Here is a 72,089-nt window from a genome sequence, read left to right as displayed (position 1 = left end):
CATCATCAGGTCAGTTTAGGGCTTAGGGTTTAGGTTTCGATTTATATTATACTGTTTATATTCATGGATATGGATGTATTTAGGTTTAGGGTTTGGTTTTGATGTATATTATGTCGTTTCCTATATATATTGATGTATTTAGGTTTAGGTTAAGGTTTTGATGTATATTATACCGTTTATATTCATGGATATTAGTGTATTTAGGGTTTAAGCTTTGGTTTTGATGTATATTATGCCGTTTCCTATATATATTGATGTATTTAGGGTTTAGGGTTAGGTTTCGATGTATATTATACCGTTTATATGGATGTATTTAGGTTTAGGCTTTGGTTTTGATGTATATTAGGCCGTTTATAATGGATATTGATGTATTTAGGTTTAGGGTTAGGTTTCGATGTATATTTTGCCATTTATATTGATAGATATTATAGTATTTAGGTTTAGGGTTAGGTTTCGATGTATATTCTGCCATTTATATTCATGTATATAATGATGTTAGCTATTGATGTATATTCTGCTGTTTATAATGATGGATATTGTAGTATTTAGATCAGGAGCTGTCGTTGTGGTTTTCTCAGTTCGTTCAACAAAATAGTATGTAATAAAATGGTTGTTATATTGAATTGAAATGTTCATATTTATGTATTTAATAACAAAACTCCTTTTTTTATAATATGCAGGCAACAAACATTGTTATGACCTTATGTCCCAATCAATTATCACCTGAAAATAATGTATGTTCTATTCTCTCTACTATGTCCATATTAACTAGTTTTGTATGTAATAACCATTATATTATTGTTTTACACAGTTGTTGATAGTTGAATTTGCTCGCACTTTTGGTGCAAGGGTGTCTCCGAAGTGGAGAGAAGATGTAACCCATGTTATTGCTTACACTAATCCCAATGGTGCATGCGGCCGAACTCAAAAAGTATTGAAGGCAATTCTGAACGGGAAATGGGTCCTTACTATTGATTGTGAGTCTCTGTTAACACGATTATTTTCATACATATGTCTGTTAAATTAATATAAAAACTGTTTTGTTTAGGGATAAAATCATCATTGAAAACCCAAAACTGTGTTGATGAGGAACCTTATGAGGTTAAACATGATAATCATGGAGCCCAAGGTGGTCCTAGAAAAGGCAGACTTCTGTTGTTGAATAATGTGAGTTTGGTCTTATTCCTCATATCTGTACTTTTTCTTATTTTGCATGATAACTGAAATTATCTTCTTTGTTTGTTTTTCAGCGTTCGAAACTGTTCGACGGTTACATTTTTATATTTATAGGGAATTTCAACACACTTTACAAACAGGATCTCATTGAGTTAATAGTTGTTGGAGGTGGTAGTATTAAAGAATCGGATAATCCAGATTATCCATTTGCTGAGCCAAGGGATGCGAAAACTATAATAGTATATTTCGAGATATACAGTAGGTGTCGACCAATTGAAAAGGATTTTGATGTTCTTCCCGACAATTGGCTTTATGAGACAGCGGCTGCTATGTCATGGATATTGGATGAACATGTTGTTCCTCATACAAAGTTGCTTCAATCTGTTGCTGCTTGTGATTTGCAGCATTTGCTTACTTAATTTGGAGTTGTTTAGACTTATTGTTCTTCTATTTATGTGTTATTTATGATATTTATGGTTTATAACAATACTTAATTTGGATATTTATGATTTATGGTGGTTTATATTACTGAATATTCTTCTATTTATGGTTTATTACTTATGTTAACAATATCATAACTTATCATCATAACTCACGCGTATTGTGTATAATCAAACAACAAGGAACAAGGAACAATGTTGTTATTCGCCACATAACTCAAACAACAAGGAACAAGGAACAATGTTGTTATTCACGCATATTCGCCACATAACTCAAACAACAAGGAACAAGGAACAATGTTGCTATTCACGCGTTTCATCTAAAACGCGTGAATAAACTCACGCGTTTCATCTAAAACGCGTGAATAAACTCACGCGTTTTAGATGAAACGCGTGAATGCATTTCAAGTTAAAACGCGTGAGTTTATTCACGCGTTTTAGATGAAACGCGTGAATAACAATTCTCGTCTTTCATCGTATATAAAATTTTTGTGCCCTAATTTATAACAAAACCACGAATCACTAATTTCCCCTTCTCTCTTCTCTCGCTTTCGCCACTCCGACTCGACCCTCCCCTGAAGAACTCGACCACGAGCAGCAGCAGCTGACGACTACGACGACACCACGAGACCCTGAAGAACTCGACCACGAGCAGCAGCAGCTGACCCACTACTCTTCGTTCTCAAAATGGGTATGTTTATTTTATGGTTTTTAGTGATTATGAACACTAGGTTAGTTAAATTATAGTTTATCTAGGTTGTATTCGAATGAATGAGAATCAATACTATGTTGTTATTCTAGTATTAAGGTTTAGGGTTGTATTCGAATGAATGGGAATCAATACTATGTTGTTATTCTAGTATTAAGGTTTAAGGTTTGCATGCTGGCATAGTGTAGCTGATTTCACTCACGCTTATTGATTCTCACTCACGCCAATTAAGCTTTGAGGTAGAGTTTACTGGTATGTTTCGTGGAGATACAATGTTTCAAGAATTAACCACAAGTTTGCTTCAATGGACCTATTGGATAGGGAGCTCTTATCCCATTAGATTCATTGAAGCAAACTTATGGTAAAAAGTTGCGGCATTTGATTTCCTGAAACTCTACGAGCAAACTCTCATCGGTTATGGTAAAATTGTTGAACTTTTTTCAATTCTTGTGATGTTGTTGAACTGTTTTCAATTCTTGTGATGTTGTTGAACTGTTTTCAATTGCAGCTCAAGTACCTGTACTTCTTTACTTTGATGGAGAGTGGAAAACTACGGATGATCTTACTCATTTTTCTGCAAAGTCAAACAGCGGTATGATTGTTTCCCAAAATTCTACTTATGCCCAATTAGTTGATCAAATTTATTCTGCTACCGATGTTGACAAATCTAGATATGATTTATTGTTTCAAGCCAAGTATAATGCTCCTGGCATGATTGCCAAATTTTCTTATATAACTGATATAAAAAAAGATGTGGATGTGGAGTTCTTTTTACATGAAGCAGTTTCAGTCCACAACCGCACTCCATTGTGTGTATCCTTAGTAGAGAAGTCACTACCAACTCAAGAAAGTGTAGCGGTTCCAGAAATTGATGACCCCGACGTCTTCCCGATGCAGCGTGAGGTTTTCTTTGAAAATGACATTGAAGATGAACATTTGCGTCTGAATGTGGGGGATGATGCTGATGATGATTGGGTTCCTATTACCCAACCTAGTAGTTCTGATTGGGTTCCTAGTACCAATCCAAATCCAAGCGGTTCTTGGGTTCCTAGTACACAACAAAACAATGTTGTTGGTCGTACTCAATCAAGCTACAGTGAATGGGTTGCTAGTAACATACCAAGTAGTGAAAATCCTATACATGAGGCAGTAAGTACCGGAATCGGATTGGAAGTCAGTTCTTTGTTTGAGAATAAAAAAGAACTTCAGCTGAGGTTATATAAATATGCCAAGACTAATCATTTTGAATTCAAAGTGGTGAAGTCAAAAAAAGAACTTTGGGTTGTGAAATGTTTGGATAAGAATTGCAAGTGGAGACTGCGTGCTGTCAGAGTAAATTCCTCGGAAATGTTTGAGATTCGTAAATTCGTAAAAGATCATACCTGTTCAATTGTGACGAGGCAAGAGAATCAAAGGCAAGCACCAGCATGGGTGTTTGGGGAATGCATGAAGAGCAAGTACATGGACCATCACCATGACCACATGCCCAAGAAAATAATGGAAGACATATAGACTACTTATGGAATAAAGTTGTCTTATAATAAGGCTTGGCGGTCTAGAGAAAAGGCCCTAATGGCGGTGCGAGGAACTGTAGAAGATTCTTACGGTAAATTGCCATCATACCTGTACATGTTGGAGAAGAACAATCCGGGTACCATAACAGACATCCAGACGGATGAGCACGGTCATTTCAGGTATATGTTCATGTCCTTAGGCTGCTCAATTAGGGGTTTCAAAAACTGTTGTCGTCCAGTATTGTGCGTCGATGCCAGTTTTCTTAAGCACAAGGTTGGAGGTCAGCTATTGGTGGCGATAGCATTAGATGCGAATGAACAACTCTATCCTGTTGCATTCGGCGTTGTTGATTCGGAAAATAACAACTCCTGGACTTATTTCATGCAAAAACTTAGAGATGCAATTGGATTGGTTGATGATCTCGTGTTTGTATCTGATAGACACCCAAGCATCGCCAATGCCTTGTGTGCTGTTTTTCCAGAAGCTGACCACGGTGCGTGCACATATCACATCAAGATGAATATTATGGCCAAATTCAAAACCAATCACTGCCACGCCGAGTTTGGTTTGGCTTCTCAAACATATACAATCTTGAAGTTTAATCAGCATTTTGACAAGATCAATGCTAAGGACCCTCGTATTGCTATGTATTTGGCAGATATTGGGTTTGAGAGATGGAGTCGTGCATTTTTTCCGGGTAAACGATACAATCAAATGACAAGCAATTACGCTGAGAGCTTCAATAGTCAAAGTAGGGAAGCTAGAAAGTATCCCATATCAATCTTAGCTGATTATTTAAGATTCACATTACAAGATTGGTTTAACAGTCGAAGAGAAAAAGCTTCCAATCACAATGAACGTTTATCTTCTTATTATGAAAAGTTCTTACGTGATCAAGCTGAGAAGGCCAGATTATATAACGTTCATCCACTTAACCGATTCGAGTTTTATGTCCATGACGGTGAATCTGATTATAAAGTTGACTTGAGAGGAATGAGTTGTAGTTGTAGGGTATTTGATGTATCTGGTCTTCCTTGCACTCATGCCCTGGCTGCTTCCCGTACCCATAGATTGGATGCCTATGAGTTCTACTCAAGGTTTAGGGTTTACTTTACTTTATTTGCTATTGAATTTATCTAACTAACTTTATTTCTCACTCATGTTCAATTGTTATCTTTCAGGTATTACTCAAGTGAAATGTGGATCAATGCTTATGCGGAAACAATATATTCAGTTTGTCATGAAGAGTATTGGGATATTCCAGAACATATCAAGCAACGAGTGTGCCTTAAACCACCTGTTAAGGTTAAGAAAGGGCGACCTCAAACAAAGCGTAGGTCATCCCAAGGTGAAATTCGTAAGGTACCGAGAAGATGTAGCTCATGTGGTGGTCAGGGTCACAACAGGGCAACATGCAAATCAGTAATGCCTGCACCCTCTACTGCAAGAGCTGCAAGAGCATCATCATCTCAGCCGCCATCATCTCAGCCACAAACATGAATATTGTCTGTGCAATTTTGAATATTGTATACTGATTGATTGTTGTTGGTTTTCGAATATTGTATGCTGATTGTTGTTGGTTTTCGAATATTGTATGCTGATTGATTGTTGGTTTTCAATTACATGAATATTGTCTATGTTTTTTTATTTTAAAGTTGTATACAGATTGTATAATACATCCAGGTTGGTCATACAGTGAGTGACTCACGCATATATATTGCACAATGCTAAACTCACGCATATTGTAATATACATGAGTCATATTGTAATACGCGTGATTCATAATTGACGTGTATTACAATACGCGTGAGTCATATTGTAATACGCGTGAGTTATGAATCACGCGTATTACAATACACGTGAATTATATTACAATACACGTGAATTTTATGATACCTATTACAACATTCATGTTACAACCACGTGAATTATATTACAATACACGTGAATTTTATGATACCTATTACAACATTCATGTCTGAAATGATGATGATAAACAATAATTCAGTGTTTACAAAACATGTTACAACAATAATTCAGTGTTTACAAAACATGTTACAACATTAATTCAGTGTTTACAAAACAATATACAACAATAATTCAGTGTTTACAACTTCATGGCTCTAAAATCTGGTGGTACAACCTGACTGCCCACTTTTCTCTATATAATTGCATATTGCTTGATATGCAATTTTCTAGACCAAGTTTAGCAGTCAAGTACTCTAAATACATTAATACAAAAATGCCACAGTCCCCACTCCATTCTGCTTTTGGTACTTCAGGGTGTGGGATTCTCTGAAATCTAAAAGTTTCATTTATCATGTTAGGATACCTGGCCATTTCAACTTCAGACATTGCTTTATGAAGGAAGGGCGGCAACATCTCACAAATGGCTTTCATGGATTTTCCAAATTCGTCGTCATTGTAAATTGTCTGATCGCAATCATAAACATCAATTCTCCATTCTTGCAATCGAATAACACACAGTACCCAGTGTAGGTTGTTGAGGTTGAGGGGGAAGTAAATAACATCAACACTGCTCCAACCGGGCATACGTTTATCTTCTCTACCCCAGTAGTAGTGGTAAATGATTTGATCGAAAGTATGGCCATGTGGTTTTTCTGGATCAACCGAGTCAGCAACAAAATCGTCATAGTATGAAGTAATCAAAGGGCCAAACTGGCAATCTAAGATGGTGAAATCCGTCGGGTACGACTTAGGGTAGGCGAATGCTCTTGCTCTTAGCAGACAAATTGCTGCATTCATCTCCACATCAGTTAGCCACTTATTTAACCTCAGAATTGTAGTGAAGAACTTAAGGTCTACAGTGCCATCAGATAGTTGAACGTCTTTAAATGTAGCCCCTTTCGCAAATTCTTTCTTGAACTCTTTCCTCAGTTGCTCATTACAAGTCGACATAGGATCGACAACAATCGTCTTCTTTCTTGGACGAGGGACGATGTAGGGACTAAGTACAGCTTTCGACGCCGTCCTCTTTCTCTTAAATAGGATGTGGGATGCATCTTCCAGTACCACCACATCCTCATCTATCTGCTTGTCCTCCTTCTTCTCTTCCTTCTTCTGCACAACGAAATGATCGTCCACCTTCTTCTGCACCCCCTTCCTACCCCTCTGCACCCCCTTCCTACCCCTCTACACAACGAAATCATCGTCCACCTACAAAGAAATCATTGAATTAGGCAAGAAAAGTCTTCAATTAGTCCAAATGCAAGAATTGCATACCTCATCTTCATTATCCTCCACCTTCCTACCCCTCTGCACCCCCTTCCTACCCCTCTGGACCCCCTTCCTACCCCTCTGGACCCCCTTCCTACCCCTCTGCACAACGAAATTATCGTCCACCTACAAAGAAATCATTGAATTAGGCAAGAAAAGTCTTCAATTAGTCCAAATGCAAGAATTGCATACCTCATCTTCATTATCCTCCACCTTCTCTTCCACCTTCTCTTCCACCTTCTCTTCAACCTTCTCTTCAACCTCATCTTCATTATCTTCCACCTGCTTCTCCACCTGCTCCTCCACCTGCTCCTCCAAAGCTTCCTCAACATTCCCACCATCTGTCTTCTCCTCCAAAGTCCCAAAATTGTCCATTTCCAACAACGGCCCATCCTACAAAAACCAGAAAAGCCCTTCAATTAGTTCAAATGCAAGAAATAGGCAAAATGCGCGAATTGCACCAAATGCATACCTCAGTATTGTTTTCACCATATTGAACTGTCTTCTCCTCCAAAGTCCCAACATTCTCCATCTCCAACAACGGCCCATCCTACAAAAACCAGAAAAGCCCTTCAATTAGTCCAAATGCAAGAAATAGGCAAAGTGCGCGAATTGCACCAAATGCAAGAAATGCATACCTCAGTATTGTTTTCACCATCTTGAACTGTCTTCTCCTCCAAAGTCCCAACATTCTCCATCTCCAACAACGGTCCATCCTACAAAAACCAGAAAAGCCCTTCAATTAGTCCAAATGCAAGAAATAGGCAAAGTGCGCGAATTGCACCAAATGCAAGAAATGCATACCTCAGTATTGTTTTCACCATCTTGAACTGTCTTCTCCTCCAAAGTCCCAACATTCTCCATCTCAAATAACGGCCCATCCTACAAAAAACAGAAATGCCCTTCAATTAGTCCAAATGCAAGAAATAGGCAAAGTGCGCGAATTGCACCAAATGCAAGAAATGCATACCTCAGTATTTTTTTCACCATCTTGAATTGTCTTCTCTTCATTTTCATTGTCCTCCCCAACATTGTTATTCTCCAAGAGCCCAACAATGTCTTTCTCCTGTCCATCCTACAATAAACAGAAAAGCCCTTCAATTAGTCCAAATGCAAGAATTAGGAAAAGTGCGCGGATTGCACCAAATGCAAGAAATGCAAGAAATGCATACCTCAGTATTTTTAACACCATCTTCAACTGTCTTCTCTTCATTTTCATTGTCCTCCCCAACATTGTTTTTCTCCACAAGCCCAACATTGTCTTCCTCCTGTCCATCCTACAATAAACAGAAAAGCCTTCAATTAGTCCAAATGCAAGAAATGCACCAATTATCCAAATGCAAGGAAATGCAAGAAATACATACCTCAACTTCATTCTCCTTTACAAGCCCAACATTGTCTTCCTCCAAAATCAGCACATCATTGTCTCCCTCCTGTCCATCCTACAATAAACAGAAAAGCCTTCAATTAGTCCAAATGCAAGAAATGCACCAATTATCCAAATGCAAGGAAATGCAAGAAATACATACCTCAACTTCATTCTCCTCCACAAGCCCAACATTGTCTTTCTCCAAAATCAGCACAACATTGTCTCCCTTCCCATCCTACAAAAAAGAAAAAATCATTTGATTAGACCAAATGCAAGAAATGCCAAATGCACGAAATTTATCATCATTCAAACTCATACCTCATTGTTCACCTCAAAATCCCCCTCGTCCTTTTCTTCATCATTCTCCTTCTTTTTCTCCCCTTGCTGTAGTTGCTTTAACATCCGTTTAATGAGAATTATTTCATCTCTCATTTCGGTTTTGATGAGACTTATTTCATTTCTCATTTTAGTTTTGAAGAGAGTTATTTCGTTTCTCATTACAGTTTTGAATTCATTTAGCTCCTTCGAAAGTTCATCCAATCTACATCTATCGTGGGGAGTTGTTGCTGTTGGAGTTGGGGGAGAGGATTATTCGTCTTCGTCTTCGTCTTCATCTTTTCTACTCGTGGCGCTCTCGGCAGAATAAGAGCTGCTGGTGCTGGTGCTGGTGTTGGGGTAGGGTTGCGGGTTCTTCTTCTTGTGGAAGGTTTGGCTTTGGCTGGAGTAATTTGTCTTTTCTTCCTCATGACAGTTTTTTTATGAGGAACTCCATCATCAATATCTCCAAATTTCCTCTTTCTGCAGTCAAGATCAAAAAAGACATCATAAACATTACCTCCCATATCTTCAAAGTCATCCCCAGCATATAAGATCTTCTCTTCTTCAGACAATTCCATTTTCTTAACAATCTTGCCTTGCAGGGCAGTGTAAAGATCAGAGGCAGTGCTCTTCCTCTTTGATTTGTACTGTATTATCCTTGGGCAAACAAGCTCTTCCGTTTGAAACGTCGTTTTAATTGCAAGATTGGGGACAAACGTTTGGATCACCTCATAAGTCCACACTTGTAAGGCTAGTGCGAACCCATATACGGTATAAGAAACATCGACATCTTTGTCTTTGTCTTTGTTCTTCTTCTGCAGATATAGCTTCCTGTAGCGATCAAGGTCTTTGGTCAAACCCTTCATGGTTGCTCTAAAGGCCACCTTTCCCCATGGAAAATTGAGGAAGGTGTCGATGTCATCGACCATGCTGAAGAGTTTCATATTTATTATCCTCTTCGGGTCAAGGGCAAAGAGATAATGGGAAACAAGGTATACCAGCCCCAATTTCCATGCATCTTCCCTATCAGAGCAGGACATTAATTTTGAATGAAGGTCTCCTATTCTAATAAGTGGAATACGTTTAAAATATTTAAGAACCAAAGTTGGAGATTCTTCAACCTGGTTGAAAATTATTTGTTCCGCAGAGAATCTCCCAAAATTGAGACCTGTAACCAATGCAAACTCCCTCATCCCGAAGCACAGCTCTTCTCCATTCACAAGGAACTTCATCTCCATAGAATTTGAGTTGGACTTCCTGAGGAGCATGTGGTGTATAATCGTTCCTGAGAAACGCAGTAACGGGTGCCCTTTGAATAAGAATATGAATTGGGTTTCCTCTACCCTTTCAGTTAGATTCATCTTTGCAAACTTGGCAGCAATATTTCCCATATTGGTTTTCCAGGATACCCTCCCAGCAAACTCGGGTATTATAGTGGACTCCATCTACAAAACAAGGAAGAAGATGGGAATAAGCAAATCGAATTAACCATTGAGAAATGCTTGCAAATTTCTTAATACATTAAGGTGCAGTAAAGGTGCAGTAATACATTAAGGTGCAGTAATGGACAGTTCTAAATACATTAAGCATATGATGTGTCATTTCTTAGATCAACAACTCATCCTGTCTCATTGGCATTCTATTAAACGTAAAGCAGTAAAGCAGAATAAGAACAGACGAAAATTAAGCAATAAAGCAACAAAAGTTAAACCCTAAGCCTACACAGTCAAAGAAAACACAAAAATATCATTTCTTCACAAGAACATAACAAACACGGAAATGTCATTTCTTAAACGAGAAATGAATGAATAAGCGTGAAATGCATGCATGCAGAATAAGAACATTGATACAATACTCGTCATATACACACTAAAAGCATTTACACACATAAACGAAACCAGAACCAAACCCTAAACCCTAAATACATCAGTATAAATCAATATAAACGGCATAATACACTTCTAAAACCTAACCCTAACCCTTAAAGCCCTAAACTCACCGGAATATGTCGAAGAGACTAGGGATGGCAACGGGTACCCTACCCGCCGGGTAGTGAAGTACCCATCCCCGAACCCGAATTTCAAATTACTACCCGACCCCGACCCCGAACCCGACGGGTATCTCTATTTATATCCCCATCCCCGATTCATCGGGTACCCGATCCCCGACGGGTACCCCATTACCCGATATGAAATATTAAAAAATTATATTTAATTAACTAAAATTATATAAATTAAATATAATAGGTTACTACAAAATATAATTAACCTAAAACTATTAATAAATATTATATCCTTAAACAATAGACAAAAAAATCATCCACACATAATATAAATTCATCCATACTACAAAAATACAGAAAAAAAACTTAAAAGTGATAGAACATAATTCTTAATTAAACACAAAATCTTCAGAAATCATCAAATTAGTTTTCGCACAAAAAGCATCCTTCTTGAATACATTTCTTCAACACATGTAAATTATAACCTACAAAATCAAAAGAAAAAACAATCAACATTAACATATACAAAAAAATAGATATTAATATATTGAACTATTATTCCCTAAATATAGTTAAACATAATATTTAAAAAACTCTTTTCTTTTTTAACTAATATATTGAACTAAATATAAAGAACTTTTAATATTCCTTAAAAAAAAACTCTTTGACCCTTTATTTTTGCCTTTATAAAAAATAATTTTATTTATTGTATTACTTTGTTAAATTATATATTATTTCATAAAAAATATTTAATAATATTTAATATTCTATTATAATTTACCACCCTAGTTTGTGAAACCCTAATTTGTGAGTTGTGAAAATCCATCTACATTACATGATTTGGATAAATTTTATAATGTTTGATGTGGTTTATTTAATCGGAGTCAAATAACTTATAGGCATATATTACATATATAATGAAACTATGAAAGTATGTCTAAATCTATTCTCGCATATATATATCAGTTATTCCACGTATTAAACACACATATATATATATATAATCTGAAAATATCTATTAATCAAGAGATTCTACATATTAAACAAAAAAATCTATAAATCAACATATTAAACAAAAAAATCTATAAATAATAGAAGTATTACTTACCTACTATGTGTTGTATTCGTGTAGAACTTATAGAAAAAATCAACTTTGTTGCTGTTAAAACGGAAGAAGAATCTACAAAATAAAGATTGATGATTAAGTTAATAAATAAATAAATATAAGATTGTAAAAGTTGAAGAACAAACATAACTTTATTAAATAAAAACATTACTTACTTGCATAGTTATTGAAGATTTTGAACAAAAACTAGAAGAAGGTGGAAGAAGATAGAAGTTGAAGACTTGAAGAATGGTTGAATCAAGAATGAACAACGAACATACTATGAGAGAGAAACACTTATTACAATTTACAAATGAATGAAATGATGTTAAATGAATGAAATGATGTTAACTTGTTAAATGTGGATCTAGGAAATGATGTTAAGCGTGATGTTAGTAATGATAAAATAATTAATATATTTATTTAATGATGGTTAGTAGTTACAAGTTATAATGTGGAATTTGATAAGTCACTTAAATTTTATTAATATATATATATATATATTAATATTAATATATTCGGGTATCGGGTATCGGGTATCGGGTTTGGGTTTCCAACACTCCCCATCCCCGACCCCGAACCCGATCGGGTACCATTTTTTACTCCTCATCCCCGACCCCGACCCCGAACCCGATTTAAAATACCCGAACCCGATCATCGGGTACCCACGGGTATCGGGTATACGGGTACCCATTGCCATCCCTAGAAGAGACGGCGGAAAAAGACGATGATGTCGACTAGACGGTGGAAAGTCGATGATGTTGGACGAGGAACGATGTTGAGGAACGATGATCTTGATCGATGTTGAAGGAAGTCGGCAGTTGAGAAGACGTGGTTTTGGAAGTCGGAGTGGGAGGGAGAATCGGGGTGGTTTTGTTTTAAATTAGGGCCGGAAAATTATATATAAGACTAAAGACGCGAATAACATGCACGCGTTTCATCTAAAAACGCGTGAGTTCATCAACGCGATTTAGATGAAACGCGTGGATGGTAATTCACGTACATTGAAAAACGTGAATTGCCAATCACGCGTTTCATCTAAATCGCGTTGATGAACTCACGCGATTTAGATTAAATCGCGTGAGTGGTAATTCGCGTCAATGAGCGTAAAATCTGGCGCCCGAGGGGTATTTCTGACATTTCACAGGGCAAAAGGGCCCTTTTTGCCAACATTAGCAGGCGTGGGCCTTTTTTGGAATTTCCCCTGTTATGGGGGCCATTTCATCAAATTTCCCAATAATTAAAACATAAATAACATGCATAAAACTATTTTTCAATAAAAAACAATAAACACATCTCCTTAAACTATTTAATTTATCTGTATTGTTGATGCGGTGCGAGTCGAAGAGGCGTTTATGCGAAAGTTGCAGCATCCGAAAATATCTCGCGAGTGTCAGATTTCGACGATTGCCTAGTGTTTTTCGGGCGGAAACGTGGTGCTGTGAAGAAGTCATGGCTTTGCCATGAGGTATGATGGTTTAAGGCCATCTGACGACGTTTAAGGGCTCAAAATCGCATTTTTATTAGTTTCGGGTGTTTTTTGCAATTTATTAAAAGTTGTTTATTTCTTTTGCAAGCTAGGGTTTGAGTATTTAAAGAATCTTAAAACACTTTGTTATGGGAAGATTATTAATCAGAAAACGAGGTTTCCTCAATATCTATCAACTTTCGGTATTCGTAAGAATCAACGAATCTTGATAAAGGTTCATCCTAGCCACGCACGCTGCATCAATTGTTTATTCAACATTATTCTGTGTCCTCTGTTTAATTTCTTTATCGTATTCATTAAGATTATTTTAATCATTACAATAAAGTCTAAAATTGCATCACTAAGTGAAAACATACCTCAATCTTAACCCCTCTCACCTAGTTGGATTGTTATTCAACGAACAAATACTATTTTGTTAATATATACATAATTAAATATATTTTAGAACATAATTTTATATAAATCAGTACTCAATAAATATTTAAAACAAAATTATTTTTTAAGTAAATAAAATAATAAAAAATTCAAACTCAGATGCTAAATATAAATCTTTATTTATAGTTAGGACTTTAGGAAATCATTACAATAGTCTGAAAATGAACCAAAAAAAAAATTAATTGATTTTTAAAAGATTGGGAATTGATTATAAGTTCTTTATTTTATTGATAAATCTAATACAACATAATTGCTTCGAGATTTTCTTAATTAAAATAACAATCCAATAAAGTTGTCTTCCACAATCCACAACACCAAATCAACTTTCTAAACCAAAAATAATTTCTTAGGTGATAGACAATTGACTATACAAATATAATTGACCAATCTTTGTAACATTGCTAAATGTTACTATAAATAAAGTTGATGGGACATAAAAACGGCCAATAATAACTGGGCTCAAATATTATGTTGAAGAAAATTAATCATAAATCAGCTAAAAATAAAGTGGGTGCAACTTTAATTCTTTTGTCGGCCATTGCATTTCAATAATGTGGGGACTAGGTAAATCAAAATCTAAAAAGCATTTTGTCTAGGATATTCATATAATTAATATTTTTGATAAGCTAGTTAATAAATAATGAGTTAACAGACATAATATTATATATATGTAACCTTTTTTCTAAACGGTTAAAGTAAAATTTTAATCCACATGCATTAACTTAAATAATTTTGGTGAAAATAGATTGAAGAGATATTTTCTCTTTTATCGGTTGAATAAACTTAAATATTTGGGACAAAAAAATTATTAAGTTATCTTCGAGACAACTTTGGATCTAAAAGAGACCATAAAACATCGGACCATCCTGCATTAATTAATACATATGGGTCATCCAACATTGACGAATGCATCTAGGTCATCTGACATCAACGAGTGCATTTGGGTCATCCGACATCAGCGAGTGCATCTAAGCCATCTGGTTATCCAAACGAATGCATTTTAATGTGGTTCACTAAGATAAAATTTGACTATATCCATTCAAAGAGAGAATATTATTGAGGAAATCAATATATATATATTACATCAATACAGACTAAGGTTATGAAGCAAATTTATATAGCACTCGGTCCCTCAAAACCCTAACAAATACATAACTAGGACTAGAAGCGATGCTCTTAAGGCAAACACTTTAGTTTTATAAAGTACCCGACTGCACATTTAAATAAGCATCAACTAGATCAACACTAAAATCTTGGTGAAGAGTCTCCAAAATATTGTCAAATATTTTCTTAGTTTATTACCATAACAAAATATAAGATTTTTTATGTGTTAATCTTATTTCCTTAAATCAAGATTATACACCAAAAAGATATTATTTTCATTTTTTAATATTCTCTTTTCTTGCACCAAACAATTCAAGACAACTTAACAAATCTCCACATTGACTTGAATTCTCTCAAATTCCCAAATGCATTAATCAATGTTCATATATTATATCTCCTCTCTCTCTGATCTAGAGTTGCCCTAAGACAACTTAACATATGCATTCGTCAATGTTGGATGGCCCAAATGCATTCATTGATGTCGGATGGCCTAAATGCATTCATCAATGTCGGATGGCCTAGACGCACTAGTCGATGCCAGATTACCGAGACACACTCGTCGATGTCAGATGACCCAGATGCACCCATCGATGTCGGATGACCTAAATGCACTCATCGATGTCAAATGACCCAAACGCACTCGTCGATGTCGGATGACCCATATGCATTCATTAATGTCGGATGGCCCGAATGCACTTGTCGATTCTAGAAGTGGCCCATATGCATTTGTCAATGATAGAGGTGACTCAGATGCATTAGTCAATGGCAAAGATGGCTCGAATTCATTTGTCAATGCTAGAGGTGGCCTAGATGCATTAGTCAATGTCATAGGTGGCCCATATGTTTTCGTTAATACCAAATGACCTAGATGCATTCGTCAATGTCGGATGACCCATATGCATTAGTCATACGAAGATCTAGAGTCGGTGATGTTGCATATAAAAAAGATTTTGAAAGGAAGATGAAGAACAAAGAAAAAAACATAAAAAATGTACAAATATTTGATCAAATCTTCTATAAGTATGATTTAAATTCTTAAATTTTAATAATTAAGGATTTGTACAAAAATTTAATAAAAAGTGTAAAACAGTCAATTTAAATTGATCAAACATTTAAAGTAGAGACCATCGTTCTAACGAATACGAAGGAGTAAGTGCGAGAGACATTTTCCGAGTGTAACCAAGTCCCGAACCAAAATATAATTACGCAAAACATTTTTCCTAATTTTCTAAAAATTAGGTGGCGATTTTATAATCTAAAAGTTTATTCCCTGATTTATTTAAAATATCTAAAATTAATATGGTAATATAAAAAAAGTAAAAATAAATTTTAAAAATAAATTTTAAAAATAAATAAAGAGTCTAAAGATATCGAGGCGGTAGCCAACTAAATTATATGCAGACATTAAAGCATACAAACTTCATTCGTATATTAATTACTCTAAAAAAAAAAAAAAAGACTAAATCATTATGGAAGTCGAAATATAGTCTCCCGGCTCACCATGTTTGTAGAAATTGATGTTTAGTGTCTTTTAGTCATCTTTTCATATTTTTTTTATATTGTTTGAGTTATAGTTGATAATAGTTGATTAAATGAGGTTATAACTTGGACGGTAAGTATTTTTTTAATGGGTATTTCACCGTTTGGTTGTTATTTTCGTAATTAATTAAAACAATCAAATAAATTTTATCTATAAGAAAAGAGAAATGATTAGTTAAGGGAATTTGGTGAGGGAATGATTTGGCATAATCTTATTCGCTGAAAAAATCAAATAATTTCTCTATTTTCTCTCTTTCCTCTCACTTTTACATTTTCCACAATGAAGTTGATGCCAAGTCATTTCCTCACCAAATTCCCTCACAAAATTCTCTCTCACTCATAAGAAAAATCATTTCACTAAATTCAGGTCCAGACTCCTAAGCTCCTCTTTCTTCATTGGCTTTAGAGGATATAAGAAGCTCATTATTTAGCCCGAGAAATTACTCCTCAAAGATCGGCTAGATTTATTATTAACTTTGTAATGGTTTATATATATTATATAACAAAAAAAACAATATTCATAACCTATCATGCATGCCAATAGATAGGTAGAATTAAATATAGGTAGAAAAAGAAAAAACAAAAAAAATCGATAACTTAACCAAATCGATAGTTTACAAGTTTTATTTTACCAGTTTATTAATCGTATTTTTACCAGTTAAACGGTCCGATTTTCGGTTGAACTATTTTTTTTAATAAATCGATAATAATTTAATCATATATAATTTATATTAGTTATTTTTGTAAATAATATATATATTATAAATAATATTTAATAATATATATTAGTTATTTTTAATTTAAAATTATAATTTAGATAGAATTGTTAAAAAAAATTAATTTATATGACTATTAGTTTAAAAATAGAGACTTTTTATATATATTATATTATTACAATAATATATAATATATTATGATATTTCTAAATATATCTATGAAATATTATTATAATATATTATATTATAATATAGAAAAAAAATGAAAAATAACATAAAGTACTATACAAACAAGGATTTAAGAAAAAAAAATTAAAAAATTTAATACATAATTTAAAAAAATGAATTATCGGTTCACGGTTAAACCGACGGGTACCGACCGAAATCAGTAGAACCAAAATCGGTAAAACCGATACCAATACTGGTTGGTTAACCGGTTTGTAAAATAAAAGATAAAATCGAATTTAACCAAAATCGTATAATCGACAACTTAATCAACTAAACCAATTACCATCCGTATCAAACCGTTAAACCAAACACAACAGTTCAATCATTAAATTTTGTGACCATTGAACCAATCCCAGTTATACATCCTTTCTTGTTATACATCCTTTATGAAACTAATTTACTGTAACATTCTATTTTTCTAGCTTACAAAAAAAATCTAATACCATCAACCAATTACCAACATTTTAATTTATATAAAAATGTTATAATATTTAATTATAAAATTATTACCATTAATACTTATTAAAAGTATAATTGTTTCATTCCCTAGTCTAGCGAAAAAAATTATTATTATCTCTGAGGTCCCAAGTTTTAACTCGTCAAACGGTAAGTTTCATTCGCTTAGTTAAATTATTCGCTTAGTTAAATTAGTTGTTTATTTACGGGATAACCATAGAAATTAGTTACAAGAAAGAAAAACGAAAAATAAAAAATTAATTGGTCAAAATGTTGTATAGATTATATATTTATAATACTATTTTGTTTTAGGAAAACATTTTCACATTTAATTATTTATACACATTAGATTAAATTAAAGGTGCTTTGAGCTCAATTATTTGAATCGATCAAATAAATGTATCTCTAACCTGTGAATTCAGTTTTTGGATTAAATTAATTGATTTATATCCTGCTTAAATGGATTAAAATGTTCAATTTTCATGGATTAGAGAGAAATTGAAGTAGAAATTGTTTAATGATTTGTACAAGTTCTCCCTCATAATTAAGTAGATTAAAGGTGTTTGGGCTCAATTAGTTACCATAAAAAAATGTCTGAACCCGATCTTGGGATTAAATTAATTGATTCTGTTCATTCAGACTTAGGCTTTCGGATAGAATCAAATTCGCGATAATTTAGTCTTTTAAACCGACTCTTATTATTGGACTACCTTGATGGGTCGTATATGTTTTTAAATAATCCACACCTTAATATTGTGTCCAATCTTTTTGGGCCCTCTTCATTAACATTAAGATATTTCTTTTGAAAATACAACTTTATTGAAGGACAATAAACTAAAGGTATATAGTTATCTCTTACTTCCTCTTTTATGTGGGTGGATGCCAATTCCAAAGAAGAAAATAAAGCACCCACCAACTATGTCTTTTGCTTTATCAAGTCCTTAAGCTTTTATGAATCTAATTCTTCATGGACCATGGTACTCTACAAGCCAAGAACAAGGAATCAAAAGGAACAATAAATAGACAGTCATCTCCATGAAGTTTTGATCTGTCTAGGTTTTACTATAATTGATTATTATTGAAAACTAGCTTGTGCCCAATATGTGGATTGCCCTAGCACTTCTGGTTATTCTCTTCCTATTGAGTTTAATCTACACACTTTCAAAGCATCAATTCCCACTTAACTTCCTCCGAAACCTAGCTCAATATGACTCCACAAGAACAGATGATGATCATAAGAAGACAAACAGGCCTGAGCTAGCAGCTGTTTTCGCTACATTTGACAGAAACAAAGACGGGTTGATAACAAAACAAGAACTTGCTGAGTCACTACGAGGGAGCGGAATGGAAATGAGCGACGAAGATATTTCAGATGAATTCAAGAAGGTGGACTCCAATGGAGATGGGCTGATTGATCTTGAAGAGTTCTGTGGGATTTTTGAGTCTAAAGAGATCAATAAAGGTGAGGGAGAGAAAGGAGATGAAGAATTGAGAGGAGCTTTTGATGTGTTTGATGGAAATGGAGATGGATTGATAACAGTGGAGGAACTGGGATTAATGATGTCTTCATTAGGGTTCATCAAGGAAGGGAATAGTTTGAATAAATGCAGAGAGATGATCAAAAGTGTGGATAAAGATGGAGATGGTATGGTTAACTTTGAAGAGTTCAAGAAGATGATGATGATTTCCAAATCTAGGACAGGAATTGTTTCACCTTCTTAATTATATATCTGTCCATTTCTATGGGTTATATCAGAATTCACTGTTCTTGCACTCATTTATTGTAATCTGTAAATCTGTAATCTGTTCCAGCATGCGAGTGTATTTGAATTTGGTATAGAATTGAATTGAAATGGAAATATTGAATTGCTTGTTCATATCAGGGAAGAGAGACAATAGATGATCAATGGCCGGCGAATGAGATGAAGGGAATAGCACACTCCAATCCAACCTAGAAGTTGTGTTATATTGTATTAAAATTTATATTCGAACTCGATTGGTTAACCATTCAAGCTATTTGGGCTCGAAATCGAAATACTTAAAAATTAAATTTTATTAAATAAAATTATATATTTTATTCGAAATTCACAATTTTAATAGGTGAAAGATCGATTTGCTTATTTGATTTGAGAAAAAAAAAAAGAACGGTGAGGATGAGTTTGAGGTAGGTTCACATTTTAAGATTTCTATTTATATACAATATTATAAATATAAATATTTATAATATTTATAAAACGACGTACTCGAATTAGAAATATAAAATTCAAACTCATGATCGATTACAAAATTCAAACTCGACTTGAGCTCGGTCAAACCGAGTTCGACTCAAGCTTTAACTGAGTCACTTACTAGCAACTTGACTCGTTTATACCTATAATTCAATCTGTCTCGATTTGTACATTTTTTTTCTCGGACAGTAGTTAACCATAATGATATTTGTGTCATGTGTCTTCTTGTTCTTAGTTTCACTATATTTCACCCAAAAGTTTAAATTTATTTCATTACGATAATATGAATTTTTAACATATTATAATATATATATTATATAAAAATAATATTTTATATAGTTTATTATTGAATTTTTTTTTATAAAAATGATAAAAACGATGTTATGCTGGGATTTTCTTGAACCGAACATAACGGAAATGATAGTAAAAAAATCTTCAAAATAAATGCATTCTCACCTCGTCCACCCCATTGTCATCCCTAATCACGACCCAACATTTAAGTTCACAACTTTAATTTAGTAAGAATAAAACTAATTTTTTTTTTTTATATATATAACTCTAATATATTTTTACTTATTTTTAAATACAAGTTTAATAAAAACTTGCATCCAATGTCTTAATAATTCAATTTTAATGTGCAGGTAATCATCTCTTATTTATAACTCAATATATAGGCATACTAATCTATATAAGAATTTTGTAACCCCTTGTGAATCTTAAGAAATACAAACATAGTAAACTAGGTTAACTAACAAAAACATATGCAACTATAGTAATCATATTCACGATTTCTTAATTTGGAATAATCAAAATATTAATTTAAACTTCATCCCTTACCTTTTCTAACCAACCATAGTCTATAGAATAATAGATAGGATCTCTCGTTACGTTACGTTACGTTACGACAAACTCACGTGACAACAATTAGTTCTCTTTCTTGTATACTAACAAAATTTCAAAATACAAACAAAGGAGAAATTGTAAATTGTGGAAGGATTATAGAAAAAACGTTACGTTTGTTGACTTTCGACGACAATTGTGGAGCCGGGTGAGCGTGGGGAATAAAATATTAGCATGGAGGGGGACCTAAGTAGCTAAGCAATAGGATTGGTACATTATTAGTATTACTACAAAATACAATTCAAATTCATAGATAGGGGACCTAAATTAATTGATTAATGAAATTAGGCTAAAATTATATAGGTAGGGGGACCTCATTGAAGAGATAAGTATAGTCTTGAATTCATGAATATGAAAACGTGGATGGCTGAGAATATTGATAATAATTATGTGTCCTAATTGCTTCAAAGTCTTATTAATTGTGACATGGGCATATATATGTTATATGTAGAAATAGATAGACAAGGAAAAACATTCATTAATAGTCTAATATTATATATATGTGAAATGTTTTAATTAAGTCCATCCCTCGTGCGGGCTTCATCCTATTTGTTTGATATCACATGTTGTCTATGTGACCCTAGGGTAGGCAGCAGTCTATGCCCTTAAAATAAAAACAAAAAAATTTATTAGAGGTGATTGGGATAGAATATTTGGGAGACCGAATTGGGGAAGGAATGATGTGTCACCATATCACTGGTTAGAAAAAAAGGATAAACGTGTGGATAGAGAAAAAAGAGAAAATTTGTTGTTTTTTTTTTTCAGTAAATCAGATTGCGCCACGTCATTCTCTTTCAAATTTTCTTTCCAAAATTTTGCATTATAATAGTTTTGCACTATTATAAAAAAAAATAATATAATTGATTAAATTCTATGTTAACACATATTGTGGTGTGGTGTTCAAACTTTGTTAGTGTATTTTATTTTTTATTTCTTAATTTGGATGTCCGTCAGAAGGGTGACCTTAAATATACATAATAAGTTAATATAATAATCTAATAAGTTACGCGTATAAAGAAAAAATTAAACATACTTGCGTTTAACTATTAAATTGATAATCTAAAACAAATAAAAAAGAAGGTGTAATCATTAAACATATCTAATAAACTTAATCAAACTTACACAATATTATTATATTGAGACTTCAAATGGAATTAATTCATTTTTTTAATTCGAATAAATTATACCTATTTGATTTGCATACCATATGTTATAGATGGATTCAGGAATTAGAGTTACGATGGATTTAAAAAAAAATATATATGGTGGATTTAAGAGAAAAAAAGAAAAATCTAAGTTAAGCGACGATTAAATAGATTGAAAGAGTTGGAAATAAATTTTTTTACTTGTTTTTAAAAATAACTGCATTAAAATATAATTTATGCACAACAATAATATTATTTGATCAAATTTCTATAAGTCTCAATTTAAAAAATGGGGTAGGAATAATCTTATCTAATAAGAATCTTTGTTATATAAAAATCTCAATTATTATTCAATAAACTATAATTACTGCTAAATTTTTTATTTTGTTAGACAAATTCAAGCCAACAATAATGGAAATTACAATAACATCTTGATTATTATTTTTATCATTTTGTAGAGAATCTAGTCTTCGTGGCAATTGATATTGCTAAAGAAATAGACAATACTTTGAGTTCTTTATCATTGTCTCCCTAAAGAAGGTACAAAAAAGCAGTATTTAGTCCTTAGTTACCAGTTAATGGAGTTTAAAAATGAAAGTTTGTTGTTTGTGAAATAAACCAACAAACAGCACATATTTGCATTTGGTGTGATGGCTGCCATAAATCTAGAGACAGGAATAATACTTTTTTTTCTTAAGTCTAATATTGTGATCTTATAAGTTAGGTCTGGTTGAAAGCATGAAAACATAATGAGTATATAATATATGAAAAAAGATAAACTCAAACGAAAAATTCAACGAAAGTAAGTCCACGAATCAACGTGGCATGACATGTGAGTAGGAGAGAAATTTTTCAAAATGTTCCGAAACGCTTATTTCAGGTCCTGAAACGGCTTCATAATGTCCCGAAACGACCATTTCGGGACAAAAATTATTTTTGTCCCAAAATGAGTGCTTTCGGGACGTAGGGACAACCTGGCAGGTCACGTCGGATTCTTGGACTTGCTTTTGTTGAGTTTATTATTCCTCATAATATATTAGAAACTAACTAATGCTCTATCACAATAACAATATTTATCTTTTGGATTACAATTCAAGTCAAGTTCGGGTCAACAGATTAGCGGGTTGAGCAAACCTAACATGAATATAACATGTTTGTTTGTAATAGACCCGAACCCGAATCTGACTCGATTGTTTTGACTCAATTTGAACCCAACTTGATTTAACCCGATTTAATTAATATCACGTCTCTTTATTTTAGATTAAAACGATGACATCAACACAAAATAAAAATGAAGTTAAATCACAAATTCGCTTATAAAAACATCTACAAAAAGATGAGTGAGTGAGTAGGAAAAGAAAAACACAAAACTTTGTAAAAAAATTATAAACGGGTTGCCGGGTCTAACCCGTGTCTAATTTTGGTCATTTAAGACGAACCGATTTTGACATATTTATTAATTAGGTTAAACATGTCGACCCAACCTAAAAATACATTACCCTAACCTGATTTTTTTTCTTATTCGATTCGATCGTGTTTTCGTGTCGGTTAAAAATCATTGTCTAAAGTATTTTTGTTTCTTTGTTATAAAGGCTTTTGAATATTAGATATTATTTTTTAATTCATTATTCATATTAAACTTATTTTTTCTTAATTTACTATAGAGTTTCTTTTGATCATCATCTAGAGCAATATTATTTTTAGATTATTAACTCAAACTCCCTTATAAAATAAAAGCAAGTATGGGGAGAAAACATTGTCCCCCAATGGGGGTGGACCCAACATGTCTCTTTTGTGTTTCTTAAATCTATGGGGGCTCCATTTACCCGTTCCTTAGGATATAGATTCGGATTTCGTTTGTGAGAATAAAATTGACAACCCTAATTGAATAACAATGACTATATTTAAAACATTTTTTTTTTTCATTTAATAAATTAACACAATCACAACCCTTCACCACTCTAACCTAAGACTTTTAAAATGATAATTAAATCCTTATTATTGATGTTTAAGATTTAAATGTTTTAGATTATAATTTACTTTTAGAAACATGATCATAAATGGATCACAAATTGACTAAATAATATAGCTTTAAATAAAGCAATACCTTATTTGGTGTTAATAAATCAAAATAGACTATCCCCTCTTCTAGCCTAGTGGCAACAAGAGGTGGATATCCCCAGGCCTCCATGAGGTCCTGGGTTCGAGCCCGTCAGGCGACAAGTTCAGCGCTTGGTTAAGTATGTTTGCGGGCTACGTACTTAACCCGCGAGGATTAGTCGTACTCCATAGGAGTAGCGGAACCCAGCATTCTCAAAAAAAATAAATCGAAATAGACTAAGGTGTGAATGCTATTTTATAAACATTCAACCCTTAAATATAATAATTAGCGAAATCAAATTCATTCCACAATTAAAAATTGAATTTGGAAAACAAGTGTAAAAAGAACTCAATTATGTGTAAAAAAATAAGCATTTTTTTTAGATTAATGGTGAGAAAAAGTGTCGGTTAAGAATAGTAAAAGGAGACAATTGGGTCGGCTTAAAGGTGAAAATGATGCCAAAAAAAAGGAAAGGTAAAATTTTGCTTGTTCTCCTCTTTTAATCATATATACAAAATTAATTATATTTTTTATTACAACTTACAATTATATATTTAAATTTTTAAACTTTTTTATAAATCAATTTAAACCTGAGATAGATTTTTAAATAAAAGACTCTTAATTAAGAAGTTCTATAATAAATCTTCCTAGAAATAGATTTATCAATAAACTGAACTGAAATTAAGTTGGAATCAAAACCAACCTTTAATTATTTCTAGAAGAACTTTGAGAGCTCATTTGATCTTGGGTTTTTAGAGTTATTTAAAATTTATTTAAGATAAAATATTAAAATATTTTTTTTGTATTTTTATTTAATAAAAAAATGGTATTTTTAATTGATAAATTAAATAATTTGATAATTAGAATATTATTTATATGATATAATTTTTATTGGAAAACCTAAAAAAATAAAAAATAAAAAATAAATAAACCAACAAAACTTAAGATAAACAAGGTGAGATAATTTATTTTGATGATTATTTTCAATCTAAATAGAGTCACATAATTTAATGAGTAATATTTTGATTTGTTTGCTTAATTAATTATAACTAACTATTTAATATTAACTAGTATAAAGAAAATAGATAATCATACCAGCCCTTAATATCATCACACAATCAAGGGAATAAATGCAATATAAGTATTCCACAAGCTTTTGGTGAATAAATAAATTTAATAATTTATAACAAATAAGAATAATAAATTAGAACAATTTAACTGTAAAATACACTCAACATTATTGATTCAAATTAACTAAATCAAGTTAACATTTAATTTAAACAAAAATAGCCAAACATATTTATTTTATTAAAATTTAAATATAAAATGACATTTTATATCTGGTTAGGTTTTGAGTGACTGTTTTAGTGTACAGTAATACTTTAAATATTCATATTTTTATCGTTATATTTACACGACTTTTATTTATATAATATTTCATTGAATTTTTTTTTTAATTTTTTTTTATATAACTGATATTTTAGTATATTTTTTTAATACAAGAAATCCAAATAACCCTTTTTTTATATATATAAAAAAAAAAAAAAAAAAAAAAAAACCAAGATCAAACAAGCTCCAAATTAGAAAGGAGGCACAGCCACAAATTGGATTCTCTTGTTCTTTATTCTCTATATATAAAGAACAGAAACTGATCATCATATGATACCCAAATTAACTCAATCAAAAAGCCAAAACTGAAAAAATCTCTTTTGAAATTACAGGCATCTGTCTTAATTTGTGATGGATCTTCACTTAGGTCTAGCTCTCTCTCTCATTCCCACTCAGATGATCAGTTCCTGCTTTGACCTCAAACCAGCCATGGTTTCCGGCAACCAACACGGCTCCTCCTCCGGCTCCAGCCCCGCCGCAGATGAATATTATTGTGGCAATAGCTTGAAGAGAAAAAGACAAGCTTTTGAGAAGAAAAATGATCAATTAGTGATCACACCCACGACCACGACTCTGCCTCTTTTATCTTGGCAGCATAACGAAGAAGAAGAAGATGATGACTTTCATGATCATGAAAATCACTCTTTCACTACCAAAAAGTATTCTTTCTCTCATATATCTAAAATTTTTAAAAATTAAGTTAACTTTTTTAATATTTTTACGAAAATTTGATCTGGGTTCAAAATATTTTGTACGTGAATAACAATAACGACGTAAAAATATCGTCGTTATTGATCGTTTCCGTCGTTAAAAATATTATCGACAGTAAATTAGGTATATTTTGTTTGTTTACTTTATATTATTATTGTTCTAGCTCGGGCAGGTTTTATGGAAAAAAATTAACACGAATAGATTTTAAATCCTAGCTCCGCCCTTATCTAGGTTGGGCTTGAAAAGAATTTATGAATAAAATAATAGATAAACATAAGTTTTTTTTTTAATGAATTAAATTGAAAAAATTAAGAATTTATAAAATAGTGTAACATTCTTATTGTAAAATAATAATTAAAAAAAAATATTTATTTTTGTGGACCGAGCCCTAACATAAATCCACTCTTGAGTAGTGACGACGAAGAAGATGTCGGAGTTGTTGGGTGGCCACCAATAAAGTCGTGGAAGAGAAAGAAGTGCTACCGCGAGCAGCAACGCCGGCAGAATGGGCGGTTGGTGGTGGTCGGAGGAAGGATGGTTAGAAGTAGTAATTATGTGAAGGTGAAAATGGAAGGAGTGACAATAGCAAGAAAGATTGATTTAAGTCAATATAACTCATTTGCATCACTCTCCACTTCTTTGATTTCAATGTTTGGAATTAGATCAGGTATTTAGTTAAAATTATTTATTTAGATTTTGATTGTTTTAGATTATGAACTAAATTAAAGGGTGTATACAGATATAGAATATAGGTCTAATTATGTGTTGACATATCAAGACAAAGATGGAGATTGGTTGGTTGCTGAGGATGATTATGTACCATGGAGGTAATTTTTAATTTAATCTAATACAATTTTATTTTATATTTATAAAATTATTTTCAAATTTATATATTTTATTTTGCAGATCATTAGTGGAATCAGTGCAACGTCTAAAATTACAGAGATGTTAATTTGTAATGAATTTTATGATTAAGTTTTCTTATGTCAGTTTGTTCAAAGAATATTAGAAATGTGACAACAACAATAAAAACAAATTTTGTTGTTTAAACATAATAATAATTATCTAAGGTTAAGTACTATTAATTTAATCTAAAGTGTTATTAGTGAAAATTAAACAATTTTTTTTAGTTTTTTAGGTGAGTTGAGTTAAAATAATTTTACAAAAAATCTATTAGTTTGTAAATTGTATGAATTAAGAGCTCTACACATTGAGAACATATTCAATTTTCATAATGACATGTTAATTAAAATATTTTCATAATGATATGTTAACTAAAATTGAAATTACAATATTGAATTATTGTGGTATTTAAATAAGTGTACAAATCAAATTAGTTGAGAACATATTCAATTTTCATAATGACATGTTAATTAAAATATTTTCATAATGATATGTTAACTAAAATTGAAATTACAATATTGAATTATTGTGGTAGTTAAATAAGAGTACAAATCAAATTAGTTGAGAAGAAAACATTATCTTATTTTATTTCTTCTTATTATTGTTGTTTTTTAAATATTAAAAATTATTATTCTCGTCTTAAATTAACTAATACGTTTTAAGTGAGAATTGAAATTCTTAATATTTGATTTCTTAAAAAACGATATGAATGCTACAATTATTAATGAAATATAAGTGATCATTATGTAATTTGTAAATGAGGGATAGGGAGGGAATTTGGGAGAGGAAATGAGAAAAGAATTATGTGTCACTATATAACTAGTTGAAAAAATGATAAAAAGGTAAGAAGAGAAATTTTGTTATTTTTTCGACCAATTAGATTACGCCATGTCATTCTCTCTCTCAAATTCTCTACTCAATCATTATTCTTTGTAAATATTGTATATGTAACCATTTTGTTTATTTTAGATATGTCATACTCTATTTATACTAGTTTTCTTTTCTTACAATACATTTAATTTTTACAAAAGTTACAAGTAAAAAAATGCTATATTTAGAAGAGATATTTTTTTTTGAAATGATATGGAAATTTGAATTTTTTTTGTCAATGAAAAAAAAACTGACATACCCATAATCATAACTTTTATTCTAATTTAAGAAAATTTAAGATAAAATTCAACTAGTGATTTTTATCTCTTAAGTACCCACTCTTGACTATGACTATTCAAATATAACAGTGGGGATATTAAATGTTAATATTTTTTTATTAAAAAATTTATTACGGGATGCACTATTTTTCTATGTAGATTGAAGTTTGAACAAATGTTTTTTTTTTATATTGATTTTGTGTCAAACAACATATTATAAGTAGATTTCATGGACTAGTCACTGGTCCATAGCTCAATATGGATGATTACATGGGCCTAATTGGGCCTCTCCTTTTTACCCAAATAAGATTATACTAGATAAATAATATTTTTATTTTTTTTGTCAAATACAAGAGAAATAATTCAATTGAACTTAGAAAAAAAAATGGTATAAAATAAGTGAAAATGAAGAAGAGTTGAAAAAAATTATTGGTGCCAGATGTGTATATGTATGATTAAGAAAGTGACAGTATCTTAAATTATATTGTCCTTTTTCTTGCTGCATAGCTTTCATAACCATGTGTTATATTTTCCATTTAATTATTTATATTTTTCTTTTCTTTATTTCCCACTAAATCTTTCATTTCTAGCCACAAATACATGGCATATTTTCAATGCCACAAATTTGTTATTTTAAATTATGTTCACACATATATAAATAAGAGTTTCAATATGAATTATTTAATTTTAGTATATTATATATAAAGGGATGTGTTTTAATATAAGTTCAATGATTAGTAATAATATAATGTTTGAAGACTTCCAATTCAATTAATCATGGGTTTCTATTTATTTATTTTTGAATGACATAGTGTATCTAAACTTTTTTCATGAATGAAATAATAGAGGATGATTATTAATTTATTTGAGATGTCTACCTCATACTAATTATTTTTGTTTGTTATGTCCAATTAATGAATTCTTGAGTTACAATTTTTTTATTTATTGAGTATCTATAGACCAGATGAAAACAAATTTTAATTTTGAAAAATCATTAGTAATTATAAAAATATACAATATATACTCATTTGACATGGTCTGTATCTCTTATTCAGAGGCCATCTTATTTTGTTAATTTTTATGAATTTCTTTATCATATTGGTTAAACAAGTCTTTCAATTATGATTTATATGTAAAATGTGTGTATTAAGGTTGATTCAAATACATAAAGTTTATAATTTTATAATTTTTTTAGTTTTTGTAGTTTTTATTTATATATAAATAAAACTAAAGCTTTGTTCGGTTTTAGTTATTTCACTCATTTCTCATCCATCACATTACTTAATTCATCAATCAAAATACTAAAATATTATTTATTTTAAATTATTATTTTTTTATATAAAAAAAATGTGACTGACATTTTAAAAATGTGTATTAAGGTGATTCAAATACATGAAGTTTATAATTTTATAATCTAGTTTTTATTTATATATAATAAAATTAAGGCATGGTTTAACTCATTTCTCATTTCACTTAACTCAATTTATTATCAAAATATTAAAATACTTTTTATTTTAAATTATTATTATTATTATTTTATTTATTATAAAAAAACGTGGCCACGAGAGGTTAAGTACATAGTCCGCAAACACAAATGACAAACACATAACCCGCAAACACATCTGACGGGCTCAAACTCAAGACTTCTCAAAGAGAAAGAGGCTGAGAATGTTCCTATCTTGTTGCCACTAGACAAGAAAAGAGGATTATTTTATATATATATATATATATACTTTTTAAGTCTTTTTACCAAAAATAATTATCACTTTCTCAAAATCGTCGACTATCATTATTTTATTTATTTAGATTATTCAAAAGTTTCATATCCAAACAAGCTCTAAAGCTTTGTAAAATGTTTGTTTTTAAGTATGTGAAATTTAAATTACTTAGAAATAAGTTCATAAAAACTACTTTAGTTGTTGGATTTAATTTTGTATAAAAAAAAATGTATGTCAATTAAAACTTAAAAATAAATCAGTAAATTCTTATCCTCTTATCCGTGACCCATACTTACGTGGAGTCTACGTACTTTGTTATTTTCTTCAATATTTTCTACTTAATAACATTTTCCTAACCAGATTTAAATTATTATCTCACAAAGAAACTATATACTCTCTAATTTAGATTTATTTAAAAAAATTGTTTTTATTTATTTATTTTATATATATATAATGTTTAAAAATAATATATATAGTGAGATAAATATTTAGAATTTGTTTGTTTATCTTAATCTCAATCCAAAAATTAATATATTTAAAAAAATGAGAAACATTTTATCTATTGAGTTGAGCCACCACTTATTAATATTATTGATATTGTAGCAAAAATTAATTTAAATATTAAATTAATTATCACAATTTCAACATAATAAAAAATACATTATAAAAAAAAGAAAAAAATGACAAGCATTAACATACTCTCAACTTTAAATTTATTATGTTTAACTTTTAAAATAAAGAATAATTTAGACCATTATTTAATAATCTCAATAATTATTTAGTTAAGAAATATATAAACAATACCTTAATAATTTACATTCCTTACATCATGTGATGAAGTTTCCTTGCACTTATCATCGACGCTAGCTAGGTAAAATAATATTAAATTTAAGAGTTGGTGTGTTAGTATAATGTAATAGATCGATATTTAATTATTTATAATGAGATTAATATAAAGGTATAATATAATTTGCAATTAGATAGATCGTACGTACAGCATAAATAATATAAAATTAATCAGTATATATATTTTTTTTGAATTTAAAATCATTTTCAAACTATTAATTTGTGTTAAAAATATGTATAAATTAATTTCTCATATATATACGTTGCATAATTATTTTTCACTTTTTTAAGTTTTATTTCGAGTAAAATTTTGCCCTTTGTTCTGAGATGACTCTTTCAACTTCATTCTCAAATGACGACGTGTCTGCTATGTTCCATTACCAGACAAGACAATGACAATGCAAACTAAGGTGACGAAGAATTAGTTGTTATTCGTATTATTCATATTCAGATATTGTGTGTTTGTATTGTATCTCCAAAATATCATCTCTAAATAATAAATAAAATTAATGTTAAAAAAAAGAAAGATATCCGATAAAGTCAAATGTAAATAGTATGATAGAGATTATAAAATATAAAATATAAAATATAATATCATAATACAAAACTCGTAATATATTTGAATCAGCGAGTTATAAATAAGTTACACCAAAAGGGCGACTATCCCTTAGTAAGAATGAATTGAGAGTAAAAATTAATGTAATTTAGAGACTAAATGAGTTTATTAGTCAAAAATAAGTTTTAGTCCAAATCTAATAAACACAATCTAGTTGAAAATATAGGCATTAATGCTTAAATTCCGACCATAAAATAAGGATTGTTCATATTTCGAGTTAAATTTTTCTTTTTTTTACTTTTTGAAATAATCTAACTATTCCAAACAAAAATAAATGTGTAAGGAACGGTTTGAATCAAAAATAAATATATAAGAAATAATTTCAAATAAAATTATATATAAAAAGATATTTACATTATCCACAAATTAATAGTCCTAAGTTTATAGAAGGAATCAAAACAAAAATAGCATGAAATCATCGCATGATAATGAAAATTGAACAAAAATATTAGGTTATTTACTAATTTACTCATTGTGGATAGGAACATATTTATCCAGCTTTGGCTTCATTATGATGGGTACCAATTACCAAACTCGAATTAAATTATTGTATATTTTTATGTTGTTATAATTGAATAGTGGATATTAATATATTTTATTCAATGTATGTTGCTAATTCATAATTTTAAAAAATATATATTTTATTAAGTATTTTTAAGGTTGAATCATTATTCAATTAATTAAATGTTCATGTAGTGGGCAAAACTACTTTATCTAAGTCAATGGATATTTTATATATTAATTTTATTTCTTGTGTCACGTATATATATTTTCAAATTATTTTAATGTCATAAGAAAATAAAAATGGAAGAATTTTATTTTCTTATCCATATGCTTTCTTTAATCCATATTTTTTTATACTTATGGAGGTGGTTTGAAATGTGTTATGGGATTTTTTTATTCAAATTTTATATATTTTTAATTATCAATCACTTAATTCATAAATCAAAATTAAATTACTTTATTCTTATCAATTTTAAATAATAATAAATTATAATAATTTAACTAATTAAAAATTCAAATAATTTTTTTTTCATCTAATAAAATATATAATAAAAACTCACAAATAACTAACATCAAATAAGCTTAGAGCTCGTTTGATTTTTGTTTTTCTTATTGATTTTTTTCTTAAAAATCCAGTTTAATTAAATAATAAAAATGTCCTTATTTTTTTTCTCTCTATTTTGGAAAATAATTAAATAATTTGAATAACTTTGATATTTAATATATAAAAAGAGTGATTAGATTGATGGAGTGATTATTTAATAGTTGTGTTTTTGGAATAAAATTCAGATAAAACCCTAATAACCACTAAATCAAACAAGGCCCTAGTGCACTTTGATTTAAACCTGCATGTTACAAATTAAAGTTAGCTTGTTATTTTTTATGTATTTTGTTTTAAATATATATTTATATATTGTTTTTAAATATTATTCAATTACATTATTTAAATGATTGTTTTTAAATATTATTCAATTACATTATTTAAATGATCAATTAATAAAATAAAATTTATATTTAATATATGTTTTAGGTAATTAAAACTATATAATCTAGTTGTTTTGAAATATTAGGTATTGTTCGTTTCAGGTTATTTAAATAATTTAGAGAAAAAAAATAATGATTATGAGTAATGATTTTGAGTAAATAATGATGTTTTTTTAGTAAAAAAATTTAAAAGGTATTCATATATATATAAATAAAATAAATAATAATAATTTAAAATAATAATTTAAAATAAAAGGTATTTTAGTATTTTGATTAATGAATTGATTGATTTGATGGATGAGAGAGAGTGATGTGATAATTGATTTTGTTGGGTTATTTGAAAAACCTGAATAAGAACAAGGCCTTACTATTTATCAAAACTAGGAAGATCCCCGTGCGAACGAATAAAAATATATTGTTACAACATCCCACCTACAACAAATTTGGTGTTGAATTAAAAATTGAAGTGTTATTAGTTTAGTTGGTTAAAAAGTTGTATTTGTTTTTGTTAGGTTGCTGAGATCGAAACATACATATAGCATTTTTTATTTTATTTTTAACCGTTTTAAAGTTTATGAGCGGGTCAACTCAGAATCCGACCCAAATATCAATTTACTTTCACATATATATCCAAATTAACCACAGCTTTTGACCCGATAATTTGGACCCTTTCAAAATTAAGCATCATTATATAGATAGATAATGACTCGAGTTATTTGAATAAAATAATTAATATTTTAAAAATATTGTAAAATAAGTTGTGAAATTTTATTCACCATTTGAATGATTTAAAAAAATAAAAATAAAAATTCAAATAAACAAGTCCTTAAAGAAAGCTTATTGGTAAACGTCATTCCACAGACCTGTCATGTGGAGCACCCTGACATGTGTATCGCAATTATTCTTATCTTTTCTCGCCTTGATTGACGTGGATCATTTCGTTTCACGAGATATTTAATATCTCGCGATAATATACGATACGATAAATTTATGCATTGCTGTTACTGAAAAGGACACAAATAAATAGCATTCAAATCTTAGTGCTTGTTTGATATCATGTTTTATAAAGAAAAACTTTATTTAATAATTGCGTGTTATTTAATTTTTTTTGAATAAATTAGTAAACTATATTAAAATTAAAATTAAAATTAATAAATATATTTTGATATTTTAATTATAAATTAAATGATTTAATAATTAAAATAATAATAATATAATAAATAATTAAAAAAACGAATCCCACTTTATCAAAACAGCTTTGGAGCTGGCTTGATATTCCTTTTTTTTTTAATTATTGATTATAATTTTAAATATTCTTTGATTTAGAATATATTAATTAAAATTATTTGAGTTTAATTAAAATATTATTTATATTTAAAATTTAATTTTCTTTATAAAATATATTTTAATATTTTAACTAATAAATGAAGTCAGTTGAATTATTTGAATATTTTTGAAAATAATTTATTATCTAGTTTTTAATTATTTCACTATTTAAATTTTAAGATCAATTATCTTAATTTTTATAAAATTTAAATATTAAATACAGATAAATATTTTAATTATTTAAATAATTAGTATTTTTATTAAATAAGTTTTGAATTCATAATATTGATTTTTTTACTTATAACTCAATTCAAAAGACCTTTAATAAAAAAAAATAAAGCTTGATTGATATTGGTTAATTATTTGAGTTAAATAGCCTAGAGTTGGTTTGATTGTGAGATTTTAGAATTTTTTTATGAGTTTTGTTCAAAAATATTTATTATTTCATACCAAATGAGTTATTTGAGGTTGTGTAAATAAATTATTATAATATGTATTTATATTTAGTAAAAATAAAGTAAGAATATTTTGATATTTTAATTAATAAATCATCGAGTAAATCTATCGCTGAACTAACTGACTCATTTACCGAATCAACGACATAATCATCAGAATCGACTCTTCATTGACGGAATGAACTGGTGCCTATATCTTTATAAGCTTCTGGTCCTGGCTGTAGCCGTGGGAGGTGGGTGTCCGGAGTCCAATCAGATCAATCGGCGAACTTTTTACAAAACAAGGGGTGAAGCAAGGCCAGGAGATTAACCTGGCCGAAATAAGTAATTTAATTATTAAAATAATATTCTCAATTATAATTGAGAAAGAGAGTTAAAAAAAACTTAAAACTTCTTCCTTAACCATAATCAAATATTATTTATCTCTCTTATTAATGACATGATTCACGTTATTCAAAATTTATTAAAATACTAAAATACATTAAAAATAAATAATATTTATGTTATATATTAATATTTTTTGGTACATGTTTTGGCGTGTGAGTTAGTCTTAATAAATTATGCACATTTTTCGAAATAATTCTATTTCGAATAGAAGAATGACGTTGTTAACAAATGTGTTGGAATTCAGAATTGGTAATTTTTCCGTTAATATATCTTTATATGTCATTAAGTGCTAAATTACGATTCAATGTATCTTAGGACTCGATTATCACTTAAATAAAATGTAAATTGTTTAAACAAAAAAGTAAAATCATCTCAAAAGTGGGTCAACTAATTCTCATTAATAGTGTGTTGTCATTTATGACCAAAATATGACTGTTATTCAATTTTCTCAAGAGTGTGAAAAGAATAATATGTGAATTTCTATGAGAATCTTCTAACTCATCATTTTGTCATATAGTTAGTTAAGAAAAAGTTAAATGTTTTAAAGATAAAGAAAGTTTGAATATTCGAGATCTTATTTCCTTTAATAAAGTTTTTTTTTTTTATCAAAATGGTGTAGTAGATTTGTAACGGAGCCCAATAATATTGGGCATCGATAATCAGATGTAAGTATGGTCATGATTGGTTCACCAAAATATTTAATTATCCAGTGTGTTGTAGCATTTAGAGGGGAATTTATTCTATGTATAAATTTTTTCTTGAGTGATCTAGATTCATTGTGGGAATAATTATTCGATTATTTTTTAAGACGACATTTGATGTAGTGTCAGAAGTCTACATACGAGAAGTCTACATACGGCGTATCTTGAGCTTGCTTACATACATTGATATATGTAAAAATGTCATAGTTAAAGATATGTTTGATCCTCAGTCTAGTGTTTCGATAGCCAAATTAGATATAGAATGAGATTAAAAATTGTGGAGACTTCGTCCAATCATAGAGTTTAACTTTTTGCAGGACGCTAACAAATGTCTTCGTCTAAACGAGACGTTATGCGTTGACAATATATGAATAGTTTTCATTTGAAACATTGCTGCAAATAGTTCGTTAAGATGATTCCATATATTTTGTTTTTGTTGAAAAACACTTTGAAAGTCAAAGATTTCATCTAATATTTCGTTCTTTGAATGAAGCGTTATTCATAGTGGAATTCTTTCAGATGATGTGCATGAAAAATGTTGTATTATGGCTAATCGTATGTGTCATTAAAGAGTTGAATCGATAACTCAATTACTTTTACATTGTTAATGGGTGACTAATATTTGAACTTTTTTCTAGAGTATTACTGAGATTCATTGGATGATACCCTAGTCTTTGTGTAGTTGTTGAGAAGTTTGGATTAATGTGGTTAATATGACAAGTCTACATATTTGAGTTACCATCACATTTATTTTTTGTGGATTAACTGCTTGTAGAGAAATCATCGAACTTTTAATGATCGCAGTCGTCCGATGCGTATCATTTTAATATAATGCTTTATTATTGTGCTTAAACGATTTATTTTCATTTTTAGTATACATTAATTTTTGTAAAAAAAAAATGAAATTAAAATATTTTAAGTTTTTTTTAAAAAGAAAATACACTTGTTCAAAATTATCACCCATTAATATTTTTTATAATTCAAAACTATATAAAAAAAACTATCCAAACAAACTCTTAGACAAAAAAAAAAAAAAACTTTGAATCGTTACAAATGCTAGGGAACACAGGTCACGGGTGTACGCTCCACTGGGATAAAAAGAGAAAAGAGGTATTTAATTAGTATGATAAGAACAAATAAGTTCATGACTTTTAAAAGTTGGCATATTGTTCCATAAAAATATGTATTTAACTAATTTTATTATAGATAAAATTAACTTCATTTCAATCAAAATTATTCAAATTTAAAAATACAAATTTACAGATATTTATAATTTGTATATTTGGTATTTTTTTTATTATCTTAACTTTTAATCTCATAATATACTTGTATATATAACATTATTATTCATGCATGTAAGTTAAATAACATTTTGTATACAATAAATAAAGTGTAGATTTAAATTGAATATTTTTTATAAAAATAAGGATCAATTTGAGTTTTTGGTATGAATAATCTTAAGTCTTACGTCTTGTTTGGATTCGGATTGAGGTTTTTTTAAAAACTTAGATGAGAAAATAATAAATGATTGATGATGATTTTGAAGATGTAACGATTATTTTTGGTAAAAAGATTTAAAGAATATTGATATATATAAATAAAATAAAAAATAATAATTTAAAATAAAAGATATTTTAGTATTTTGGTTAATGAAATAAATGATATAATTAATTTAAAAATTAATTTTAGTTGAGTTATTTTTTGAAAATACAAAATAAGTCCAAATATTTGAATAAAGTATAGATTATGTTAGACTTGTATTAAACATAAAGATAGATGTATAAGTGAAAGTACTTATCAATCTCATAAGTAAGTTGTCTTATAATTTTCAACTTTTTCAAAAAACACCATTACATCTCGTCTCGTCTTCTTCGCTTACTTATTTATTTGTCCTGCATCCTATCGTCGTGCGCTTCGCATCTCCCCTTTTTATCTCTCTGCAAAAAATCCCTAAAGAGAGAGAAAGAGAGAGAGAGAGAGTAAAGAGAAGACCAGCAGCAGGGGACGGACTTCTCGCTATCATCCTTGTCTTCATCTTCTTCAACAACCCTTCGATCTGTTTCTCTATCTAATTTCAGGTAGCAACTCTTTTTTCCATTTCCCCCAATTTCTCCACTTTTGGGTTTTATGCATGTAAATCTATTCATCTGATTTTGGGTTTTAAGTATGATTCATATTTGTTCATGACTTTGATTGAGCTTTTACTTACAATATCTGACTTAATCGACCGATTATGATGTTGTTTGCAGTTTAAGGAGAGGAAAAGATGACGTCTTTGAGTAGGGAACTTGTTTTTCTTATCCTCCAGTTTCTGGAGGAAGAGAAGTTCAAAGATACTGTTCATAAGTAAGGGAGTAATCCTTTGCATTTATTTTCTCTATATGTTGTTTAGGTCTAAAAGTTTCAAGTAAAAGCTGAGAACTGTAGTGTTTTTGTTTTGTGGGTACTGGATTCATTAACTAAGGTTAATTATTACACTTTCTTTGGTCTAGGTTGGAGCAGGAGTCAGGATTTCTCTTTAATATGAGATATTTTGAGGAATTGGTGACGAATGGGGAGTGGGATGAGGTGGAGAAATATTTGTCTGGATTTACTAAGGTAGATGATAATAGATACTCGATGAAGATATTTTTCGAGATTCGGAAACAGAAGTACTTGGAAGCACTTGACAGGTGAAATGAGATTCAAATGTAACTGTACAATTATTGATAGGATGATAAGTTAAACTTTGTGATATGTCCACTAATTTTGTAGGAAAGATCGTGCTAAAGCTGTGGAAATCCTTGTGAAGGACTTGAAAGTTTTTTCAGCTTTTAATGAAGACCTATTTAAAGAGATAACTCAGCTTTTGATCCTGGACAATTTTAGGTCAAAATGTACTTCATATGTTTATTATATATTGCATTCCGTTGATAGAAGTGGACTAATATAAGCCTCTCTCTGTTGGACGGTTTGCACTGCAGAGATAATGAACAACTTTCTAAGTATGGGGATACCAAGTCAGCTAGGAATATAATGCTTGTTGAACTGAAAAAGCTGATTGAAGCTAACCCTTTGTTCCGGGATAAGCTGGCTTTTCCTAGTCTGAAGAATTCAAGGCTGAGAACACTGATAAACCAAAGGTTATTTTCTTGAAATGAAATTTAGAAGTTCCTTTTATTTATTTAGTTATGCTTATTTGATTGAGTTTCTTGCAGTTTGAATTGGCAGCACCAGCTTTGCAAGAATCCAAAGTCTAACCCTGATATAAAGACTTTGTTTTTGGACCATTCTTGTGGACAGTCGCAGCCAAATGGTGCACGTGCTCCCTCCCCTGTTACTAACCCACTAATGAGTATGAGTGCTGTTCCTAGAGGGGGAGTGTTTCCTCCTCTAGGTACACATGGAGTAAGTAAAATCTGAAAGCAATTTCCTTCAGTTCTTTCAAAATGTGCCTTTTTTAACTGTTCAGTTTTTTAAAACTTTGGGTCTGTTCGTTTCTTAAGCCTTTTCCAGCAGCACCTGCTCCTATGCCATCTTCTCTCGCTGGGTGGATGGCTAATCCTTCTGCTGTTCCCCATGCTTCAGCATCAACCGGGCAAATTGGTTTTACTTCAACTAATAATGGAGGTATTTATTTCTAAGCGATTTCCAATATGAAGATGTTATCTCTGTGTAATTGCTTAACCCATCTTTTTCTCTGTTGTCTATTTTCTCTCCTTCCAGTAGTAATTCCTAAACGTCCAAGAACTCCTCCAACAAATAGTGCAGCGGTAGATTATCAGACAGCAGATTCTGAACTTGCATTGAAGAGATCAAGACCTTTCGGAATGTCAGATGAGGTATTACTACATGGCCATTGTCTATCCACATACATTTCCATGGGAGAATTTAATTAAGATATACCACTTTATTTAATTTGAGCTGTAATTTAAATTAAATCAGGTCAGTAACTTGCCTGTCAACATGCTCCCGGTTGGTTATGCTCCTCAGAGCCATGGTGGACAGAGCTCAAATTCATTTGATTTGCCCAAAGCTGTTGTCATGACTCTTAATCCAGGGTCAGCTGTGAAGACAATGGATTTCCATCCTGCTCAACAAATTCTTCTTCTTGGTTAGTATAGTCTGTCAACTGATTTCTGTTTGCATTTGGATTTGTCCAGCTTATACTTTAACTGTGGGTAATTAAAAATAGTTGGAACCAACACGGGGGAGACTATGTTATGGGAGTTAGGCAATCGTGAAAGGATTGCTGTCCATAACTTCAAGGTCTGGGATCTTGGTTCATGTTCTGTGTCGTTGCAGGTTTGTAGCTCATGAACATTCCCTAGTGGTTATGATCTCAAAACACATGTATGCAATTTTATTTTTCTTCTAGTATCTTATATCATTTTTGGCTGTGCATCATCAGGCATCTCTAGCTAGTGATTACACTGCTTCAGTCAACCGTGTGATTTGGAGTCCTGATGGTTCCCTATTTGGTATGTTTATATTTATCAGTTATTCATTGTCTTCCCTTTTTCTTTCAATTTTTTTGTTTAGAGCTTTTCCTTGTCCGTCTGTTTCTTTCACCCCTATGATCCACCAAAGAGTAATCATGATCATTTTCCCAAGTATTTGTTTTGGATGTAGTCACCCACCCAATCAATAGCTTTTACATTTTATGGCAATAGTGTTAGTTCTGACTTCTGAGAGTTATCTTCCTTTGCTGTAGGTGTTGCATATTCTAAGCACATTGTTCATGTATATTCATATCATGGAGGGGACGATGTGCGCAACCATCTAGAGGTTTGTAATGCCCAACTCTCCTACCCTTACTTAGTGCTTAGTGTGTAGTATATGTTCCATACTTATGAATACTGTTTGGTTATTCAGATCGATGCTCATGCTGGAAGTGTGAATGATATTGCTTTCTCTTATCCCAACAAACAACTCTCAGTTGTCACGTGTGGCGATGACAGGCTCATCAAGGTCCTTCTGTTTCCTTGCTTCTTAAGGGATTGTTTGAAATCCGGTTATTTGAATTACCAGTGGGTTATTTAAAAATTATCTTGTTCGGTTTTGGTTATGGAAAAAGTGGGTTATTTGGGTAAAAAAACTTAAAAAGGCTATAAATATATATCATGAAAAAACAATTTTTTAAAAAGAGAAATAGGGTATTTTGGTTGATCATTTGAATGATGTGATCATTGAGGGGATGAATGATAAAGATTATGGTTTATTTGAGATTTTATTTTGATAATCCAATCCGAACAAGGGCTAAGGTTGTTTCTAGTTTGAATGAAGTTATAATTCGCTTAAAGTTTTCTACAGGTGTGGGATCCTGTTACAGGAGCCAAACAATATATCTTTGAGGGTCATGAAGCGCCTGTATATTCTATATGTCCGCACCACAAGGAAAACATTCAGGTATTGTCGCATTGTAGGTTTTGTTGGTGATTTCCCTTTTTCTTTAAAAAAAAACACTGAAATTTCATTAATATGAAATGAAGTACAAGGAGAGTAAGGCCTTGTTTGACCTAGGGTTATTTGAATAACCAAGTAACCTTGTTTGATGTAAGCTATTGAAAATCTATGTTATTTGGGTAAAAAACATTAGGGGTATAAAATAGTATTTTGGTTGATGAGTATATTTTGATTGGATAGGGGGTTATTTGAAATTAAGCTCAAATAACTCACATCAATCAAGGTATAAGATTCTCCATACATTTTTTTACTTCTTTATGTAATATTTTTTACCATGCACACCCAGTTTATCTTTTCAACCGCAACTGATGGGAAAATAAAAGCATGGTTGTATGATAATGCGGGATCTAGAGTTGACTATGATGCACCAGGTCATTCCTCCAGCACAATGGCATACAGTGCTGATGGAACAAGGTCTGAACTAGTTATTATTTTCACTCTCTTATATCGTTGCCATAAATATACATGGAAATATGATCTATTTCAAACATGACAGGCTGTTTTCATGCGGAACCAATAAAGGAGACTCATACCTTGTGGAGTGGAATGAAAGTGAAGGTGCTGTTAAACGTACATATAATGGTCTTGGGAAGCGGTCTGTGGGTGTTGTCCAATTTGACAATACGAAGAACAAGTTCTTAGCAGTTGGGGATGAGTTTATGGTGAAATTTTGGGACATGGACGGTGTCAATATATTAACAACAACAGATGCTGATGGTGGACTTCCGGTAACATCTCTGCACTATTCCAGTAAAGATGTTTCCCATTCTTTGTAGCCATATTTTTTAAGGAAAGAGTCTATTTGGAAACTAGTATTTTGTCACAATCACATTAAAAAATAGTTAAACTTAAAATTGAAAGTGTTTATAATGTTGTTTTTGTTGCTTTATTTGGTATACAAACAGTGTTCTAAATGGCGGTAGGAGGTGGCGGTGCGGTAAGTGACTGCCTACTGCCTCGGGTGCCTAGGCGGTGCCTAAGCGGTTGAATATAAATATAAATAAATTTAAATATAAATATAATAAAGATGTTCTATAATTATCATTTTACCAAAAAGTCAAATTAATATTCTCTAGCATAGTAATATTTAACAAAAATAAGTATGTAAACATGATTAATCTTCTAAATCATCTATGTATGCACCATCGGCTACATTCATAATCCTCTCATTTTCAGACTCAAAATCAACATTTTTTTCTCTCATCTTCAGACTTAAAATCAACATTTTTTTCATGTTCTACCGAAGAAGAGGTGAGGTGAATGAGATGAGAAACGGAAAAGAAGAAGAGAAATGAATTGGAATGTAAAGGGTTGTCTCAAAATTTAAATAAATAGTGGGAGATAAAGAGTTTTTTTTTACTAAATTTATATATATATTAATATTAGTAATTAATTAATTAAAAAATAATAAATAATTAAATAATCTGACCGCCTCATGTGTAGGCGGAGCGGTGTTGGACCGCCTAGGCGGCCGCCATTTAGAACACTGTATACAAACAATTTCTAGATCATGATCCAAACTATAGTGTAATATTTTGTTTGGGTGTTTATAGATCATGTGATTTTTGGTAAACATAGCAAATATATGTATATTTAACAAATCTGTCCCCCCAATGTTTTCCAGGCTTCTCCTTGTGTACGATTTAACAAAGATGGGATGCTATTGGCAGTCTCAGCAAATGAAAACGGTATTAAAATCTTAGCAAACTCAGATGGAATTAGGCTACTGCGAAGCATTGAAAGTCGATCATTTGACGCTCCTAAAGTTGGTTCGCCAGCTGTTGTGAAGGTAGTTCCAATTCAACTTTGTTTAGTACTTATTTATCCATGTATTCAAGAGAGGTTAATTTGATTTATTACTTTCAGGCTCCAACAATGGGATCATTTGGTGGTGCTGTCAGTGTACCGGTTGGACAAAGCAGCATCATGGATCGTGCTGGTCCAATGGGATCAATCGTAATGGTGTGTGTTCTTGCCACATCTAATTAAGCTGTTGTGATCTTTAGATGTATTTATTTTAATACCGCATTGTGAATGTTTGTGCTACTGTTTTCGCAGAATGGGGAGAACAGAAGCTTGCCAGATGTAAAACCTAGAATCAAGGATGAGTCAGGAGAGAAATCTAGGATATGGAAATTAACAGAAATAACCGAATCATCTCAATGCCGGTCCTTGAGGTTGCCTGATAATTTGGCAACTAATAAGGTGTGGATCTGTCCAGGCCTCTTGTACATTATTTAAAATGTTAAGATTGAGTTTTCTTTGTCTTTTCATTTTATGTTCAGGTTTCCAGGTTGATGTATACAAATTCTGGACTTGCCATCTTGGCTTTATCAGCTAATGCTGTGCACAAGCTTTGGAAATGGCAAAGGAATGACAGGAACTTGACTAACAAGGTTGTTGTAGTTTCTTTATTAAAGAATCTAACTTTTTTTTCTTCCCTTTTTAGATTTGTTTGTATCAATGTTCTAAACGGTGGTAGGCGGTGGCGGAGCGGTAAGTGACTGCCTACTGCCTCGGGTGCCTAGGCGGTGCCTAAGCGGTGCCTAGGCGGTTGAATATAAATATAATAAAGATGTTCTATAATTATCATTTTACTAAAAAGTCAAATTAATATTCTTTAATATAGTAACATTTAACAAAAATAAGTATGTAGACGAGCTGGAGAAGAGATAGATGATTAGATGATCTAAGAAGATGTAGATGATCAAGGAGGTGAATGAGATAAGAAACAGAAAAGAAAAAGATAAATGAATTGGAATGTAAAGAGTCATTTCAAAATTTAAATAAATAGTGGGTGATAAAGAGTTTTTTTTATTAAATATATATACATATATTAATCTTAGTAATTAATTAATTAAAAATAATAAATAATTAAATAATCTGACCGCCTCATGTATAGGCGGAGCGGTGTTGGACCGCCTACCGCCTAGGCACCGCCTAGGCGGCCGCCTCGACCGCCATTTAGAACACTGGTTTGTATAAATATAAATGGAATAATAATATATATATTTTTCCAGGCTACTGCTAATGTTGCACCTCAACTCTGGCAACCTGCTAATGGAATCCTGATGACAAATGATATCGGTGACACAAGCCCCGAAGAAACTGTTTCTTGTTTTGCACTTTCGAAGAATGACTCGTATGTTATGTCAGCTTCAGGAGGGAAAATATCGTTGTTCAATATGATGACTTTCAAGGTAATTGGCTTTTTCTTCTTTTTCTTATCTTACCATTCAGAATTACATCCTTTCTTGGTTTGATATTGATTGACTTCCATTGGCGATATATATTAATTTCTTATGAACCAAAAATACAGACGATGACAACTTTCATGCCTCCTCCGCCAGCAGCAACTTTTCTTGCATTTCATCCTCAAGACAACAATATAATTGCAATAGGGATGGAAGATTCGTCTATCCAGATATATAATGTCCGAGTTGATGAGGTGCTGATCCTTAGTTTTGTAGAATTTCTTCATGAGTTAACTTTAACATTTGCAATCCCTTCTAGCTAAATCGTGGTAATATAAAGCAGTCAATAACTGCCATTTTTTTCCACTTTTCTCTCCGTGCAGGTAAAATCCAAGCTCAAAGGCCACCAGAAAAGAATAACTGGCCTTGCATTCTCTAATGTTCTGAATGTGTTAGTTTCTTCTGGAGCTGATTCTCAGGTAGTTTTTAAAGTCATGTTTTTTCTATCCTTGGTTGATGACTATGATTCTAAGAGAAGTTAAATGACATGTTAAATGTTAAATAAGCACCCTCTTATCGTACTCAACACAGGGTAAGGTAGCTAGGGAAATAAAAACTTGTCTTTTCTTTTACTCAATTATTTTGTGGTAATGAATATTTTGTTCCTTGAAGAGCATTTCAATAGAAATGATGATGGGTATTTTTACAGCTATGTGTTTGGAGCACAGATGGATGGGAGAAGCAAACGAGTAAGTTCTTGCAGGTCCCAGCTGGGCGTACGCAGGCTCCCGTTGCAGATACAAAGGTCCAGTTTCACCAAGACCAGATCCATTTACTGGCAGTTCATGAAACTCAAATAGTCATATATGAAGCTCCTAAGCTTGAATGCCTTAAGCAGGTAAAGTTTTTTATTTTTCCAAACATCTAAGGCCTTGTTTGATGTGGGAAATCCAAATTTGAATTATTTTCTTCCCAAAACAGTGGATTCCACGAGAAACAAGCGGTCATATAACGCACGCTGCATATTCCTGCGATAGTCAATCGATATACGTCAGTTTTGAAGATGCAAGTGTTGGTGTCTTAACTTCTTCTACACTACGTTTGAGATGTCGAATTAATCCCTCAGCTTATCTGCCTCCCAACCCAAGGTCACAATTCTAGTTCAATTATCGATTTTAATAGAACATGATGCAATAATATTGCCTTCTCAAATTGTTATTAAATTGCAGAGTTCACCCCCTTGTGATTGCCGCTCATCCGTCTGATGCTAATCAATTAGCGTTGGGACTTAGTGACGGTGGAGTGTACATTCTTGAGCCATTAGAATCAGAAGGAAAATGGGGCAATTCCCCACCGAATGAAAATGGTGCTGGCCCAAGCACTACAGCCAGTACAGATCAGCCCCAAAGGTAACATATTTGTTTTAGAGTTTTTCTTATGAGGGGATGAAATGAAGATTATAGATGGAACAAACAGGAGCAACTAAACTGGCCTTTTTAGTTTTAGTGCTTAGTTCAATTAGCACTGTTTGAGCATGTTTTATTTATAGTGTACTTTAAAAGGAAATGGATGAACCTGTTTTGGAACTTTTGATGGTAAATACAATTTGTTTAGTTTCGTCTTCTACTGGATCTAGTAGTAATCTTCCTCCTTGAACTAGAGGGGTTGGACTGAATTGGTAAAACGGTTTCTTCTTTGATGCCATCATCTCCTTTGTTTTCCCTAGCAATTGTTTTTCGGGATTCGAGGTAAACTTTCAAGTCCCTGTCTGTAATTTTTTAATAATTATTTTCGTGACAAGATCGGGGAAAGTGAAACAAACTTACCTGCTTGTCTAGCTCCAGTTTCTTGTCATGTTTAGACCTCAACCTTCAAGCAAGAGTATTTTTAGTTGATAATTTGAATGATTTGAGAGAAGACGTAGATGCTGTTACCTTTGTTTTATCTCCTTCAATACATTAGGATCTCTCGTTCTTTCAGAAGATTCTTGTTGGTCTAAAGAATAAAAGAGAGAAACAATATGAATATGAAAAACTTGATATATGAAATGCTCAGAGAAAAAAAGGTACTTGCATCTTCTTCTGCCTTCTTTTCCTTGACTGCGTTGTCCAATTTGGACTGAATGTCCTGCAAGCTTGAACTCAAAGCCCTCTCAATGGCCTCTTCAGATATCATGCTTTACTTCTTGGCTTTTGCCTAGACAAGTAGTAATTCATAGTACTGAAAAATAAATGAACTTAATAATAATAATAATTTTCATTCATTATTATCAACGAAAATAAAACCATGCACTTACAAGTCTCTGAGTCTCTAGCTGGGTTGCCAGAACATGATGATACTCGTTCAATGTCTGATACTAAATAACACTAATGAATTATTGATTTGTCGTATAAAACTATGTTTATCTCTTGTAAGGCATCTCTTTACCGCATCAACTTCGCTGTTGAAAAGAGCCTTGGGATTTCAGTCATCAACGCAACTGCAGGTACCGCATTCCATACAATCTGATTTTCCATTGACTTTAGTTGATGAATATACAAATCACCAATGTAATCCAATACTTGCTGCGAACTAACTAAGTTCGAGAGCATAACAATGGTTCGTGTCTTTCCAATGCTTAAAAGCATGCATCTCTCTGTACCTAGGTTTCAGGGATATAGTGAGAGATTTAAAAGAAGAGTTTGATATGAGAATAAGAAAAATATATAGTTTTACCTTCCATATCCAACAAAACCACAAATTAGACAAACCCAGAGACATGCACAGCACAAGTTGGTTTCTCATCTAGCTGTTGATGATAAACTTATCATACCTGATGAGTTTTTTTTTTTCTCTTTTTTAGAAACTAGGGTTATACTATTGAATAAGCATAAGCTAGCACGACCCCTTTTCAACCTTTAGTAAGGTTAGATGTTACTCACCTGGCAAGACAAATATGTCCATTTTTCCATTTTGATACACTAGGACATGGAAAGGAATGATCGCAAAGTGTATCATGTATTCCACCGGTATCATGATCCAATCTCTCTAACATTTCATCGAAAAGAAGACGAATAATTTAGTAAAAAATTGCTCATTACTAGATAGCAGTAGAAATAGAACTTAATTAGTGATCAAATGACTAAACAAATAGAGCAAATTTGCAATTCAACAAATAATACCTAAATTAACTGAAATAATATCACTTTTATCATTGAAATAGAATATTTCTAGTTGAATGCAATGTTCACACATAAAACTCGTGGAACTCTTAAACCAAGGCCAAACCCAATACCTCGCCTCTTCTTGAAGCTCCCCTCGCTCTTTCGAATGAACTTGCCATGAAAAAAGTTTCTAACCTTTAAGAACGGAGGAGTATTAGAAGCTAGCGAAGTAGCATCTTCCTCTGTTTTTGCGGTTTCTCGTCGGATAGAAATTATATAATTCAGCATAACGTTGGTAAACGTACCCCCATTTAAACTTAAAGTATTATTATTGGAGATTGAATATTGGATCTTTATCTCTAAAGCACGACTCTTTACACAACTACCTTAGTGGGTTAATTTCTAAAAAATTCTAGCATTATTTATGTTGTGATAGGAATTTCACTTAGATTGAGATTCCTAATTTTAGCTTAGTTTTAGGTGTATATAAGATATCTTCATCTTTTATTTTTTTTAATAGACTAATATTAATTCAGTTATGACATTCATTTAAACTTAAAGTGTTTCTTATTAAATAATCTCTATAGATTTGATATGCCTATTCACTAAATTTACTAAGTTTGGGGTTTGTGTATGTTTATATCATTATAATCGTTTATATAATTGATTTTCTTGCTATAAAATTGTCTCTGTGTTCCCTCCGGTAGTAAAATATTACTAATTGATTGGACATAACTACCAAGTGTTTCAGCATCCGCTTGAGTCGTATACGAATCCTATACCGATGCTAGCACAGTAATTCACATTGATGAGAACACCATAGAGATGGTCAGGAACAATAATAATGTAGTATGTTTCAGTTTCAGATGTAATTTATGAATATGCAAGGATGTATTTAATTTGAAATTGTGTTCAAATTAAATAGACTGCATATGTATAAATTATTATTGTATGTAAAACTGAATCACTACAGTGTTCCCATCAAGAATCACTGTCTTAGCATCATTATAGAATTGGCCTACAAACTCGAGCTAATGCTGAATCACTTGGTAATCCTACCCAATAGATTAGTAAGATTTTACCCACAAACAAATTTGTAATGAGCAAATCAATAAATATAAACACTCATGATAAAAATCTCAACAAAGGGTAACACAATAAATATAAATATTTGTGATAAAAACCTCAACAAGGGCAACGAGAATGAAGTAGGGAGCAAACCTGGATATGCAAATGTTTAGTTACTCAAAAAGGGGACCAAATCTGCAATGTCTTACTAAGTAGAAACACCAAAGCTTAGTATATTTAGAAAAGAAAAACATAGAATATAATAAAGGGAGAATTATTTAAGAAACATGTATAAATGGTATAAGTGATGATGATAACGAGATCAATATATGAATTCTAAGAGATCCATGGATAGATAGTAACTCAAACAAAAACGTTTTTGTTTAAGCACTCGTACCTTCGATTTTTCGTTCGAATTATATAATTTCCTGCGAAAAGAGACCACGAAAATAAAAAAGATGTCAATATTTTGTACGCGCTTCAACAACTAATACGTTCGGAAGATGAATAAACCTTTTTTTCCGGCGAGGTTGTAGCTTTGAGAAGAGGAGACGAGGGTTAGAGAAGAGGTATCGAGTTTGGCGGCGGAGAAGAGGATGATACTTGGAGTTAATTCGATTTTTCGTCCGAATTATATAATTTTCTGCGAAAAGAGACCACATAAAAAAGATGTCAATATTTTGTACGCGCTTCAACAACTAATACGTTCGGAAGATGAATAAACTTTTTTTTTCGGCGATGTTGTAGCTTTGAGAAGAAGAGACGAGGGCTACAGAAGAGGTATCGAGTTTGGCGGCGGAGAAGAGGATGATACTTGGAGTTAATTAGATAATACTCAGTAAAAAAAATTACTTAAGTATCACTTAGGGTTATGCAATTGAGCCTCATTCTTTTTACCACTTTAATCTCTCAAATTTCTCAAATTGGTTTACGGGTTCATTCCTTTTATTACTTTAATCCCTCAAATTTGTTGAGTGCGATAATGAAAAAAAATTTAAGTCATATGTGTGAAAGATGTTTTTATTTTTAACTTAAAATGACATGAACCAATATAATTTTCTTTAAATATTGTGCTTCCTTTTAATGATAAAATTGATATTTTTTAGTTAAAATTAACAAGTTTTTTATGAACCAGCGTAATTTTCTTTAAATATTGTGCTTCCTTTTAATGATAAAATTGATATTTTTTAGTTAAAATTAACAAGTTTTTTTTTAAATCCAAACAAAATTAATTTTTTAATAATTATTTTTCAACAATTAAATCCCTTAATTTCGTTAATCAAAATACTAAAATACAATTTATTTTAAATTATTAATTTAATTTTATTTATATATACTAATACCTTTTAAGTCTTTTACCAAAATAATCATCACTTTTTTCTCAAAATTATCATCCATCGTTATTTTTTTCTCACCCTAGATTTTAAAAAAAACCTCAATCAACGCTATGTTTTCAAGATATTGACACACTAATTAATGAAGAGGACTTTTTGGTTTATAGATTGATTGGAAATGATTTTAGGTATCCAATATATTAAATTGGATATGTTTTAAGAGATCCAATAAAATCCATATACAATCATATTCTTTTACCAAAAAAGAATTCACACCTTAATTAGTATCAATGTGTTTCTCATTTTTCTGAATTCATTTTCAAATTAAGTCCTGAATAACTTTTATCACAATGAAGAACTTAAAAGTAATACCATCTTCATTCCATATTTGATATTCATATGACACGGGAAGAACTAAAATGCAAGAAAAAAATTACCTAACTATTTTTTCAAATAACTTTAAATTATAAATCCTAAACTCAACCAATTGGACCTAGGTAAGCCCAATAAAATTTATGTGAATAATGTTTTTAATATTTGAATATTCGGCTTAGTATAAAATAGTAAATTAAAAAGTTTTGTGTGGAATGACAAATTTAGTTACTTTTAATTACTTTTTTATTTAAGTTATGGAGAATTAATTATCGCCTCCAATTGTTTTTAATTACTAAGTTAGCCGTTTAGTTACAATAATTATGATTTAAAATTTTCAAGAATATTAATTATTAACTAAATGTGATTGAGATGTGTTTTGACGAGGGATAAGAGGTCGGTAACAAATGAGAATGGTTAAAAATATGATTCAAATATTTAATTGACCAAAGTGTGAGATCACAAGGTTAAACGTCGATTAAGATTGATGGTTGATTTGTCGAGGGGTAATAGACGCGTGAGAGTATGATATGATTGTGATGTGGTTTGTCAAGGGATAAGATGCCGATAATAAATGATCATGAGGTCACGAGATTATAGGTTGATTGAGATTGGTGATTAGTTTGTCGAGTGATAAGAAGTGTGTGAAAGTGTAATTGAGATTGTTGGTCGGTTTGTCGAGGGATAAGAGGCATATGCAAATGTGATTAAGATTGGTGGTTGGTTTGCCGATAGATAAAAGGCGTGGGATAATATGATGGAGATTGATGGTTAGTTTACCCAGGGATAATAGGCGTGTGAAAGTGTGATTGAGATTGATAGTTAAGTTGTCGATGAATAAGAGTCTGGTAACATTAGCTTGTCGATGATAAGAGACTTGTGAAAGTATGATTGAATGTGGTTTACCAAGGGATAAGAGACCGATAATAAATGATAATGAGGTGACAAGATTAGAGGTCGATTGAGATTGATGATTGGTTTGCCGATGGATAAGAGGTGTGTGAAAGTGTGATTGGGTTGCCGAGGGATAAGAGATCGATAACATTATGATTGGTGTTAGTTTGTCAAGGATAAAGAGGACGGTAACAAAAGATCGTAAAGTCACGAGATTATAGGTTGATTAGATTGTTGGTTGGTTTCCTGAGGGATTATAGTCATGTACGTGTGAAAGTGTGAGGTTAAGAGATGAGAGGTCAATTGAGATTGGAATTGGTTTATAGATGAATAAGAGGCCAGTAACATTTGAATTGATTATTAGTTTATCGAGGGATAAAGGTTAATTCAGGTCGGTGGTTGGTTTGCTGAGAGATAAGAGAGGCGTGTGAAAGTGTGATTGAGATTGATGGTTGGTGGTTGGTTTGCCAAGGGATAAGACGCGTGTGAAAGTGTGATGTCACGAGATGGAGAGGTTCATTGGGATTGGTGAATGATTTGGAGAGAGATAAGAGGCATTTAAAAGTAATGAGGTCGTGATATGAGAGGTCAATTGGAATTGGTGGTTGGTTTGTCAAGGGATAAGAGACCCGTAACAAAGGATCGTAAGGTCACGATATTAGAGGTCAATTGTGATTGGTAGTTGGTTTGTTGAGGGATTAGAAGTATGTGAAAGTATGAGGCGATAAGATGAGAGGTCGATGAGATTACTGGCTGATTTGTCGAGCGATAAGAGGCCGATAATATTGAGATTGGTAGTTGGTTTGCTGAGAGATAAGAAACCGATAAGAAATTATCGTAAGATCATGAAATTAGAGGTTAATTGTGATTGGTGGTTAAAAATATATGTGAATGAGATGTTGATTGATCGAAGTGTGATGTCACGGTATTAGAGATCGATTATGATTGGTAATTGATTTACCGAGGAATAAGAGACATCTGAAAGTGTGAGGTCACGAAATATATATGTCAATTTTGATTTTAGTGGTTGATTTGGCGAGGGATAATAGACATGTGAAAGTGTGTGATGTCACAATATTAGTAATGAGAGTTGTCCATTGGGAAAAAGAATATTGGTGGTTAAATGTGTGAATGAGATGGTTGTTTGACCGAAGTGTGAAAGTGAAGTCACGAGATGAGAGGTCCATTAGATTGGTGGTTGATATGTTGAAATGAGGATAAAGATGTCGTGGTAATGATATGAAATGATTGATGTACAAATACTCGAAGTGAGGTCACGAGATTAGTAATGAAATATTACTAGAAAACAAAAAATATTGGTGGTTAAATATATGAATGAATTTGTTGATTTATCGAAAAAGTGAGGGTAAAGAGGTTGATGATATGATGAGATGGATAGTTTGCCAAAAGTAATGGTAAAAGATGTTGGTATTGTTGAGATAATTAAGTGCAGAAATAAGCTAATTTGAGAGGTTTATTAGGTAAGAAAGAATATTGTTTGTTAACCGAGTAATGAGAGTAAGAGATCGAAAAGGAAAATGTCAGTGATGATGAGAAAAAAGTTAAATTAACGTCTTCTTATTAATTTTGTTATAAGTTTTTATGAATAATGAAAACAACAATGAATGAGAAGTAAGAAGAGAGACAATCATTAGACTGTCCTAATCATTAAAGCTCCGTAATGTTTAGACCATAGATCTTGACGACGAAGATAATAATGAATGCGATGAAAACGATGATGATAATGACGACCACAAAGAAATAATTATTATTTATTTCAACTTTGTAAATGTGATCTATATTTATGACTCTAACGCAAAAGACATTATGTAATTAAAAAAATAATTGGTTTTAAGGGATAAATCCCAGCATATTTTAAATATAATGTTGAATTGGACTTACACTCAAAAATAAAAAATACCTTCATGACATAATGATTGTTCTTTAAAATTCGTTAAAAAAAAACAATTTTTAAAAGATAAAATTTTTTGGATAAATTTTTTAAAATACTCTGGCTAATGACTGTAAATGGTGATGTAATATATTTGTACGGCATCAAATAGTTACATTTGTAGGGTCTGGCCCCTTATGGGTAAAATAGGCATAAAATTACTAAACTAATAGAAAAGGATAATTAATTAAAGTTAAATTAATTTTATATTAATTTATTATATAACTTTATATCATTTAAAAATAATTAATAAATAAATAAAAGTTGCATAAGCCTCATTAATAAATCCGATAAAAAATAAATTAATTAAAGTTTTATAAATTAAAAAAATCAAAATAATATGTCTTCTTGAATTATAAAATATGTTATATTTAAGATTAATATTAATATTATATTTATGTAAAACAAATTTTTTTTTTTAACACAATAATTAAGGTGGACTTATGCCAGGTAATTATATATATTTTTATAGAATATGTTACATTTAAAATTAATATTATATTTAAGTAGAATGTTTTCAATATTGACACACTAATTGACTACTTTAGGTAATATATTGATTGGATATGATTTAAGGGATCCAATAAAATCAATAAATCATATAGAATCATTCTTTTACTTTAATTAAAACATTCATAATGTTTCTATTTCTTATCAATATTAATTCATATTAAATAAATTTTATCAATATTAATTAAAAATAAAATAAGATACAAAATTAAAAGTATTACCATTCTCATCAATTTATTTTGCTTTACAACTGTACAGTGTTGTTATTATTAATTAAGATGTTCACAATTTTATTATATTTTATTTGGCCAAAATTCTTTTTTTATGTGGTCTATTAGCAGGATCGCACCACTTTTTATTGCAACTTTAAAACTAGAATAAATTGTTATCAATTAACGTAATTTCTCGCTCTTTTGTTGATAATTAAGGTTGTTTTTAAGATGATATATCGAAGAAAAATATCGGTTCAACATTTACGTCATCAAAAAACACGAAAATAATGCATACTATTGTCCATGCAAAAATAAATAAAAATAAATGAGGAAATATTTGACTATTGTTGCATTCCAACTCTCTCTATATAAATAGAATTTGAACTAAAGAAGCTGAAAGAGTTCAGTCCCCGGAATTTGCTCTGAATATCGCCGTCGCCGGAAAAGGTGACAACGGAGATTTAAGCTCCCCGGCGGCGCTTCTCGACGGTAAGTTCATCTCTGTATAACTATATCTAGATTCTAGATCCTACGTTACATATACACATGCAGTTGTTTATTTATGTTATTGCTTTTATGCTTTCATCGTATAGTTCATAGTTCACATCAAAAAATCTCACTAATCTGCCCATAGATTCGTGATCCTTCACGATTGAATGATGCTGAGTACGTACCGGAGGATCATCGGCGCGGTGAAGGACAAGACTAGTATAAGCCTAGCTAAATTCTCAGGCAATGTCGCGCCGCCGGACCTCCAAGTTCTTGTGGTGAAGGCGACTAGCCATGACGATGATCTGTGTGACGAGAAGTACACAATGGAGATTATAAATCTAACCTCACAATCCAAAGTTTACTTGAACGCGTTCGTTTCCGCGATTTCGAAGCGACTGAGTAAGACGCATGATTGGATAGTTGCTGTGAAGTCATTGATTCTAGTCCACAGAATGTTAAAAGAAGGGGATCCATTTCTAGGGCAAGAGATTTTGAATGGAAGTCGTAAGAAAGGTACTAGGACTATTAGGGTTTTGGATATGTCAGATTTCTACAATGTGAACCACTCGAATTGCTGGGATCACTCTGATTTCGTTAGGGCTTATGCTAAATACCTTGATCAGAAACTCGAATTCATCGTTTATCGGATGAAATTGACTGGTGGCTATGATGGAAAAGGGTTTTTCCCTGCTAGAGAAATGAACTCAGAGATGATTCATGAGAAATTGAATCATTTGCTGAAACTTTTAGATATGTTATTGCCTTGCAGACCAACAGGGTTAGCTAAGAGTAATATAATGATCCTGTCTGCTTTATACCTTGTTTTGATGGAAAGTTTTTCACTTTACTATCATCTTTGTGAAGTTTTGGAGGTTTTACTTGATAGATTCCCTAAAATGTGTTATGATGATTCTGCAATTGCATTTGATGCATTTGTTAAATCTGCCAAGACGATGGATAAACTCCGACTACTCTACAGCTTTAGTAAAGATCTTGGGATCATAGGATCATCGGATTTCCCACAAGTGAAGAAACTAACCGACAATCTCTTTGAAACCCTCAAAGGTTTCTTAAAGCATAATACAACCAACATACCGCAAAACACCCAGAATGAGCCATTGCATGAATTCATGGCATTATCGGAGGATTTGGTGAGTTTGAGGGTTTCTTGGGCTTCATATCATAGTAACAAAGTGGAATTGGCTTTGTTTTCTAAGACAGTGATGAATAGAGATGGGTCATGGGAGGCTTTCAATTCACAAGTTGATCAAGTTATAACTTCTGAAATGGGTAAAGATGATTGGGAACTAGCTTTGGTTGATCAGTCTACTAGCAGTTTATTGAACAAAAAACCCGAAATGGGAGGTGGTCTCGATTCTCTTCTTTCTAAGACAGTGATGAATAGAGATGGGTCATGGGAAACTTTCAATTCACAAGTTGATCAAGTTATAACTTCTGAAATTGGTAAAGATGATTGGGAACTAGCTTTGGTTGATCAGTCTACTAGCAATTTATTGAACAAAAAACCCGAAATGGGAGGTGGTCTCGATTCTCTTCTTTTAAATGGAATGCATGAAGATCCGTTCCAAGCTTCGCCATCTGTTCCTCCACCTGCTTATGATCAGATAGCTGACATGGAAATGAAACAGCATTTCCCAGCTCGAAACAGCAACAATATGGCTTAGCTAAGATTGATGGTGTTGGGTACTATGGTCATGTTTCATAGTATTAATCATTATGCATCACCCTTTCTAAAGCCTTCACTTTGTCTCAATTCTGATTTTTTTATGGGTATTTATTTATAAACTTATATGGTTTGGTGACCCTTAAGGGAGTAGTAAAAAGGGGTTTAAAGATATTGGAATCTTTATTTTTTAAGCTTAGTTTAGCTTACTATTGAAACAACAAATGCATAATTTAGATAATTGAACTCCTCTTCTGCTATTTTGTTTTTAAGAGATAATTGAAATATTCCCCCAACTCTATCTTGAATTTTTTGCTGTTTATCATTTTTTTGACATATGAACTAGCTAGTGTTCATTTTGATGAGAGTTTGTTTGATGTGGGTTATTTGGATGATTTGAAAAACATTTGTTTGATAAAAATATATTAATTGATTATTTTGGTTAAAGACTTTAATATTGTAATATGTTATAAGGATAAAGTAGGGACTTTACTATTTTAATATGTTACAAAGATAAAGTAGGGAGGGAGAGTTGGTGATTTATTTTATATGAAATAATATGCTGGTTGGGTTAACTTTCATATGTCAAAATTATTTATTATATTCGGTTAATCTTTTCGATGTTATTGGTAGCAAAGGTTTTTGTAATAGTTATAACTAAGAGTATATAGTAAATATATGAGCCCACGGCCACCAAAGATTAACTTTACGACCCACTTTTCGGAACAAATATTACGAAGGAAACGTTTGAACGATTCACTCAAGATTTGGAATTAAAAAAAGAATTAGTTACACTTTTTTTTTCAAATGATATATTAATTTGAGGAATAAGTAGGTTTATCAATAAGTTACACATCCAATTACAATTCATAGCATCAATTTTAACAAAATTGGCAACAATATGAATTAACCCTCTCCACTAGTAAAACTGAAAGTCTGAAACAAATTTTCTGATATGTTACAACCATCTCTTACTTTCTTTTAACAAAATTTAATTATAACTTGAATTAAATTCAAAGATAACATTATACAAATTCAGAACAATTATTGTCGAGTTTCCACATTCTCAAGATAATGTTTCTCAAATGGTAACGACAACACAAAAACATCATCTTCAGGTAAATGAGGACATCCTAATTGAATTTAATTCCTTTATTGGAAGATCGTATTCGCCTCGATAAAACATTGGTGTTAAGATTAGATTTACGTTAAAAAAATGAGGCATGTAAGTCACTTTCTCTTGTCGACGAATCTCCATTTCATTCTCCATATCCAAATACAAACACAAAAAATTTCCGCAATTGTGAGTTGTGCACAACATTTTACTGAAAATGTCTCAAATATTGTTCCCACAATCAAGCATAAATTTGACAGGTTAGTTAAGATTAGTAAGACCCAAAAACCTTATTTTTATCCCATCTGAACAAGTTGTGCTCCGGTAAGTTCATACAAAAATTTACAAAATTAGTATCAACTTGAAAAGAAATAATGAGGAATCATTAGTAAAATTAGTAAAAAACAAGAAGATGAGCAAAGAGACTTGAAACCTAATTTAATCGTATAGACTATGTCAGTGTAAAAAGGCCATGCAAGGATATCCTCCTCTATCGTAAAAGAGATGTCTCTAATGTCATTAATCATAGAAAAATAATAGGGACAAAGAATTTTGAAGAAGGAATGATGTGTGCTGCAATCTTTTTCCGACTAACGACGTGACGTGTCATTCTATCTCTAATGCTCTCCCCTGATATTCTTCTTAATCTAATATATTCTATATAGAATCGTAATTTGAAAATCTACTATTTTTGTGGATCAAGTCTCTACCCCGAAAAGAAGGATAATTATGAAAGTCCAATATGAGAAATGTCTACTTTTAAAAGTGGTCCACTTATCTAGCGAATTCGACTTGATTTTCCATTGCCCATAAATTACAAATGATAACCTTTGACCAACAAGTCTCCCCCCATAAGATACTAATTCCAAAGATGAATTCATCCTTTCTTTTTTGTTACAATGCTCTTTGCTCTTTTGTTTAAAATAAACACAATTCATAATAAAAAGTGGCCAATTTTGAAGAAAAATCAAATTTGAATAAAATATTTTTCTAAAAGTGACACTCGATCATATCATAAAAGTTCACTTTCTGATTCCATCGGAAAAAGTTTCGAGTTTAACCGTGATCATAACTGTGAGTTGTAATGCTTGTTCTTCTTTAATTTAAAAAAAAAGTTCACTCTCACGACAAAGTTAAGATTAAATTCTTATATCTCTTTTTATAATTACGAGAATCTTATTAAATAATGAAGATATTGTCTTGAATTTCTTTATCCTTAATGAAAAACACTAATCATGTTAGGTAAGAAATTTGCGAAACCTTTGTAATAATTTTTGTAACAACTTATAAATAAAGTTAAATAAACTAATCAGTCCAAAGTGACTAACCTCGATTGAAAATTGACAATATCTTAGTGAAGTCGTGGAAGGATGTTCCTGGAAGAGTTGATGTATGAATTGTGTTGCGATTATAATGAAAATTTCAAAGTTTTAAGAAGCAAAATCGAAACAATATCGTCCCAACTACTGCAAATATTATTATAATAATCACCACCACCACATTAGGTTTTTTTTTTTCACAGTTATAAGAAGACTATCAAAGAAAAAAAGTCCTGTTTTCTGAATTCTGTATACATTTTAATATTATAAGATCAACAAGAGAATGCTGATCAATACAGAGCAGTACACCATCCATCGGAAGTTTGTCGATAGAGAAGAAGATGATTTCAATCCCGAAAATCCAATATCATAAGAGATATTCCCATCAGCTTTAAACAATCCAAAGTTTCTTTCAGAAGTTGGTCCATCCTTCAAATTCTCATTAAACAGAGCAAAAACATACACCTTCAACATCTTTTTCGGTCTCAAAGGTGTTCCTTTTCTTTTTGCCAGTCTTTTCCGCAAATTATAATTGTAGATTTTAGCATTAGTTCCATTCGCAGCAGCTTCGTTTTGATCGCCATGAGAAGCCCAACCAGTTTCAGTAACTATAACTTCCATCTTTCTGAATTCAGCATTCTCCAAAGCAGTATAAGCTGCATCAGTTATGGCATCAAGCATATTATCATAATGAAGTTTACTTTTCTCATCATAGATACCATCTGTTGTCTGAAAAAGCGCATAATTTATGTCAATATCATTCGGGTTATCCATGTATGCCAGAAAAGGATAAGCATTTAGACAAAATGGAGCGCCGTTATTGGAAAAGAATTCCAGGAGCGGTTTCATGTATTGTATGATATTGTCATTGAATGTGCAGGAAGAAGGTGGATACGAGTTATTGAAAACCAACATCGAATGGGCTGTTGTTATCTGAATTACATCGTCGATTTTCAGGGTTTTCGTAGCGTTATGAATGTTCTTCGCAGCACCTAACAATACTTCCCAAAGTGATTGATCTGCCCCACCAAGAACTTCATTTCCAATTGCAATCCCACGAATATGGGTATCTGGAAGGAATGCTAATACATTATCTTTAACCCAAGTTAGAGCATGATCAGGGTTTGAATTCATATCTTTCAAGTTTCCATTTGGAAGTCCAACAACTATTTCAAGTCCTGTTTTACTAAAAGCTTTCAAAACGCTATGATCAGCATCGTATATTCTCACGTTCTTAATCTTGACAGACCGAAGAAGCTTAACGACTTCATCAGGAGAAGGAATGTTGTTTGCAATTCTACCATAATTTATTCCATAAGTTCCGGTGAATGATTCAACTTCCGATGGAACTAAAAGGATCAATAAACCAATGAAGCAGAAAATTAGTTCAAATTTCTAGACCTAATTTCTCGGAATCAACAAGAATGCAAAAAAGATGTCTCCAATTATCGGTTCAATTCAACGAAATCGTAAAGCAATCGTCAAGATTCAAAACTAAATCTGATTAACCAAAAAGGAAACTAAAGTAGTGATGATTAACAAACAATAAAGAAATAGACATCGGCGTACCTTTTCCAGCAAATAAGATAAATAACGCCAATAGTAATCGGAAAAAGGAGTCTGAGATCTTCATATATATGTGAATTTCGGAAGGATGAATGATCAATTGTATCCACTATCCACTATACAGTAGACTTCAATTCCGCATTGCCGGTTTACAGACCGGTTTATTTTCTCAATCTGATAAGGAATCGGAAAGTTCTTGTAAGAGGCCGCCGCCGGTGGAGAGAATGGCCGTGGAGGCGGACGGAAGGTTGCCGGAAAATGGAGGAATCGGCGGCGGGGGGGAGTTTTGGCGGCCGTTTTATATAAGAAGAAAAGGGAAACGGAGAAGAAAGAGTATAATTTTAGTTTTTGGAATAATATATGAAATGAATGAATCATCCAAATGACAAGGACCCGCCCTGTTTTTGACTATTTAATACTTAACTATTGGTTTGTATGTCAACATCTACTTAAAAAGAATAAAAATAAAAGTGCAATTTGCACTAATTTACTTTTTTTTTTTATTTATTCTTAAAAAATTATATTTAATTTTTAAGGTTGCAATTTAACCGATTCCAACTTCCAACCCATGATTTCAAGAGGATATCGTTAAGTTAGAAGAGAGGATGATACCAGTTACACCAAAACTCGGTAGGTGAGTGTAAACGGATCGAATCTTAATTTTAACACCAGGATTATTTTATTTTAAATATATTGCAAATATTACCGATAAAATAATTTTTTTTTGAATTAAGGAGAACTTGATGAGACCCCATAGTCATGGCTCCGACTTCCATTCAAAATGTTTTTAGTCGAAATCGAATACGTGACATTTTGATCTGTTAAGTGGACTCTTACCATTTAACTACTTTGATAGAAATTATAGAAAAAATAATAAAAAATATATAAAAACAATATAATTTAAGTTACTAGCTTTGACATGTTTTTATCATAAATTACATGAGAACACATATAGTATAGTTTAATTCATAAATTATGGAGCATCTTATTCAAAATCAAGATCATACCTCTATATTATATGCATTCCGATATATTAAAAAAAAGTCATGCTTTTAGAGCGGGAATTTGGTGTCAAGAATTATATCGGAAATAATGTGGATGCATTTGAATGGAATAGAAATCTCACACAAATGTAGACACATAATTTCTAACACAATTCTTGACACCAAATTTCTGTTTTTTATCCTTACTCATTAAAAAATTGGTGAACCGAGAATTTTTACGTCACTATAATATCGTATTCATATTATTTTTTAACATAATTAAACTTATAAATAATATGGTTATAAACTAATTTTTCAAATAACTATTTGAATGTATTACCGTTATTCACGTGAAGTAGAGTTTTTAAAATAAAAAATGTTCATGTTTTAATAAAGTTTAGTGTGTGTTTTATTTTATTTTTATAATTATTGATATTTTTTTTTTGTTTCTTCTGGATCTGAGGCTGAGACTGGGCAGCCTAAATTCAAGGGCGACTCTTTACCCACATACCATAATTATCTATTATTTAAATCTTTATCACCGTCATTCAAGTATAGCACATATATCATAATTATGTTGTATTTAAATCTCTTAAATAAACATTAACTATGATACATATACATGATATATATACATATTTATACTCAAAAAAATATCTCTTAAATTCTTCCAAGAATAAGTGCTTCATCATAAATACAATCATTGATAAATTATGGGGAAAAATATCATACAAAACTTATTTTCCACATTAAGGAAAAAAACACAATTTGACAATTAGAATGTTAAGATCTTATAAAACCGATAAATAATTTAATCGAAAACCTACAATTGATGGCTTAGCATAAAAAAATAACAAAATCACTCAATACAAAGTGTGGTTATGCTCTCAACTTAATTTGAACAAAATGGGAGAAAAAAAGGATAGGATTATTAATATTTTGAATGATGAAACCTTCATAATTAAGACATGGTTATGCTGTTCTTTTCATAAATATATATATATAAAGAAAATGTGACATAAGCTGGTCTTTTCCACATGGTTCATGACAAAGACTTCCAACCCACAACCAAAACAACAACAATTGTAAAGTTGGTGAAATAGTTGTTTATTAGTTTCCAATCTTTTTTTATCATAAATTATTTCATTTGTTCCCTTAACCTTTCTTTTTTGTCATCTCCACGCGTTAATCTTTTCTTTCCTCTTTATATAACAAAAAAAAAATGATTTAAGTACATTCCCCGATGAAGCATTTTGTAAGATCAAACCATATAGTGATGAGATTCGAATTTTGATAACCCTAATCATAAAATTGTCTTCAAATGAATGTGATGATCATGGTCAAACAATCTTAATGCAACCCTAGTAAAGTCCACTTAACTCATACCAGTAGCCCATGAGGTTTGGGATGACTTAAGCCAAAAAATAAATAAATTTTATTGAATCAATTCATTTGGTTTAGTATCCAAGAAGATATAGATTTTTTAATATTTTTCAAATGAGACCACTTACTAAGTTACTATCGACGTTGCGAGGAAGAAGACTTAGGCATAGGCATAGGGCGATCTCCAAGTCGCAGCCGCGTGGTGGGCGCGTTCAGCCGATGAGCGACCACGTGGTTGACCTTCCTTCTCCGTGGTTAACCAACCTAGCTAGTTGGCTCGGTAGTTGCTTTGGTTGACCAGGAAAACCCGCCTGGTTGATTGGGCACATGGCCCGATCGTCGGATTCCTAGTTGGTTGTGGCGAGCTGTATGCGGTGGCGCAGTGGCCACCCACAATGCTCGTCGACCAGTTTCTGTCAACATTTTTTTTAATCTTACAAATAACATAAATATGAAGTAAACAAATTTTATTAAGCAACATTAATTTTATAAGGATACATTGATGATTGGCGGTAAAATATTTGTTAATTAATTTATAACGACAATTTATAAACTGTCGTTAATAGTATCTAATTACAGGTAGTGCAACCGCTGTAACTAGAGTAATTTTATCGCCTTTATTCTATAAAATTACCATAGTTAATAGATTAACTATGAAAGAAATGTAAGACAATTGCAGTTAATAGTCGTGTATAAGGTAAAAGAAAAATAAACTCTTTATCACAATTGTCTAGAAAATAACCGTTATAACTTGTATTTAAAAAAAATCAAAATAATATTTATACTATGTAAATAAAAAAATATATTAATTTTTTCTTCATATATTATATAAAAATATCATTACATCAAAATATGGTTATATTTAAATATTAAAAATCATAAAAAAATATAATTAACATATCAACAAAAATAAACTTCCTAAGATTTAAACAACTTCTTTACTTCTTCAAAAACCCATAAAACATTAAGTAAAAAATTATTAATTAATTAGCAACAAATTACAGTTCAACAATTATAAACTAGTTAGAATAAATTTTATGAAAAAACATTCAAACATATTACCTAACCAATATAACAAAATAATAATTAAAACAATTATTTATTAACTATAACCATTTAATAAACACAATTAATATAACAATTAAAATAATATCAATTTTTTTAATAGTGAGCATACTTTTTTTTTTAGTTTATACATATTCTAACGCATCATTTTAAACTTAAAATAAATTGTCATTTTATACCCACAAAAACAACATAAAATAAATGTCAATTTCAACATATTTTAATGGGATCCATTTCACCTGATTTGACAAGTTATTTTTTACCATTTTTTATTTTATTCAAATTAGTAGGTAAGAAAAAGATAAAAGAACATCCATTTATATTTTACTCAAATTATTATGTGAATAGAATAAAAAAAACAATAATAATAGAAATCATACCTCATTGTAGTATTTCTTGAGACTTGACAATTTGTATCGACCTCTTCGCATTTAATATATTTCAAATTGAGTATCAATTATTTTATTCATATTTTTAAAATTCGAAAGTAAAACAAATCATATTACTTCGCATTTAACATATTTCAAATTGAGTATCAATTATTTTATTCATATTTTTAAAATTCAAAAGTAAAACAAATCATATTATTCATTTGTATTTACATTCATAAATATTTTATTTTATCAATTTTAATAAAAAATTTAGGGAGTAGGAGCAGAATAAGAAGATGATGACAGTATGAAGATGTTAAATCATTTCCAACTCATAAATTCATTATTAAACTCAAAATACAGTAAATGTCACATAATTCATTTTCAACTCAAAAACTCATTTCCAAACTAAAAAAAATATTTTTAAAATATTCATTTCTTACATTAATTTTTTAACCTTATTAATATTATCTATTTATTATCAACTTTACATATTTAATCCATATCTTTTCTTCATTTAAAAAAATTAGGATAAAATTAATACATTAATAATTTATACCCATTAAAAAACAAATTAAACATTATTAATCATATTTTTATTACTTGTCATTAATTTTTATTATTTATCTTGTATTTTTAATTATTGTAGAAATATAATTTTTATCTTTGAATTATTGTTTTATCAAATTTTAGCTTTTTTTATCAATATTATTTATTATTATAAATTTATGATAGGTAAAAAAATATATATACAAATACAAAATTAAGTATATAAAAAATTAATACATATCAACAGTTTTTTATAAATTAGACTTTATATTTAAAAAATAAAAATATAAACTAAAAGAGGATAAAAATTATTAACTTATCAATATTACAAGGACTTATTTATAATTTTAAAAATAAATGAGTTTGTGAATAGTAAAACACAGATGACGTATATAAATAAGTATAGTAATTTTTAAAATTATAAATAAGTCCGTGTAATATTGATATTGATAAATAAGGACCAATTGCTGGCGATTCGCGGGTGATGAGTCCGCGATAGTCGATTTGTCCCAAACTAATTTTAAAATTCATCCCGTACAATGAGCTAAACAATATTTTGAAAATAAAAATTTGAGTTCGAGATTAAAAATTATAAACTAGAAGGGTAAAAGATGAATATTTGTACTATGAAACATTATTTTGGACAACTAGAATACGACATCTATTTGTTAAAAAACCAGACAATCTTACTCCACAAAATCTACAAGTCAAAGATGCAATCAAGTCACAATATATTCCTCCATAATCTTAGTGATTGCACAGTTAATTGTTACCCATATTTAGACTCCACAAAATCTGCAAGTCAAAGATGCAATCAAGTCACAATATATTCCTCCATAATCTTAGTGATTGCACAGCTAATTCTTACCCATATTTAGACTTTACATATAACAAATTGTAATATAAATAACCTGTACATTTCTTATTCATATATATACAATTATTCATTTTCAATCATACATCTTCTTTAATTGGTATCAGAAGTCTAGATCCTACAATGTCATCAAACGCCTTCTCCGTCCCAAACCCTACCGACCCCGGCTATCCCATCTTCTTTGTCAACCTATCGCAATGCAAACCCTTACAAACTACAAACAACACCACCAACTTTACACAATGGTCTTCCCAAATCAAGTCATTCTTATTTGGTTTCGGCCTATTTGACTACCTCACTGGAGAAAAGAAATGCCCACCACTAACAATCACCAAAGACGACAACACTGTCACCCTTAATCCCAGTTACGCCTCATGGTCTCGACAAGTCCAACTATTGTTAGGCTCCCTCATCGGCACTCTTGACGCCAAGATCGCACCTCTTGTAGCCTCTGCTGCTACATCTCATGAAGCATGGACTACTCTCAAATCTCTCTACGCAAATCCTACTCGCAACCAAATCCTCCAAGTCAAGAAACGACTTGACTCAATCAAAAAGACACCCGATCAAACCATCACTGACTATATGCATCAAATAAAACAATGCACCACTGAACTTGCCAATCTATGCAAAACTCTAGATCCCGAAGACATCATTGCAAAGGTTTTAAATGGGCTCGATCAAACCCAACACCGTTCCATCATCGAAACCGTTGAAGCTCGAGATACTCTCATCCCGTTCGATGCTCTCCATGAAAAACTCATACATCATGAGCTCACCAAACTCCATGACAACACCAACTCCACCTCATCAACACCTACCACCGCTTTTGTCGCAACCTACAAACCATCATCCAATACTCGCCAAAATAACAATTACTCCCGACCCCAATACTCTAAAGACAACAGCCGACAGTCCTCACCACACTACCCCAACCCCTCCTCATCCAACACCAAATCACCTGATGTCTGCCAATATTGTGGCTACACTGGTCACACCATCTCCGTCTGTCGTCACTTCTCTCGCGCCCATTTTAACTTTACACTCAAACCCTTTGTACGTCAATCTCGCTACACTCGTCCTCAAGCCAACACTGCCTATTCATCTCACGCCCCTCCATGTGACTGGATTATAGTGTTAGAAATAATGTCTTGAAATAACAGAAAAAAATATATATATATACAATGTTACAAATAAATAAAAATAAAATAAGACATACGAAGAACAATATCACCGTATTTGATGGTTGATTCGAGGCATGTGTTAGACACATTTCCCTTAAAACAGTTCCACCGTCTCCCCATGTGCTAGAGCTTATCACAGATGGCTGTCTCCCAGGGTACAACGAATCTAGTAGTGATTCAGCACCGAAATCACTACACAACGAACTTGATAAAGTACCTGAACTATCACCGAGTTTCAATGGAAAAATCGAACACAGAACTCGAAGGACACTCACAAAACAAGAAGAAGACTTTTGGAATTCTAGAGTGAGAAAGAATGAAAAATGAAGAAGTTGTTTTTGATTAGAGATGAGAGGTTTTATATTGTTGAAAAATTAAACTTTCATAAAAATAAAACCAACCATTAATCTTTGATCCAACGGCTGACCTTGATTGCCTCTTCATTGCCATTTTTATTTTCTCTTCGATAGAAAATACACGTTACATGATTTTCTTGCTAATCAATTGATAGCAATAAATTGATAGCAATAATATCATGAAGGTTGCAATGACAATTAACAAAATTAAACAAATTTAATTTGATAATTGTTCTTCAAGCCATTAAATGTTAATTACATCATTAACAAATTAATTATAATAATTTAATTATTTGGATCAAATTTCACTTTAATTCACGTTTGAATTTCATGTGAATTTCATTTGAATTTTATTTGATTTTATTTACCAAATTCTCATTTCCATTCATTAATGGAATTTATGAATTAGTTTAAAATTCCAACAATCCCCCACATTAATGGAAATTGAAAGATTAACCCGGTGAAGGTTCAACAGTTGAATTCTACATAGGATAGGTAGGTGTAACCCTTTGAACCTTCCCTTGTGAAAGCATATAACTTTACTAGCTGATTAGTAGACTCGATGTCCTTGAACTATTCTGCCTTTTGTGTAAACGATTACACACTTTCACATAGAATTCTCCCTGATACATGTCAAGCTCTCATGGATGTGTCCATTTTGGCCATGGAACACGCGCCTGGTTCTGTGAGAGGGTCTAAAATTGAGCCGTGCAATTCTTTCGAAGCGGCCCCACTTCTCCCTCACATAGGTGATCTCTTTTCTCACAAAGAATCATTAAAAGCGATATGCTTATCCTCGTCAAAATATATATTGTTTCGTTATAGGATTAATCCTCAACAATAACTTTCCAAGTTAGTACAATTAGGTTGTCCCATTGAACCTAGTTCTTGGGATCTCCAGTCTGCATAGGTTGGGTTTTCCTTCATACCAACTTATAGTAGGCTGATGTCTCATAAGACTTCAAACTATCTCTTTATTCAATAATCTAATTAATGGATCCACAATGTTATCTTTGACTTACATAGTCAAATTTGATAACTTCATTAGAGAGTATAGTCTAATGACATTATGTCTAAGACGTGTATGTCTAGACTTGTCACTGACTCTAAGCTTGTCCAATTTTTAATTACTATCAAAATAATTAGAAATTTATGTTGGTACATTCTTAGTTAACCTTGGAACATCTTCTAATAAGAAGCATAGTCATTCGTACATGCTTATCATTTAATTTTTTATGAAAATATTGTTTACTTGGCTAACTAGTAGACAAAATGTCTTTGAACTATTCTGCCTTCGTGTAAACGATTATATATTTTACATAAAAATATTTTATTTTTTGACATAAGTCAAAAATATAGATTATAACGTTTAATCTATCCATCATAAGTTTCTTAGAAGATTTCCATACGTAGATTGCACTTCTAAGTGTAAACATATTCACTTTAAGACATAAAGTCTTTCATTTAATAATATCAATATATCATTTGATAATAACATGATATTTCGTTTAGTGCAATTCATATCCTTTATGGATTTAATCATTTTTATCGTAATTTTCAACGATAAAAATATTGTACAAAAGACACGTAATGAAATAATTTTCATTATCTTCATGATATATTTAATTGTCACATCCACTTTTTAATAAAAGTATGATCAAAATTTCATATCATTATTATGAAATTTGTTATAAGTCATATCAAGACTTTATAAACTTTCTTTTTCATTTATTTCATAAAATCCTTTCGAAGACATTGGTTCTTCAAAGTTTTATGAAAATAATGTCAAAATATGACACGTTTCTTGATTTCAAAATCCTCAAATCTAAAATATCGATTTGAACACCAACTCAGCAAATATAAACAAGACATTTTCTTGTTATTTTCTTTCTTTTTGTAAAGTTGCGCAACTTTATCTTTTATAGAGAACATATTTCTCTAACAATAAATTATCTTTTTATTTATCATAATATACACAATTATTTTTGTGTTATAATCAATAAAAATATTTGCCCCCACATTCGTGTTGGTACCCTTTTTTAAATCACACACTTATATGATTTAAATCAATGATTTTCTAATCAAGAAATTGTCACACAATTCTTTTACAAATTTCTTTTTGTTATACTTATCATACAATGAATAAGATAACTATATCATAAATATTTAATTGAATAAAATATAATTTCTATACAAGAGATTAGAATGTTTATTCATATATAAATCATTCTTCACATAATCTCTACATAAGAAATTAAAATATTTAATCAATTAAAATATTTATTTCAACACTTAATTTCTATAAAAGAAATTAGAATATTTAATCAAATAAATATTCACCATATCACATGATTTCTACAAAAGAAATCATAATGTTTCAAACATCTTTGACCGAAGCCGCTTAAACATTTATTTTCGGTTGCACGTTTGCATACCGCAATATCGGCACGTTTGCCACATTATTTTCAAATCAAACAAGACTTTCCTTGTAATTATTTGATTTCAAGATTATCAAATTAAGTAAGTCTTAATGATGCAATTGAACAATGTATATCAAATATATTATATTAAACCAAAATTAATATATCCATATATATGATATTATATATTATTGCTTCTTTCATTTTAGTCACCACAATGACAAAACAACTATAATATATATAGTCAATAACATAGAAACGTACTCAGATAAATAATATGTCATATATATTATTAAATAAATATATATACAACTTCATTTATCATTAAACATACATGATAAATAATTAAAATATTAATTATTACACTTAATTAGAATGTTGATCATTTATCTTTAATCAAATATAAAACTACCTAATTATATAAATAAATATTCATGTCATCAATTATTCGTTTCTTAATTAATTAGGTGACCTTTAATATTCTATAACAAATCTTTGTGAATCAAAGAACTCATGTGACAAATTTCAAAATTATCTATTAAAATAAAAATAGATAGGAAATAAATCTTAATTTATATATATATAAATTTCTAGATAATCATACTTATTATGAATAACATGAATCATCATATTATTAGCTAATATGCATGATATATATAAATAATCACTTAGCACTATAATCAAATAAAACATAACTACAAACGTACCTCATGTCTTAATCGAAGTAATTACATTATCGTGTTATGAACGATAATCCACATGAAGCGACAATGCTCAAAACAAATCTAGGTGGATCATTCTCACCGAGATAATTCTTGCGAAAATATTTCGACTTACATAATTGTCTCTTTCAATGCATGATTAGAATAAGTTCTAAAACAAATAACTTATTTAATCTCATTATACATATGACCTTCATTTTCTGTCATTATGAATCACATAATTTTTATAAAAGAAATCATTAGGATACCCAATTCATTTCATAATTTCTACATAAGAAATTATAATGATTTCAACATTCATGATTAATGTCATTTAGACAAATCATATTATATATATATATATATTTTATAAAAATCATTATGAACTCATTAATCTCATAATTTTTACACAAGAAAATTATAATGATTTTCACACCAAGACTCATGTCTGATTTCTACCAAGAAATCATTGACTACCCATTCATCTCATAATTTCTACACAAGAAATTGGAATGGTTTCAACATAAATGACTAGTGTCATTTTATAACACAAGATTTCTTATGAAAGAAATCATTGGCTCCATTCATCTAATAATTTCTATAAAAGAAATTTGAATGGTTCCATCAAAGAATTCATTGGCTAAATGGGATTCGAATTAGGGACCTTTCGCCTCCTCACACCCTTGCGTTTGAACTTTAAACCACTGTGCCAATGCACCCTTTTATTGTTGTATTACTGTTTACGACCGTTTGTCTTCTCTTTAGATAAACTTATTTTTCTCTTATCTTTAACTTAAACTCTGTCAAACAAAATTGATAACTTAGTATCATAATCAAACGGTAAATATATAAGACAATATATATACTTATATAAATAAATATATTATCTCTTCTTAGTTATTAATTTTAATATCACATTCTTTTAATTATCAAACTTAATTAATTTAAGAATGTATATATATATAATAATTAATTATTTTAAAACTGAAACCATATGTTTCAATTATAATTAATTTTAACACCATTAATTTTCTGAAAATTGAAAGCTAACATATTAGTTACTTTCTTATTTTTATTCCTTATTATTAATAATTTTAATAACCAACAAATATTTATTTAAAAATAAAATAAATTATTGTTTTCTAATTTATTTTCTAGAAAACGTTTGTATAATAAATATACATCATTTTTCTTTAGAATATTAGCTTATAAATGTAAGCTTTCATACAAATAATATTAATAATAATTAACATTATATATATATACAATAAAAACTTATCTTATTTGTAGATTCTTTTATTCCTTTAGATGAACAACTTTATCTTATCAAAATAAGCCATCATCTCCTTTGCAACATCGCGACTCATATTTCTGAAACATCAAAGACAAAGATTTTCGACGGCAAAAGCTACAAAATAACTTAGCACACGAAACTGTTTTAAGATTGTTAGAAATAATGTCTTGAAATAACAGAAAAAAATATATATATATATACAATGTTACAAATAAATAAAAATAAAATAAGACATACGAAGAACAATATCACCGTATTTGATGGTTGATTCGAGGCATGTGTTAGACACATTTCCCTTAAAACAGTTCCACCGTCTCCCCATGTGCTAGAGCTTATCACAGATGGCTGTCTCCCAGGGTACAACGAATCTAGTAGTGATTCAGCACCGAAATCACTACACAACGAACTTGATAAAGTACCTGAACTATCACCGAGTTTCAATGGAAAAATCGAACACAGAACTCGAAGGACACTCACAAAACAAGAAGAAGACTTTTGGAATTCTAGAGTGAGAAAGAATGAAAAATGAAGAAGTTGTTTTTGATTAGAGATGAGAGGTTTTATATTGTTGAAAAATTAAACTTTCATAAAAATAAAACCAACCATTAATCTTTGATCCAACGGCTGACCTTGATTGCCTCTTCATTGCCATTTTTATTTTCTCTTCGATAGAAAATACACGTTACATGATTTTCTTGCTAATCAATTGAT

General features: G+C 30.8%; 5 protein-coding genes across 8 annotated transcripts; 4 read left to right on the top strand and 1 right to left on the bottom strand.

Moving 5' to 3' along the window:
• Positions 1–18,601: 18,601 nt before the first annotated feature.
• On the top strand, positions 18,602–19,628 carry LOC124915132 (calmodulin-like protein 3). Its single transcript, XM_047455795.1, has one exon. It carries the CDS (start codon positions 18,940–18,942, stop codon positions 19,558–19,560), a length of 621 nt encoding a protein of 206 aa, XP_047311751.1. The 5' UTR covers positions 18,602–18,939; the 3' UTR covers positions 19,561–19,628.
• Positions 19,629–26,030: 6,402 nt separating this feature from the next.
• On the top strand, positions 26,031–27,349 carry LOC124916033 (auxin-responsive protein IAA29-like). Its single transcript, XM_047456769.1, has 4 exons — positions 26,031–26,260; positions 26,726–26,979; positions 27,052–27,139; positions 27,219–27,349. The coding sequence occupies exons 1-4, from the start codon at positions 26,031–26,033 to the stop codon at positions 27,262–27,264; spliced, it is 618 nt and encodes a 205-aa protein (XP_047312725.1). The 3' UTR covers positions 27,265–27,349.
• A 10,461-nt stretch (positions 27,350–37,810) lies between these two features.
• Positions 37,811–46,165, top strand: LOC124916515 (topless-related protein 4-like). 4 transcript variants are annotated; one of them, XM_047457245.1, is made up of 26 exons: positions 37,811–37,978; positions 38,150–38,246; positions 38,393–38,572; positions 38,655–38,768; positions 38,864–39,022; positions 39,098–39,287; positions 39,386–39,509; positions 39,609–39,721; positions 39,825–39,993; positions 40,075–40,184; positions 40,291–40,360; positions 40,594–40,667; positions 40,755–40,850; positions 41,193–41,288; positions 41,632–41,759; positions 41,842–42,073; positions 42,970–43,134; positions 43,212–43,307; positions 43,404–43,550; positions 43,631–43,741; positions 44,366–44,545; positions 44,665–44,793; positions 44,923–45,018; positions 45,249–45,437; positions 45,521–45,687; positions 45,769–46,165. In XM_047457245.1, exons 2-26 carry the CDS (start codon positions 38,167–38,169, stop codon positions 45,950–45,952), a joined length of 3,399 nt encoding a protein of 1,132 aa, XP_047313201.1. In that variant the 5' UTR covers positions 37,811–37,978; positions 38,150–38,166; the 3' UTR covers positions 45,953–46,165. The 4 variants fall into 4 exon arrangements, with proteins under 4 accessions (XP_047313201.1, XP_047313199.1, XP_047313200.1 ...); XM_047457243.1 differs by having other exon boundaries at positions 43,631–43,798; positions 44,321–44,545; XM_047457244.1 differs by having other exon boundaries at positions 39,606–39,721.
• Positions 46,166–54,682: 8,517 nt separating this feature from the next.
• Positions 54,683–56,200, top strand: LOC124916032 (probable clathrin assembly protein At4g32285). The gene has a single exon (XM_047456768.1). The coding sequence runs from the start codon at positions 54,683–54,685 to the stop codon at positions 56,198–56,200; it is 1,518 nt and encodes a 505-aa protein (XP_047312724.1).
• A 2,567-nt stretch (positions 56,201–58,767) lies between these two features.
• Positions 58,768–60,526, bottom strand: LOC124914483 (glucan endo-1,3-beta-glucosidase 11-like). Its single transcript, XM_047455040.1, has 2 exons — positions 60,202–60,526; positions 58,768–59,981 (listed from the first exon to the last, which is right to left on the bottom strand). Exons 1-2 carry the CDS (start codon positions 60,263–60,265, stop codon positions 58,897–58,899), a joined length of 1,149 nt encoding a protein of 382 aa, XP_047310996.1. The 5' UTR covers positions 60,266–60,526; the 3' UTR covers positions 58,768–58,896.
• Between the last annotated feature and the right edge of the window lie 11,563 nt (positions 60,527–72,089).

The sequence above is a fragment of the Impatiens glandulifera genome, chromosome 9 (assembly GCF_907164915.1).
Source record: "Impatiens glandulifera chromosome 9, dImpGla2.1, whole genome shotgun sequence".
In the NCBI taxonomy this organism is placed as follows: Eukaryota; Viridiplantae; Streptophyta; class Magnoliopsida; order Ericales; family Balsaminaceae; genus Impatiens; species Impatiens glandulifera.
Note: the sequence above shows the minus strand (reverse complement) of the source record. Positions and strands in the feature narration are given on the sequence as shown.

Bases quoted from the DNA above. Each gene is read 5' to 3' on its own strand.
- LOC124915132 (XM_047455795.1), top strand. From the start codon at position 18,940: ATGTGGATTGCCCTAGCACTTCTGGTTATTCTCTTCCTATTGAGTTTA.
- LOC124916033 (XM_047456769.1), top strand. From the start codon at position 26,031: ATGGTTTCCGGCAACCAACACGGCTCCTCCTCCGGCTCCAGCCCCGCC. The intron at 26,261-26,725 runs GTATTCTTTCTC...ACTCTTGAGTAG, and splicing joins CACTCTTTCACTACCAAAAA to TGACGACGAAGAAGATGTCG. The intron at 26,980-27,051 runs GTATTTAGTTAA...GGGTGTATACAG, and splicing joins AATGTTTGGAATTAGATCAG to ATATAGAATATAGGTCTAAT.
- LOC124916515 (XM_047457241.1), top strand. From the start codon at position 38,167: ATGACGTCTTTGAGTAGGGAACTTGTTTTTCTTATCCTCCAGTTTCTG. The intron at 41,289-41,631 runs GTATTGTCGCAT...ATGCACACCCAG, and splicing joins ACCACAAGGAAAACATTCAG to TTTATCTTTTCAACCGCAAC. The intron at 41,760-41,841 runs GTCTGAACTAGT...CAAACATGACAG, and splicing joins TACAGTGCTGATGGAACAAG to GCTGTTTTCATGCGGAACCA.
- LOC124916032 (XM_047456768.1), top strand. From the start codon at position 54,683: ATGCTGAGTACGTACCGGAGGATCATCGGCGCGGTGAAGGACAAGACT.
- LOC124914483 (XM_047455040.1), bottom strand. From the start codon at position 60,265: ATGAAGATCTCAGACTCCTTTTTCCGATTACTATTGGCGTTATTTATC. The intron at 59,982-60,201 runs GTACGCCGATGT...TGATCCTTTTAG, and splicing joins TATCTTATTTGCTGGAAAAG to TTCCATCGGAAGTTGAATCA.